Source organism: Sprattus sprattus, assembly GCF_963457725.1.
Source record: "Sprattus sprattus genome assembly, chromosome: 15".
Classification (NCBI taxonomy): Eukaryota; Metazoa; Chordata; class Actinopteri; order Clupeiformes; family Clupeidae; genus Sprattus; species Sprattus sprattus.
The window spans coordinates 16,269,793-16,341,881 of NC_137913.1; the positions used below are offsets into that span (position 1 = coordinate 16,269,793).

At 41.3% G+C, this 72,089-nt stretch overlaps 4 protein-coding genes across 4 annotated transcripts in view; 2 read left to right on the forward strand and 2 right to left on the reverse strand.

Annotated features, from left to right (window-relative positions):
* Positions 1 to 803: 803 nt before the first annotated feature.
* On the forward strand, positions 804 to 6,292 carry LOC308376310 (LIM domain transcription factor LMO4.1-like; the record flags this gene model as incomplete). The annotated part of the gene is made up of 4 exons (XM_080852605.1): positions 804 to 1,018; positions 2,174 to 2,270; positions 2,443 to 2,601; positions 6,188 to 6,292. The coding sequence occupies 4 exons, from the start codon at positions 804 to 806 to the stop codon at positions 6,290 to 6,292; spliced, it is 576 nt and encodes a 191-aa protein (XP_080708731.1).
* Positions 6,293 to 27,567: 21,275 nt separating this feature from the next.
* On the reverse strand, positions 27,568 to 33,274 carry LOC308376311 (solute carrier family 2, facilitated glucose transporter member 11-like; the record flags this gene model as incomplete). The annotated part of the gene is made up of 12 exons (XM_080852606.1): positions 27,568 to 27,762; positions 28,105 to 28,232; positions 28,404 to 28,479; positions 28,763 to 28,864; positions 29,013 to 29,123; positions 29,571 to 29,758; positions 30,260 to 30,408; positions 31,069 to 31,198; positions 31,350 to 31,474; positions 31,964 to 32,124; positions 32,639 to 32,737; positions 33,191 to 33,274. 12 exons carry the CDS (start codon positions 33,272 to 33,274, stop codon positions 27,568 to 27,570), a joined length of 1,548 nt encoding a protein of 515 aa, XP_080708732.1.
* Positions 33,275 to 42,239: 8,965 nt separating this feature from the next.
* On the reverse strand, positions 42,240 to 43,991 carry LOC308376312 (serine protease inhibitor Kazal-type 1-like; the record flags this gene model as incomplete). Its single annotated transcript, XM_080852607.1, has 4 exons — positions 43,921 to 43,991; positions 43,556 to 43,590; positions 43,007 to 43,146; positions 42,240 to 42,351 (listed from the first exon to the last, which is right to left on the reverse strand). The coding sequence occupies exons 1-4, from the start codon at positions 43,967 to 43,969 to the stop codon at positions 42,240 to 42,242; spliced, it is 336 nt and encodes a 111-aa protein (XP_080708733.1). The 5' UTR covers positions 43,970 to 43,991.
* Positions 43,992 to 69,616: 25,625 nt separating this feature from the next.
* The window catches only part of LOC308375800 (solute carrier family 2, facilitated glucose transporter member 11-like), a gene marked incomplete at both ends in the record, with an annotated part of 6,614 nt that continues 4,141 nt past the window's right edge, over positions 69,617 to 72,089 (forward strand). The window contains 3 exons of the mRNA XM_080851984.1: positions 69,617 to 69,685; positions 69,891 to 69,989; positions 70,372 to 70,532. Of these exons, the coding sequence (XP_080708110.1) occupies positions 69,617 to 69,685; positions 69,891 to 69,989; positions 70,372 to 70,532 (329 nt within the window). The remainder of the gene's footprint in view (positions 69,686 to 69,890; positions 69,990 to 70,371; positions 70,533 to 72,089) is intronic.

Here is a 72,089-nt window from a genome sequence, read left to right on the forward strand (position 1 = left end):
TCCAAAATTATGTTAAGTGTATGGGTATTTTGCATACATTGAGCGGGCAACGCGCCGTATATTAAGTGGGCCGCTCTGACAGACAACTCCCGGGCCACTTTTTCCCCCCAGTCCGCCCCTGCTTTGAGGTGGCCCTTTTTTTTTTGCATTAAAAGGACGGATGAAGAGGGCCCCTGGCTATGTTTTCGCCTTAGGCCCCCAAATGACTAGGTCCGCCACTGCATCTACCCACTCCCTTCTCAAAAGCTTTTTGTTTTCTACCTCCATTGTCAAGTTAGTAGACTGCAATTTTGGAGAACATTCCTGATGATTTCCATTACAGAAATGATTCATTTAATGCCAGATCTGTGGCTTTCAAGGGCGAAAGGTAAAATGGCAAAGGGCAAGGCTGAGTAACCTCTGGTGGTTCTTGTTTCTTCGTCGTTTGTTGGTTATGAACAAGGTGGTAATATGGGAATGTTCCTGCACACCATTGTGATGCCCTCGGCACTGTGAACAGTTATGATGGACGAATCAGTATCTTGTCTATATTGACCAAACACATTTGCCTCTTTGGATATGTTACGCTGTCATTTGCCACGGCATCTTTTCTGTATTTGCTACATGTTTTTTTTTTTTCAGCCAAAATGTGCTTGTGTGCTCTCTTCCTTAACAAGCAGTGCCTATGCAAAAACGCAAACTAGCTGGGAGCTATATTGTGAGACCTGCTGTGATGCTACCTGGAGGTTATAAATAGAAAAGCGACGTGAGTTGGAGCGCAGTGGACGCTGTAATAGCTCTGTGATCGATTCCACAGCTCTGCCATGGTGAACAGCCAGGTGCCTGGCGGAGGGGCTCCCCCCAGGTCGTGCTCGGGATGCGGGGGCCGGATAGCCGACCGCTTCCTGCTCTTCTCCATGGAGAGGTACTGGCACACACGCTGCCTGAAGTGCTCCTGCTGCCAGGCCCAGCTGGGAGAGATTGGGAGCACCTGCTACAGCAAGGGTGGCATGATCCTCTGCAGAAGCGACTACATCAGGTGAGGCCTGGGTCTACAGTGGTTATGGGTGATGATGATGTTGTGGAACTTTATGTGCGCTCCGAATAATAGATGTACATGAACCCTTCTCCTTACTTGGAGGAACATACTAAGAAGTAAAAGTCCTGCTAATCTGTCAGGTTTAGTTGAAGCTAACATCTGATAGACTCTTATCGAAAAGGTTCCAAGAGATCCTGCAGTCATTGAAACTGTTTCCTGCACCATGTACTTCAAAGGACCATAACCGTAATGAGATGAATCAGTTGTAGTCTACTGAGACCCCAGTACCGAGTTCCTTTATGCAGATTAAATAAAGGGGTATTGTGCCAAATTGAATATTTATAACAAGTGGTCATTACATAAAGCAGGAAGGGGAATACAGCTGAAGAGATGCACTGGCCATAACTAGATGAAGTGAAAGGGACACAAGTTATTTTCCATTGCAAATAAGATTGCAAATCTATCTCCCTTGTATTAGAATGCAATTCACCTTTTGAATAAGCAATAGCTAGAATAGGTATACTTTTGAATGTGTTATTCAGAGTGCATTAGTTAGAGAAGGGTGTCCATGTTGCTGTTGCCTTTGCAGACAATAACACAGGCAATTGTATCAGAATTGTATTGTCAATGGCATTGGAATATACAGTAGTCCATGTTTAGCATGGGAAAAGTCAATTACCAGTCTCTGACTGAACAGCAGTTTTAAATGAAAAAGATAAATGTTATGCCGGTGGTCAAAAGTATCTGCAAAGCATTTCTGTCTGAATTGTATAACACTGTATAGTAACTCTAGCTGTATGTGTTATCACTGGCCTATATGTCAGTTCCACTGAAATGTCCTTCTCACTGAGTTGTTTTCTGTCAGTTTTTTTTCTGCTCAATCTGACTGTGACCATTCAAAGTCAATGTGTTATATCTATAAACGTTCCTTTACTAAATGCTGGGATATCTGGACTTGTTCTTCCATTTTGGATTTTGCAAGTTCCTAAAAAATAAAAGGAAGGTACAGTTAAACTCATAGGTGATGAACCTGTATCTCTGTTCATATCAACTGGTCATTCACAACCCTTTGCCTTGTAGCACAAAAAATGGAACCCTTTGCTCAACATTAATCTATGTGTGCATGTGTGTGTGCATTTGGTATTTCCCTTACAGGCTTTTTGGTAATACAGGAGCATGCAGTGCTTGTGGACAATCCATTCCTCCCAGTGAGATGGTGATGAGGGCACAGGGCAATGTCTACCATCTCAAGGTAAGCCTCAAAATATGTTTCTCAGAAGCAACATGAACATTATTAACTTTGCCATCACCATAAATCATAGTAAAATTACTAGATTAGACCAGTCTAGACTAGATATGTGCTCTGTAAAGTTCAAATGACTTTGCATGGGGTGTCACTCACTGGCTGTGTTTGTTTGTTGCAGTGCTTCTCCTGTGCCACGTGCCGAAATCGGCTGATGCCTGGTGATCGCTTCCACTACGTGAACGGTGCCATCTTTTGTGAGCATGACCGTCCCGGAGGGCCCATGCTGAGCAGTCACCTGCAGCCCCTTCAGAGCAACCCTGTGCTACCTGATCAAAAGGTGAAAACACCCACCGCTCACTCAAAACTAAACAGCCTCCAGGGCTGGATCCAAATCCTCTTAAATGTACGGTGTCCCTGATGCCAATCCAGCTGTCGCTGACTGAAGAACAAAAAGCTATCGGGGTGTAGCCCCGAATCAAGTGACTCTACCACATGGGTCTGTGCTGAGGCCGAGCTTTGCCAGCTTGGCTAATTCCAGCGAGTGTCAGGGAGTTGTAGGGCACCTTTACTTGAGGATTATGGGTTATTTCCAGTGAGTGTTGGGGAGTTGTAGGGCACCTTTACTTGAGGATTATGGGTTATTTCCAGTGAGTGTTGGGGAGTTGTAGGGCACCTTTACTTGAGGATTATGGGTTATTTCCAGTGAGTGTTGGGGAGTTGTAGGGCACCTTTACTTGAGGAATATGGGTTATTTCCAGTGAGTGTTGGGGAGTTGTAGGGCACCTTTACTTGAGGATTATGGGTTATTTCCAGTGAGTGTTGGAGAGTTGTAGGGAACTTTACTTGAGGATTATGGGTTATTTCCAGTGAGTGTTGGGGAGTTGTAGGGCACCTTTACTTGAGGATTATGGGTTATTTCCAGTGAGTGTTGGGGAGTTGTAGGGCACCTTAACTTGAGGATTATGGGTTATTTCCAGTGAGTGTTGGGGAGTTGTAGGGCACCTTTACTTTAGGATTATGGGTTATTTCCAGTGAGTGTTGGGGAGTTGTAGGGCACCTTTACTTGAGGATTATGGGTTATTTCCAGTGAGTGTTGGGGAGTTGTAGGGCACCTTTACTTGAGGAATATGGGTTATTTCCAGTGAGTGTTGGGGAGTTGTAGGGCACCTTTTTTTAATGTGTTAATTGGATTCCTGTTCCAACAGGGACAGTGCTTTGACCTGAAGTTAGAATTCATGAGGGAAAGTGTCAGGCCCAAGTGTTTTTAACATGCTCATCACTCCATTCTTCAATCCGACTTCCACACACAATTGGTTCATCCTTACCGGTTCCTTTCCTATGGAAGCAGCCCACCTGGGGCACACATTGTAGGCCGCTCTCCACCCTGACTGGGTTCAGAAATGTGCTCGGTTATTTGACTGTAACGTTTGAAAGCAATGAGATATTGATCTCAAGCAGACATGTAAGCTGAATGTCACTCTGTTCTCTGATCAACTGTCCTGTGCAGAGATATGGCCTTTGCAAATGATTCACGTAACGTTTTCCCTTATCTTCCCAGGTCTGCTGAAAGGGCAGAAGTAATTGACCGGTCAACATGTTCCTCCCCATCATGCACTTCTTTTCTAGAGAAACCCTCAGTATCGACTACTGATGTTCTTGACATTTATGGTCCATGGATTCTCCCTGTGTCTATGGATCCCTTTATTTTTTAAAGGTACAACACATGATATGTGCAGCTCAGCAAAATACAGACTTCAACTAACCACAAGTGCATCAAGTATATCGGATGCTTTTTATTCAGCATTGCCTCTCTGGAGCTATGTATATTGACTAAATATGATAATCACTGAAAATACACATTGTCAGGTCTGCAGATGTGACAAATTCTGCATTTTCTGTCTGTCATAAGCCAGCCCATTTGTCCATCCCTTTGTGTGATGCAGAACTGTCAGTTTCATGTATACAGTACAGACTTTGGAAGATCTAAACAAAAAGCCATTCATTAATTTTTTTTCTTCCTTTTTCTTGAGTTTGTTTTCAGGGTATTTTTTTTAATATATATATCGAGTCTGTTGACTTAATGCATCTTCAGAGTTCTGAGGTGGAATGACCTGTAAATATTTTTTTATAATGGTATTGTGTGCTACATTGGAAATATATTGTCTCAAATGTAACATCCTCTTTTTTTAAATGGATGTCTATTTATGATGTGAAATTATGAAATGGTAAATAAATACTTGAAATCATAGTCCATCTGCTTTGTATTAATTTCCATCACACACTAGGGGAAAAAGTTTTTTTTTTTTTTTTCAAAGACAGAAAAACAGAGGGAGGGGGGTGATCTAGCTTCTTCGTTTTGGTTCCTTAGTTTAGCTCTCAGTGGTGAAAGACTGATTACCCCTAGGAATAGAATTAAAGGGCTCGAGGTCTGACCATTACTGAAGCAATTAATTGTGAGCACGGTATCTCTGCTGCATTTGCACATGGGATGCTGAACTTTGGTCTGATCCCATGTCTGAATTTAATAAGGCCTAATCTGGAGCCCGGCTAATTAAGGGGGAGCAGCACTTTTTTCCATTCAGTGCTTCAAAACAATCAGTTGCATTAACTGTTTACCATGTTGCAATTAAAAAATGCCACACAGCTCTACCCCCCCTTTCTCTTTACACAAACACCAACCGCCCACCCCTCCCCCCCACACACACACACACACACATTTAGTGACCTTGAATTTGTTGGCATGTCTCAAGTTTGATGCTTCAGCTTTGTCACTTTGTTACTTGGATTCTTCAGCTTTGTTACACCTCTGAATTGTTAAGGGTCTTCAAATTCAGATTTTCAGTCACACACAGTTGACAGAAGAATGTTTGGGTCTTTGGGTCTCTCCGTGGTGTAACTTGGATGTGTTCTTAACCCCATAACTCCATAGTCATGAATAGATATTTTTGAGTAAAACATTGGAATATTATGTGATTGACATTTTTTTTTGTATGCATCAAAAAAAGCCAAAGTGTCTTAAATGTTTCCCTGGCTCAGTCTCAGATCAAGTGAGGAGCAACTTGACGTGCTTTTTCTTAGCGTTGCAGCTATCAAACTGGCACTGGCATAATGTGCTTAGCTATTAAAAGAGTCCCATGCGCCAGTCTAGGTGCTGATACGGCATCAATTATTTATTCCACGTTTGATTGAAAAGCATCAGGCAAATTCATTAACGTATGCAAATGATCACAATTACAATTATCTTCATATCTTGATAAGTAAGGAAATAAAAACCTCGGCACAATTTGAATCCCACTGTGCCACAAGTTACTCTTTGCATTCAAACCAATCAAGCCTCATCTGCATATTACTAATTAGCTGAGCATATTCAAATGCCAATTAGCAGGCCTCAGAGAGAAAGCCTCTTTGCCAGGAGGCTTTATCTTTTATCGCAGAAGTTTCCAGGTGTATGGATTGCTATGCGATGTCTGTCATGGAAAAGTGTTTATATTCTCTAATTAATCATATTAACACATGCAAATGTGTCTAATTAGTTCAGCTTTCACGCCTCATGCTGGGTGGGAAGGAAGAGAAATCCTGAAAAAGATCTTTTCACTTGTAAAGGAGAAATGATAAAGTTGAAATGTTTTTTTCTTTTCTTTTTTCTTTCCTGTACTCGTGATCTGTATCCAAAAGAGCTAGCAATCAGGACACTGTGCGGAGATGTGGATTGGGAAGGTCAGGGAGTAGTGAGAAGAAGGTCATGCTAGAGACACTGACTGAGGGTCTCTTGTTATGTGAGCATAAACACTATATGTGCATATAGAGTATATATACAGTATATATATATACTGTGTGTATATATATTATAACATGCAATGCGTTTCCTGGTCTATCGTGGGTCTGGGTAACTTGAACACGCCTTGCTTATGTGTTCTGAAAAGGTTCAAATTATGGTCATACGCTGTGAGCAGAAGAAAGACTTGCTGGAGACCTTCAACAAGGGCCCCTTGTTGTGTAGGGTAATGGGCAGGACCTCTCTGGAGTAATGCATTATATGTAACATATCTGATCTTCTGTCATGGATCTCCATCACTTGTGATATTTGAAAGTTGGAAAGATGCTGCATCCCTGCCTTCTGAATGACATTGAAAGTGACTTTCAGGTTCATAGTCCTTCTCAGTACATTTAAGCCATTTGGCCAGTTTAGCCATCTTTGTCCACATCTGTATCACCAACAAACAACATCAACAATAACAACAACAGCTGTAATAGATTGAAATGGCCTGAGTTAGCAACGCACATTCTCACTGTAGCTGCACAGGGAGTAAGATGCCAACTGTGAGCAAATGAGCAAGAGCAAATGAGTTTATGCTACCAGCGCACCGAAATGTTTCAGAATGAGTCAGAAGAATGTTAATAAGGACCCTGAACCTGTCGTCCTTTCGGCGTGCTTGAAGTTCAGCCATGCCACTGGAGTGGACTGCATTGCAATTCCATCCTGAGCATTGTCTATCTCACGCCCCCCTGCTATTTACGCCTCTTCACTGAAACTCAAATAAATGTCTCATCCCTTTAGGTATGCATTAAAAGGAATTTCTCCTGCACAAAAGATTTTTGCCCAAGTTAAATGAAACACAATTGTACTTCTTCTTTCAACAATGAAGCACTGCTTTGGAGACGAGGCTTGAAGCTCCATGACAAAGAGACAGAACGTGACAACTGCGAACTTAACAGGGAGGAATGAAGGAGACAGAGACAAGAAAAGGGAGCGAGAAATAAGTTCCCTGCCCAATCAGAATTCTTTGAATAATTAAACTGATCGGCTTAATTAGCTCAATTACGTTAATTTGACCACGGAACATGGCCATATGGTGAAAGGAAACAAAAGAGGGGGGATCTAATTAAAAGTAAAATAATGAGCATTTTAATTAACTGGTTCCCCAGACGTCAGTGAGCAGGGATGTGGAGCTGGGAAGCGTAATTAAAGTACTGTAACGCTGGCAACATTTCTCCTCTCTTTCTTAGAACTGTGAGGGCCCTATCCATCTAATTAAATCTGTAAATAAATTAGCTACATGGAGGGCTCCTTCTTGACTTAACACCCCCCACCCCCCTACCCCCTCCAACAGAGACAATCACCTCTTCAGCACGCTTTCCCTCTACAAACTGTGCTTGTTACACACAATGGTCACACACACACAAGTTTTGCGGTCTATCGCTTATGCTCCATCTTGCCGCTCTGTACCTCTCATTTGCGGAAGGTAATGTAGCTGTTTTGTTGTGACACGCTTGTTTTCTTGCTTCAAACCAGTGTTTGTGTTTGTTTCTCCTTGTCCATGTACAAATGGCTTTGGCCTTGAACAGTGGTCCGTCAGTCACTCTTTGGTTTGTGACCATAACCAGTAGATTACAATCAAGGGGAATCTCAGTGACGGCGCTCTCTGGAAAGAGCCCCATGATAAGTACTTCTGCCACTGATATTTATCCTCCCAGTGTGTATATCACAATGTCTCACTGGACTCTAATGAGCATTTATACGGGCAACCTTTCACTTTCACCTTTCCTTGATTTTGTGCCCTGACATAATGCTGCCGCCCACCTCCAACCTCATAATACATCCTTCCTCCCCCAGTGGACCCTTGTCTCGCTCTCTCTCTCTTTCTCTCTCTCTCTCTCTCTCTCTCTCTGTCCCCCTTCTCACTCTCTTTGCTAGCGTGGTTTTAATTAAAAAATGCATTCAGACTGACAATTGAGTCATTTGCATATTAAATTAACAAGCACTTAAGTTGGTGAGCGGAGCGTGCTGCGGCAGGGGTGGCTCAGTGTAGCGCACACGTAGAGATCAGCCCAAGTGTCATCACAGGCCAGAGTCGGGCAGCTGCGCTGGACAAGTTGGACAGATCATTGAGATGGCATTCACTTCCACCATAGATGGAAAGCATGCTCAAGTGTTCTTGGTGCTCAGTGATTCTCGATGAGCTATAGTATGGACCGTCATTTTTCTGCTGGCTACAGACATTTGACTTTGACTTTGTATTGTAGCCAGTAGGGCTGTCGTGTCACAGCAGCTGTAACGCATGTTGAGGTGTGTCTGTGACGACCGTGTATCACCACAAAACAAGAGTGAGCTGAGGCCTCCGAGGAGCCCCAGAGGGATGCCAGATGCTCCTCTGTTTCACTGCCGGGGGACCTGAGCGCTAGTCAGACTCCACAGATGCCCCCCCCCCCACTCTTCACCGGGGAGGGAGGTAGGGAGAGAAGAAGAGATGCCCCCAATCTGTACCGGGGAGGGAGGTAGGGAGAGAAGAAGAGATGCCCCAATCTGCACTGGGGAGAGAAGGAGGGAGAGAAGGAGAGATCCCCCCCCCCCCACACCCTGTACAGGGGAGGGAGGGAGAGAAGTAGAGATGCCCCCATGACATCATACAGGTACACCCCGGGGCACAATACATTTAAATCCACCCAGCATCAGCACGGATGGGAAAGGAGGGGGGGGGGGGCTACCTTTTATCTAAGGGACCAAGTTAAAAATTTCAAGTTGGTCCAGCTTGACTTTACATACTCTCAGCATGATGATGACTATGCTGTAAATATACTATACTTAATAAAATGGCTGTCAGATTTTGTCTGTATACATTAATATAGAGATATTTAAATCTATGAAAATCTAGATTCAGCACAACTGTCTTAAGAGAATATTTTAGGGCTTTGAGGAACAAAAACATGGAGCAAATGGTTAAAATATAAATCGTTCACATAAAATTATGCACAGAAGGGTGTTACAGCCTATTACAGAGGACACAACCCCGTTGTATGATATGGCAATCAAGAAGGCCATATGGCATTGCATATAATCAGTAAAACAGAATTGTGTGTGTCTATATAAATGATGTATACTTTCACTCTTTTGTATTTAAAGTACAGATCCATCTGTTTACCGGATTTGAGCCATCTTTAGTTTCCCCTCCACCCCATCCCCCTCTCTCTCTGTGCTTCACATGAGCATGTCCTGCATTTTCTTAAAAACCCATTCAGTAAATTGCTCCACTACTTTGGTGGTAGGGACCAGCTTTCCTGTCTGAGCTGCTGCAAGCCAGTTAGTCTGCCCTCTCTCTCTTTCTCTTTCTCTCCCTCTCTCTCTCTCTCTCTCTCTCTCTCTCTCTCTCTCTCTCTCTCTCTCTCTTTCATACGTGGTCCAGGTGGACCTGGTGCATTCATTAGCACCCTTTAGTGAGGAACAGATGCAGAAAAAACACCCTTTACACCCAACTACTGACTGCCTCACATTTATAATACTCATAGGCTCACACACACACACACACACACACACACACACACACACACACACACACACACACACACACACACACACACACACACACACACACACATGTTTTCATTCTTCAGTTCTTCATACCGTTTCTAAATCGTAATTTCAAATCCTATTTATATCATATTTTGTTACAGTGCCAAAGGCCTGCACTCACATCAAGCCTTTTACGGAACAAATACATTAAATAAAAGAAGAAAAACAAACACTCAAAGTCTATGCATGAAGTGTTTAGGAATGAAAACAAGAGCGAAACGATTCTATGTTTAATGCAAACTGTCTGGGAGGGAAATGTGCGCCCTTAAGGCTGAGCTGTTTCTAATTTTACCTCACCGAGGCTACTTTATCACAACAACACAGACTTGCACTCGTGCTCAGCCACGCGTGGATGGTTACCTTAAAAACACAGGGTTGTTGCGAGGCTCCACACAACACATGGCTTTATCTGAGTAACACATTTCTGCCAGAGAAGTCAGACAACTAAATCGAGCTGTGTTTTTTTTGTGTGTTTCTTTCCCGCTCTCGTTTCCGCTCAAATTGGTGGCTTGGTTTAGATGGCTGATGGAATCTGTGTGCCGACTGCAGAAATGTCAGTTTGTGGTGTGGCATTTTAGAGGCAGATATCACTTCAAAGGGAGAGGGCGAGGAAGCAAAGGAGGGCGAGGAGTGCTCAAACCCTAGCTCTGCCCAAAGCCAGAGGTTGAACTGGGTTCACTGGAAGAGTCAGAGCAAAGCGGAGCGCAGACCGGATCTCTCCCAGACAGATGCCACTGCCACCTCCCCCCCTCACCCTCACTGAAGGGGCTGTCTGTGGGTGAGCCTCAGCTCTGTGCTCGGGCTGGATGATAAAGAGTGGAGGTGCTGCCCTCGGCTGGGAGTGCCAGCCAGCTCAGTAAATGCCAGGGCAGAGCACTCTCTCTCTCCTCCTCTCTCCCTGTATCACTCCCTCCCTCTATCACGCTCTCTTTTCTCTCTCTATCTCTCTCAGGGCTCCACCTTAGTGAACCACAGAGGCCCTCTCTCTGTTATCATCCCCCACACACCTGTACGCTCACACAATGAAGGGGCTAAAAGGCATTGAATGTGTGTATCTATATTTGTGTGCCTGTGTGAGAGTGTGTTTGTGTGTGTGTTTGTGTGTGTGTGTGTGTGTGTGTGTGTGTGTGTGTGTGTGTGTGTGTGTGTGGGTGTGTGGGTGTGTGTTTGTGTGTGTGTGTGTGTGTGTGTGTGTGTGTGTGTGTGTGTGTGTGTGTGTGTGTGTGTGTGTGTGTGTGTGTGTGTTGTGTGACTGTGTGTGAGTGTGTGTGAGTGTGTGTGTGTGTGTGTGTGTGTGTGTGTGTGTGTGTGTGTGTTTGTGTGTGTATGTTGTGTTTGTGTGTGTGTGTGTGTGAGAAAGTGTGTGTGAATGTGTGTGAGAGAGTGTGTGTTTGTGTAAGTGTGTTATGGTCATGGCAGCTACAGGGAGAATGAGACAAAGGAAAAAATGATGAAACGAAGAGAGAGAAAACAGATTGAAAGAGAGAATCAAAGACGGACGGGGAGCACAGGGACCTCATGTGTATAGCATATATGCAAGCTGCGCTGATGGACAAAAGGATCCTACCTGCTTTTTTAAAACATCAGCCTCCGGTTTGTGGTTTCGGTGTGCACTCTCTCCAGATCTCTCAGAATCCCTCTCTGTCTGTTGGGCAGAAAACAGAGTAAAACTATTTTGCAACACAGCTGTCGGCAAGCAGGATTGACCACGGGCAAATAAACAAAGCTCACAAGCAGATGGAAAATGACCACATTACAGTCGCATTTCTCAGATTTTCAGAACCTACTACAAAACAGGAGCTAAATTCACCAATTCCTTTTGGCATTTGTTAACTTACTATATTTTTACCTCTCAACTTGATCTGCACAGGGAAACATGACCTCACGTTAGAGACGAGGGAGAAAACAGGGATGGTGATGTATTAAATGCATTGGACATGCACTGTTTTGTGTTTTTAAGAGCATTATTCATATGGGTAATTAAATATATAATTTGCATGCATGCATAATCTATAATACCCAATAATTAAACATTTGTGTGTATGAGTGTGTGAGAGAATGGATCATTGGAGATGTGTGTATTTGTGTGTGTGTGTGTGTGTCTGAGAGAGAGAGAGATAGAATGCATAAGTGTATGTGTGTATATTCATGTGAATTAGATGTGTATTTATACGTGCATGTGGGGGGAAAAAAACACACAACAGCATATAATGCCCCGTTTGGCAAAACAATTCAGTTAGACTCAATTAAGCCCAAATTATGGAAATGCAATTCAATTTCTGTAAATCATTTTTGCAACAGTGTCTTTGTCTTGAAGCAATTAACCAAATTCCCATGTTCAATCAGATCACTGACTTTAATAAGAAAATGACAACACTTTTGTTTACACAACAGCGTCTCCATTTATGCAATTCAATCTATTGTTATTCCTAATGAAAAGCTGCTTTTAAAACTATGCAACAGCCAGTTTTGTTCTAATAACAAGGACATTGAGCATTATGAAATGAGTACATTACGAAATCTCTCTACACTGTCTTTCTCTGTCTCTGTGGGTGCTTGCCTTCACATCTGTTAGTGTGTGATACTGATCTACAGGAACTAGTTCATAGTTTCAGAGCCTAAACAGGGAGCAGAAAACACACTTCAGAGAAGCTCCTAGAAGAGCAAAAGGAGAGGTGAAAGTTCACAGAGAACTATTAATGAAAAAAACATGTGGCCTTGTATACCAAATCCTTCCATTCAGTGTTATGACATTGGTTGTTTGAAGGGGACAAGCATTCTCTAAAGATCGCAGAACATACTCAAGACAAACATTGGGTGCTAAAAAACATTTTTCACCATGACCGAATGCTGTTTTCCACTAGAAAGTATGTAGTAACTCTCACTTTATGTGTTCTTCTCTCAGATGTTTATGTCTGTGTTTTCCCTCTTAGAATTAATGGCTCTGTTTGTTTGTTAGTTTGCGTATGCATGAGTGTGTGTGTGTGAGTGCTTGCTCATAACTGCTTAAGTCATTGAGGAACACTGATAAGCCTTGTGGAGCCAGACGGCAGACTCCATGCAGTACGATTACAGATGACTGCACTGATAGCCAAAGAGACAGTGTGTGTGTGTGTGAGTGTGTGAGTGTGTGTGTGTGTGTGTGTGTGTGTGTGTGTGTGTGTGTGTGTGTGTGAGTGTGAGTGTGTGTGTGTGTGTGTGTGTGTGTGTGTTTATGTGTGTGTTTATGTGTGCGTGCATGCATGTTGGGGATATGGGGGCAGGGGGGTTTCCTGTTCTCATAACCATTGATTCATTTCTATTTTGTAAAATCTACTCAAGACTGATGCTGTGGTGTTCATGTTGTAGCACTAAGTACAAATAGGTATACTTAAGAACTGAAGGGGAAAGGAGATCTTACATTCCTTGATATGATGATAGGCGATGGCTTTGCATTTCTTGAAGTCTGTTGTTTGAAGATGAAGCCTTCTGACAATGGCACAGTAAATGATCATACAATCAAGACATCGCTACAGGATGTGTGGACATAAAAGCCCCTTACATAAACAATGATTTGCCACTGATGAGTTGAAATGGCAATTGGATAAATCATAGTCCTGAAAACCTAACAAATGAAAACAGTGAGGGTGGATGTCTATTGTAAATACACCTCCCTCTCTTTTCCTCTGTCCCACTCTTTCCTTTTTCTGTATCATCATCATCATCATCATCATCATCATCATTTTCTGTATTTCTGTTTTCCTATATAATCATGAGTTGAATGGACAGTAGCAGCAGAATGCATACATACTTCATATGAATAACTAAATGTATGCAAGAGGAAAGGTGCACTATCAGTCTTTTAGTGTGTGCAAGTCCATGTGTGTCGTTTCCTGTGTGCATGCACCCCACCCCCCCTCTCTGTTCGTTTTTTTTTTCTTTTTGTGAGCTCAGAGATGAAGCCATCTGCAGTTGTCTCGGGAGAGCTCAGATCTGTGCTCCCCTTTGACTCCCTCTCTATTTCTGCCGCTGTTCTAATGTGAAAATTGCCCCGTCTTTCCGCTCCGCTTCAGACCGGCTGAGCTGATTAGCTTTGCAGGGACAATTAGCGGTAGTTTCGCTAAGAACTCACAGCGCTCACAGCTCAACTTAGCCATTCAGCATGGGCCTTCTGTGTCTCAGGCGAGCATCATAACCTTAAAACTTCTTGACTCACAAACATCATTTGTTCTCTTTCACCGTTGTCAATCACTCTTTTTTTTCTGCTGTGACGGGTGTACTCTATGCGTCACATTAAAATCAAGTGAACACACTTTTAAGTATTTCATACAATCTTTTACACATGTAACATTAAAGAATAATCATAGTATCAAACTAAAATAGTTCAAACATGTGTCTTTTATTCTTACTGGACCAAAAAATGAACGAGACATTGGTTTTATGATAAATAGGAGTACATGTGGTGCATATTTGTTGCTGCTGAGATGGAGCAGCCCAAGATGGACCCAGAGACTATAAAGTGAAAGAGAACAAGAGAGGAGGCGCAGAGGACGTGCAGAGGTGTGCAGAGGAGAACTGAGGAGAGCTGAGGGGGCATTGTTTACGACAAAGGTGAAGTGGACCATCACAAAAGGAGTCAAGGTACTCAGAGGAGAGCTGAGGAGCGATGGCGAGAGTGATTAGAAGAAAGAGAGGGGGCACGGAGGAGGCGGCGCCATGTCTGCATTCCTCTACACGGCCCAAAGCTTCTCCTTTCATAACCCGCTTGCACTCAGCGATTTACAGTAACTTGAGTTCACCTTCAAGACCCTCAGAGCTGAGGGAAGATGTAAAAGGCAAAACAGGATAGAATGTACCAATCATTTATGAAAAATGAATAGAATTTGAATTTTTTTCACCGTTGTTATGTTAAATTTGCAATGGCAGCAATATCTGTATGTGAGAATGTGCAGGGAGGGTGTCTATGAGACCATATCCCTAATAACTATTCCTTAATGGTGCCTTGACACAGAGAGAAAGCCTTTCTGACAGTCAATCAAAACTTAACAGTCTGGTGTCAAACCATGTGCCACTGAAAGCAGGTTCTCATGTCAGCCAAACACCAGCTGGTTTTGCTAATTAGCTTCACCTCCCTGGTTGACGACGGGCCTAGCAGAATGAGCTGGTGTGGTACAGGGGTTATTCTTAGCTCCTTCTGAACTGCGCAGACACTGATGGCAAGGATTAGGGGGCAAAAGCCGCTCTGATCCCGTTCTGGTGTGGCACAGCTGTATCCCAGATCCGGCCCAAAGTCGGCCGCTGTTCTCTTTGTTGTAGTTACAGTCTCACCTGTATCAGTGTAAAGAGGGGGGAGATATTACATTAAATAAATGAGTAAATCACAGGCTTGAAGACAAAAATAATTTTGATGTCTATTTCACACATTATCTCTTTGGTAATGAGACATTCACACCTTACATGCCACCAGTAGAGAAGTGTGGTGCTGAAACTTAGCCACATCATTAGCAGATGCATTTTTCACTTCAGAAAATGTCATTAGTCTTGGCAACATGCTGCTATATGTTCCATCCACCTCGTATTACAGGTACGTCTTTTGTACAAAACTCATATTTTAATAGTAAGAACTTAAAGAAACATGACATAACGTTAACTTCATAATAGGCTTTTATTGTCTATGGAATCAACAAGCATATCCTACTTCAGTTTCAGACCTCAAAGTACTACTAGGCCACTCAAACACACTGGGCTGCCCACCTCAATATTCACTTGACTCATAATCCCCTAATTTCCTGGAACATTCCTGGCTGAGGTTATCTATGTCCCAATTTCTACTCACTTGAGGTGAGATCTGGCCTTTATAACCCACTTTTCTCTCCCCTTTGACTTTCCACTCTCTGTGATTGAATTCATTATCTAAAATGAAGTGACCTGTTTCTTTTAGCTATTCCTCTGAAGTGTGCTTTTTTTTTTTTTTTTACCAGTGCTCAGCAAACACAATGTGTATCTAGGCCTGGACTTGAGTTCTTATCCAGCATCCCACATGAAGTGGCTGACTAGTAAGCACTCTTTCTTTCTGAGAACCAAGGTAACCGGTGGAGATTTCTTAAAAGCATGAACACAGAATTTGTGAAAGTATGAATAGTATGTTATTTTAAACCAGTACTAAACTTGTAGATCATAAAACTGATTTGGAAGGAGTAGTGTATATGACATCTAACAGCCTCAAACCACTACCTTAAAGACCAGGAATATATTAGATTCATATTTTACACTTTACATATGTCATGCAGGTGCAAGACAAGATGATGCCAAAAAGAAAAGGAAGTTGTATGCAGTTTTGGAGAAATGGGTAAAGTTAGCGACAAATGCAAGTTAGCATGAGAGTTATCTAGCAAACTGGTTTTGTATATGTGATAATGGCCGCATACCTACAGTATACCAAATAGGTAGTGATTGTTTAAGTCAAAAGATATGTTCTGTGGCGTTAGTATTTTCAACCAATTAAGTGTAAGCATCAGGGATTTCCAATCAAGAGTGTGCATGGCGCACAATCAAGTGTAGGGAGCAGGTGTGAAACACGCACTTGCTCTTAATGAGCTTTGCACACCTGTCAGTAGAAGGCCTTATGATAGTAAGGAGTGGCAGAAAGGATACACTGAAACATACATTTGTTAATCGATATCAATGCAAATAAATAAAAAATACAGAAAATATGGATGGTGGATCTTGAAACATGTTCTTTAATGTTAATTTAGGAAATCCTTCAGTTTCGGTGGTCACTAAGGAGTCTGGTCCACCAAAATCCTCCCAAAATAACAAAATAACCCTTGAGCACAATGGCAAGACATTGGCTTAGCACTACTTTGACTGCACGTCTGCACTACTGTGAATTCATGTCTGCACTACTCTTCTGTGACTGCACGTCTGCACTACTCTACTGTGACTGCCAGCTTCACTACTTAGAGTGCACGCTGCACTACTTTTACGGCACGTCTGCACTACTGTGACTGCACGTCTGCACTACTGTGACTGCACGTCTGCAGCACCAGGTGAGAAGGTTGACTTCTATTCCCCTCTGGTGGAACAAGATAACAATGATCAGTGACTGCTCTGGAAGCCCAGTGCCAGGGCGCCGTGTAGTCAAGGGATGCCCTGCGTTGACACTGTTGGACACAGGAACCTCTGCATCTTCATTCTTTTCATGGCAGGTCGGTATCTGTACTCCTTATTTTGGATGAGAATTAATTGAATTAATTTCAGTCAGAAAGGGCATGAGGCTACCTCTGATATCATCTGCACAAAGGCCCCTGGGGTTACACAGCGAGCACAAAGAAAGGGATTTAAAGAGGCTTGTGGTTTCACTGCAGAGGTTCCTCTCCATAGATATAAGGTTATGGATTCACGGTTGTTGCTCATTCGCATCATTAGAGGGAACTTGTGTTGTTAAGCATGCCCTGCATTCTTGTCATTGGGGTACCCCAACGACTCCTTTGCTTCAGTCCCATTTGGGGGCGAATGTGTGTGTGTGTGTGTGTGTGTGTGTGTGCGTGTGTGTGTGACTGGAGTGGGGGGAGCCAACCAAATCTAGGCAGCTGCTTCATCTCGCTCAGTTTTGAAGCTGCTGGGAGGTTTTTCATAAAAGCTTTAATTGCGTAGGTGAGACTGCACTTAAAGTGCCACGGCTAATTGGCTGTAAACGAGTCCATCTGGTTTCATTTGGAGCTAAGCAGGGGAAAGGGGAACAACAGCTCTGCCTTAACTGCTTCTCTGCCACGTTCCTCAGCCCACTGTGCGGGCCCCAGGGGATTGTAGGGGGCCTGCTCCATCACAACCGTGGCATAACATCTCCCCGGAACACTGCAAAAAGCACGACAGGCAAATTCATCTACATGCATCCACAGTTATTTTTTATTGTAATATCTGATCAGAGAATATCAAATGACCATATGACAATCAACTGTAAAAGGATGTGAAAACGATGACTCCATCCTGTAGTATCTGTCCCTGAAGATTGATTCAAAGGAATGACCTTCAAATAAAAACACAGCTGTGAATGAAATGACACTACCATCATTTTCTGGGATGAAACAATTCAGCAGAACATGTTCAGCTGTAGAATTATATAGGCTTTCCCTACTGGAATCATGGCCTGAATTCCACAGCAGAATTAGGAGGAATAAAGGAATTTTATATTCCCTTACATGTTTTTCCACATGACAGGATTTACTCTGATTTTGCTTGCCTTTTTGTCATTGTTGTTTAACCTTGCGTTAGCTGTATACTTTCCTCCTGTGGTTCTAAAATGGTACGCTATCAGGTTTGTTGTGTTTGAGCAGCTTGTTGTCAAAAGCACTGAGGTGGAGCCTCTGTAAGGACAGAGGGCAGGTCTGGTTGGCATCCTCTTGGCACACAGGACACAGTGTGGTCAGCAGTGCCAACTTCACGGGTAATATTGGTGACAGCATCATAGGTGCCGGTCACTTGACACCAGTGATGACTTTCATCTTCCATTCATCTACATCCAAACATCTAGATCGGTCTTGGATTAGCCTATGTCTCTGTTATTAACCTCAATGTTTTGCAGTGTGAACATGACAATCAAACACATTCAAGCCCTCCCTGTCAGTGCAGAGGTGCTATCATTGTCAACATTAACATTACTAATAAGGTTTATAAAAATGTTTAATTTGACATTTATCTGTATTTGTCTTTAAGGACACATATAACATCGTATGTATAGAGTATACCACAATATGAACTGGTTGGTAGATAAATATTTTTCAGGCCCTCTAAAAGAGATGTTTTTGTCCATGCAGCAGCATTTGCTCTCCCTGGACTTAAGTGAGTTCTAACTCTGCACATTACTTGCTCTTGGATTGAATGGGACTCCACAACAAAGCGCTGGGGATTGTGTCACTTGAGAGGCCGAGTTTTTAGTGCTTTCATCAAACGGCTAAAAAAGGAAACATCCCTCTGTAAAATATTTTGCATGCTCGTCCAGTACAGAAATACGTCAAAGAGTCGAGATTCTCAATTCTCTGAAGTTTTACGCAGTGTACATTTTATCAGTGAAAGAAGGGATGAAGGAGAAAACACATGTAACAGATATTGTAGATGTATAGATGCATTTTATAGCTGCATGAGTGGGTGGGGATGCTGTGCAATTGGATGAGGGGTGAGTGAGAAACTGGGGGGAAGCAACTGCACAGCAATTTTTCCATAGTAATTAATTTGTTAATTAGAGTGTTGCCTGCTTTCATTACAGATACAGCACTTCAGATCTCAGTGCTACACAATTCAATTTGTACCTCATGTTCCAAGGCTGTGTATTCTGAGATGTCAGATGCCCTTGGGTGTGTGGTGGCTGTGTGTGTGTGTGTGTGTGTGTGTGTGTGTGTGTGTGTGTTCGCATGTATGTGTGCGTGTGTGTGCATGGACACACACATTTACATGGGCTAATTGAGAGGAGGCTCTTGTTATATAAATAACTGCCACGTTTTCTATTGAAAATTAAATATTATGAAGGACAGCACACTCACTGCTGGAGTGTGTCAGAATGATGTGAGAGTGTGAGGGAGAGATTGGAACAGTCATAAATGCCAGTTCCATTACACAAGAGAATTAACCTTCCCCCTCCTTCACGGTAAACCATGGATGTTCACTGTATTATGCAGGTATGAGGAATTTTTTTTGCAGGCAGTCTGGGAGTGTTATTTAAGTTTGAAGAAAGACAAAAGGCTAAAACTGGTTATTGGTTGAATGAGTAAATAATGAAAAACACAATGATGTTTCAGTCTAATTAGCATTTTTATTTTATTTGTAACAACCCTTTGTTTCAAGTGGTGCTGGGCTGTTTAATCAAGTGAAACTTAAATAGCATATGAAGTCTGAGTATATGTTCAAAGCAAGAAAACATATTGTTACAAATATGTCATCAGCTTATCAAGGCTGTATAGTTCTCACTTACACCCACAGCTGAATCTGAACAGGAGAATGAAAAGGCTGCTTGTCAGTCTGGAGTGGTAATTAGTCAGTGAAATGATAAAACATACAGTATTTGAAACAGCTTTAGAATATTTTGGGATCTCTGAGGCTGGTTCTGTGGTTTAACATCACTCCAGATATAAAAGCAATAAAATAAACGATTGTAAAAGCATACTGTAACCTAATGCATCGGTGGAATTAAACCTCTTTCATTTTTAAACATAGTAGACTTGTAGCATTGTAATACAGCATTGTAATATCTGTCATACATTTTCCAAAAAGGCCCCCTTTGACTAGACCACCCCGTTGAAGTCAAGGGTCCGAAGTTACCCACCTGCTGATTTGGCACTCAGTGTTCGAAGAAAAGCCTCAATGTTGCTTTCCTATTCATGTATCTCCCATTCTCTGGGCCATCATTTGTGAGTTGGGGCTTTTCATAAGTGCAACCAGCCTGCGTGTGCAAGGACAGACAGATCTACTGCTGCTTCCAGGGTCTGGCAGGCATGCTGGCGTCACAAACCAGCAAAAAAGCTTAAATCGATAAGAGCGGTCATCTCCTGGGGCGTGCTTCTCTCTTTCCTCTTAAAGCACTGCGCCCGCGGTGCGCAGACACAATGGCCAGGCATCAATACCTGCAATCAGGGCTGCCAGGGGTGGGGTAAAGGAGAGCTTGGCCACCCCTGGCTAACGAGGTGCCGGCTCTTAGCTGTAATCGGGACGCCATTAGTTTGCATCAATTCACTCTGATGGGAGGGCAAGAACAGGGTACAAAAAAAGGGGGAACAAATGGGTACCATTAGGAGTATCATTGACTGAGTGCTTCCCTCTTTGTCTGAAAAGTTGATGCTTTCATGCTTTCATCATCTTTGTGTTGTGTAGAGTGTCAGTGTGAGTTTGAGTGTGCCCACTGTGGTTCATTGTGTATAGAAGATGTACAAGATACATCTATTATATATGTCCCAACGTGGTATGTAAGTCTCCATTATAAAACTACAATGTTTCCATTATATCTACCTCTGGAACTCCATGGATATATATATTGTGGCAAGCTTGCGTGGAACAAGGCGTCATGAGGCAGAGATCTCAATTCTTATAGTTCACTGTAAACCTGAACATGTTCAGAGTACTGAAAACTTTTGATGTAACCGATTACATAATAAAATTTGAGTAAATATATATATATTTTTTAGAAAACTTAACTTAAAAATTATACATCGGCTACACTAATATCATTACATTTTTAAGTTCTCTGAACTCATATTATTCCAAAATCGTTCAGGATTTTGCCTCGTCCGATATTTGTGTTTCTCTGGGTCTTTCACAAACTAGTTATTACACTTTTATTACAGTTTTTGAAAGGGTATCTCCCAACTGCTTGCGCAAGCTCTTACTGTAGAGAGAACTGTCATTGGTCGACAGCCTTCCCACACTGTAAACCCAAACAGTTCTACTAACTTATTAACATTATGTATTCAGTACTACATTTACATTTGTGATTTAGCAGACGCTTTTATCCAAAGCGATTTACAAGGAATTTTGCATTTATAGATCAGGAGCAGTTTAGGGGTTCACACTTATACACTCAGTAAGGAGGAGTGGGGAATCGAACTAGCAACCTTCCAACCTCTTGATTACTAAACGACTCCTCTACCTTAGGTCTGCTGTGTCCGGCTCTCATCACGAGATCTCTGCAATCGTGTACTCAACGATGTTGATGACGTCAGATACTTAACAAATATGAGTTATCAGGCAATGTTTACTCAAACAAATACATTCCAATACAATTAAAACATCTTCACTTGCTCAGAAAACGTATACATTTTAAGCTTTGTCAACTAAATACCAGTTTTAAGTACTAATACATAATGTTAATAAGTTAGTAGAACTGTTTGGGTTTACAGTGTAATTACTGTGCCCCATACACCGCACAGGCCAAGGAAATGCTGTTTTATTAGCAACAGAATGCACACTCAACGAGCATGAATACTGGCTGGAGGCCAGACAGGAGATTCGGCCATGATGTCCCATTGCTAGTTAGACACTATCTTGGTCACACAAACACTGGAAATCACAAAGCCACAACAATCAAGACATGAACACAACAAACAAATATTATAACAGCGATTCAACTTGAACATTGAATGGACAAGGACCAATATTAGAGAAATGTACTGTACTAAACCATAAAATGAATATAATATGTCATCAAAGATGAATTTAACATGCTAAACTGAAATACTCGCTTCTCCGACAACAATGCTACATCCAGTATATTCTCTTTTTTAAAATGCCCATGTCTGTTTGTGTGTTGGCCTGTGTGATTCTGCCCACTGCCCATTTCTGCAGGACAATTTGGACACCCATGGTTGCCAGATAAGAACGTGAACATAGCGTGCAGCTGCCGTGGAAGTAAAGCAAACAAATGGGACCCACAGTGAAATGTTTGATTCTATCCAACCAGAACAGCCTCGGTAGCTATCTTTCTAATAAACTGCAACACCAGAGATGTAATAAAATGCAAGGAAATATTGGAGATGCATTTGTTCAGTACCCATAACCTCTCAACCCACATGAGCTTCAAATCTAGGTAGGAAGGAAAGCAATGTTCTCCAGCATTTTGTATTTGGAATGCAGTACCGATTTTAAACTCTTGGTGTCCCGTTTATATATTCCTCCTACAACTCCATTTAAAAGCCCCATGAGCCCTATTGCCGTGGATGATCTGGAGAACCTGGGTTACCATAGCTGCTAAAGGTCCTTCCCTCATCCGGGAGCTCGCCACCTCTGGCACCTTTAGTCCACACAGGCCCCGTCTCCAGCCAGCCTCTCACCAGTGTTAGGGTCGCGTCTGCCTCCTGCTGTTGCCTCAGTGGCGGTGTGGTCAACGGGAGCCTCTCCTCTTCATTGCATTGTCTGAAAGGCTGCCACTTTCGCTGTTTTTTGGCACTGTTCCTCTTGTCGGCGGCAGTACCGGCACTCTGATGCCGCACAGGGACCCAGGGAGAGCGCGTCAGCGTTGTTAGGACGTCACCCTGCACAACGCTGAATTTCAAAGTCATAGCCTTGAAAGGCCTCCAGCCTTCATGCCACCTGGCCCTCAGGATGCTTAAAGTTCAGGAGCCAGGTGAGTGACGTGTGGTCAGTGCGGATGAGTAAGTGGCTGTTGTACAAATATGGATAGAAGTGCTGCGTTGCCAAAAAAAACAATTATTGAAACAACGATTCATCTTAAACCTTTGAAGTCCGATGAGCCCTTACGCTTACCAGTGCAGAACTGTCAATGACTAGAGCCTACGCCTCCCCCAGTTTCAGTCTGTCTTACTGTTCAGGTTAAAGTAAGTGTGTGTGTGTGAGAGTGAGTGAGTGAGTGAGTGAGAGTGAGAGTGTGTGTTTGTGTGTGTGTGTGTGGGTGTGTGTGTGTGTGTGTGTGTGTGTGTGTGTGTGTGTGTGTGTGTGTGTGTGTGTGGGTGTGTGTGTGTGTGTGTGTGTGTGTGTGTGTGTGTGTGTGTGTGTTGTGCGTGTGTGTGTGTGTGTGTGTGTGTGTGTGTGTGTGTGTGTGTGTGTGTGTGAGAGTATCATGCTGGGTGGAGACCTCACTGAAGGGTGGGATAGGTATTTTCATTACCGGCAAATTCTGAGCAATTTCATCGCAGAATTTGACACTGACCTGGCCCCACATTGTGAGAGTGATGGGAGCTTCAGAGAAAGAGCCGAGCCGACCAGCATCAATTGTCCAATTGTCTAAGGAGAAGGGGGTGAGGACGGGTGAGCTTCTTGGGGTGTTAGTAATATGTGTGTGTCTATGCCTAATGCCCGCAGTAAGCATCAACAACAAGAGTTTAAGTATCTGTACTTTAACCCAAGGTTTCTTGGTGTACTGTTCATACAGGCTTTTCAGTGATGCTAGACATATGCAAGGTATTTGTGTTCATGGTCAGATTCACATTGTGAATATCAGGTCTACACAAATTTGACAGTCAAGAAATTGCTCAGAAAGACCTTCACCTTGACATCCTGTTTGCAGTGTCAACTCCTCTCTTTCCTTAGATATGCTGTATCTTTATAACTTCTTCTGGAAAACTCTGTGGCCCTGTCCTCCTGCACCGTAAACACTCAACCTCGCCTCGCCTCATTCAGAGGCCAACCTTGCCTTAAAGAGACCTGGACATGCTCAACAAGCTGAAGCCATTAGATGAGCAGCACGTGGTCAGGCTGCCAAATTACAGTCCAGCAAGCCCTCCTACCCACCCCTTTTCTATAGACACCCCCCCTCAAGCAACATAACCACCCGCCCCCGTCCTCCTACCATCCCATTCTCATGGTAATAATACCACAGCAATTTTCCTCCCTTTACCCTGGCTCAATACCAGCACCAAGAGGAGGAATGGGGAGTGTTGGGAGAGGGACAAAAGGAGAGAGGAAATGTTGCCGTGGCACCAGGAGGCCGGGATAAGTGGCAGCTGGATAAGAGAAGGGGAAATTGAACGCTGCCCTCAGCAGAAATACAATAAAAACATCCTGTAATTTGCGCACACTCCCCCTGCCTCCCGTTATCAAATTGCTTGGCGCTCTTGGCGACGGTGTTTCACGAAAGCTGTGCTTTTATTTTTGTATTTCTCTTTATCTTTTCTCTCTTTTCTTTTGTCCTGCTCCTCTCTGTGGGGAGACCAGACAGCTGTCTGTTTTTTCCTTAAGTTATATGCGTGATCCCAGAAAGATGAAACAAATAAATATTCCGACTTTGACCCCACACATAGTCTCTGATTTCACAATCCTTGAGAGAAGGATACGCTGTGCTAATTCTTGCATTATTTAATGGACGGGCAACTGGATCTGTACTGGTGTTTGGTATTACCACACAACTTTTGGTTGCTCCCTCCCTCCCTCCCTCCCTCTCTCTCTCTGACCCCATCACACTCTCATAGGGAGATTAAAGCTTTCCCTTTATTTTTCCTGTTTTGAAACTGGGGGCTGTTGTGGCCGTAGGTGGGCGCAAGGCCACCTCAAAAACGTACCTCTGCCTTTTAATGTGAACCAGACTGGAGAAGGACCAGAGCAAATTTAATAAAGAGAGAGCAAGAGAGAGTGGGGGGGACAGACATGCCAACACAGTTAAATCACAAAGCCCTGAATAGAATTAGGAAGCGTGCAGAGCCCCGAAAGCGGATTGGAAAATTGATATGAAATGAGTGGGGTGATGGTGGGAGGCCCGCTGGCCCCAGTGTGGTTCTACACCTGGAGGAGTGAAGAGAGCGCGGGGAGGGCGCACACCGCCGGAGTGGCTTTGATCCCTATCTGTGTGCAGGCCCGGAAATGAGCTGCGTATTAAAATCCTACATGACACACGACCCCAAAAGCTGAGAACACTCTGCTGAAAAAACAAAAACACAAATCCCTCCTCTCCCTCTTGCTCTCACTCGCACACACAGACACACACAGCCACACACAGCCACACATCCATACATAGACATGAACACACACAGACGCATGCACATTCACGGCATCTGAAGAGTTTCTGCTTTGGACAGGAAATTAAAAACCCCTTTAAAATTATCCATAAACCACAGGGGCTTCAAAATGAGAAAATAATCAGTGATTATTCACAGGGTTTAAAGGGGGCCATGGAAGAATTTAGCTCATGCTCCTTCTTGGCCTCCTCCTCCTCCTCACACTCTCCTACTCTCCTGAAAACACTTTGTGTGTAATCTTTGTTTTGTTAAATATCGCCCGTCTCAAGAGAATCTCTGCTAAATTGGCAAAAATTGACTCAAGCGGCCAGTCATCATCCCTGCTGATTTTTGGCTGCATTAGTTTTGTCTGGGCCTCCTCAGGGTGGACCATGTATCATGATACTGAGTAAACGCTTCAAGTCATAACACAAGTGGGAAAGATGTTAATTATACCTAGTCTTCGGTGGCCCACAAAAAAATTGAATAACATGTTAAACACAGGTTCCCGTTTGTGGGTCAGGGTATGGATTTCAAACAGATTAAAAAGCCGATAAGAGAGAAAATTAAAATCATCCCTAAATCAGTTTAAGCAGACACATGCCTCGTGGTGTTTTCAGTTACCGTTGAAAAAATGCTCCCTTTGTTGCAAGTTCTCATTTCTTTCATGAAGTCAATCATTTATCAACTCTGATTACACTACCGTGGAGAGACCTAATAAATATAGCATTTGATTAACTAATTCAGAATATTAAAGATGGATTCATTGCCATCAATAATGTTGCAGACATCAGAAATATGATATTCTTCATTTCCTTCCTCAGTTTATATTACAATTGCTTTGACAATTTGCTAAATTACATTTTAATGCCTTCAAATATCTGTGCCATATCTGAGTGTATGTTTACATGTGCTGGTGAATGGCTTTGTTCCTCTTCCAAAGCATGTGGCTGCCATCTTGTGGTGTGAAAATATTACTGTCGTAGCACACGATTTATACATACTGTATGTTGTGTAGGAAAATACAAGAACCTGTGAATGCGGCTTGAAGTTGTCAGTATGACTAGACAATATATGGTTCTATTTTCTTATCTCCTAACTCCACTCCATGATTGGTCATATTCAAATCCCAGAACATGAGAACATGACATAGCATCTTTACAAAACTACAATAAAAGCTTTAACATAACTCACACCGTTTTGTTTATTTGTATATGATGTTGCCAGTGTGTGAGCAGTTATAGTGTGCTCTTCAATTAATTACTGTTGTTATTAATTTGTTTAAATGTTATGAAGAGGTAAATGTATGTATTTAACATAGATAGAATATTATATTAAACAGAATTTACACACACCAATGTTTTAGATATTCCTTAATAATTCCTTTTTAATAATAATGATAATACTAATTGTTGTTTTGTGGTAGTCAGAAACCCATAGGACAAATACGATAGGGTCACAAAAGCTGTATTGGGGAAAAATACACTTACAATCTGAAACACTTCAGACAACACAGCTCACATTTCAGGAAAGCCGCAGGGTTCTGTTAGAAAAAAGAAAACCTTAACTAAAGACACATAACACATAATTAACTTAAGCAATAAGGAGTTCTGTTCCAAAACTAGCACAACCTAAAAGGCATGCAAAAACCTTGCAAACATCACCAACAGCCTATTTGACACTGATAGAAGCTTGCCAAACTGGTGTTCCAGCCAGGAAACTCAGAACTACATAGTGCATATCCTGGATGGCTAGTGGGAAAGACACAGGTGTTTATCTGTCCTTCATATGACCATATGCTATCAAAATTAATTTGAGGATGATAGCAAAACTAATTGCCTATAAAACTATACCTCGAAAAGTTTAAAATTGTTGTATAGTGTCACTTTAATGAATTCCTCTGTGGGAAAGCAAAATATATACGCAAAATCTAAATAATAGAGGGCCTGCCTAATCAACTCTGCTTAATACTCCCTCTGATATAATGTAAAACGTGAAGTTTCTTCTCAATATTTGTTTTATCTTTACATGTGTGAATGGAGAAAATGAGCATGAAGAACGTGAACCTTAAGAGAGTAGTATAATAATAATAATAATAATACAGTACTTTATTTTTTTTATAGTTCTTTTCTAGATACTCATAGACACTTGTATACCAATTGTTTCACTGAAGTTTATTTAAAGTTCAAGTTATGTAAAACTTAGTGTAAATTGTAAATAGCTCTTTTACTCCTGTGTTCAAACACCTTGATCTGAAGCTGTCAGTTCAAGTTTCAAGTTGAAACTTAGTGTAACATGTAAATAGGTATTTTTCTCTTGTGATGTGTGAACTTCCACACTTATTCATCCCTAGTTTTTAAACCTTTCAGATTAATTTCAAGAATAGGACATCGTCAGTGTTCATGTCTTTATTTTTTGGTCACAAGGAGGATTGTAGCTCGTCTCATTTATTTATTTTTTTGTTCGTGATCGGCAACAAAACAAGTATTTACACAAATGAACACATTGATTATATAGGCTGTAATAAGTACTGAAATTCCCATGTTTACAAATCGGTTGACCATGGTGATGCTGCGAACCCGTCTGCACCATTAATCCTCTTCCTATCCTTGTGCTGGAATGCAGCATGGATCTCCAGGAAAGTTTTGTTCTTGGTTTCCGGAACTACAAGGAATATGTAGATAGCCACCATAACACAGATGACCAAGAACACCAGGAAGCAGTATTGCTTGAGCCCATTCTGAAAAGAAAGGCATAGAAGCATATTTGCTATTTGGTGGACGAATAGAAAGAGGAAAGAAGACCCTTATAATGTAATGTAAATCCTTATATCAATTTAACACAAACTATTAATGATTAGCCAAGAATTCACACGCTGTTTTCTCAACAGAATTTTTAGAAATATATGTTTGGGGTCCTTTATACTAGTGTATGAATGCTGGATCACATGTGAGGTGGTGACTGATCATACTGACAATAACTGTAACAGAACTCTCTCTCAGTTTAGGCCAAATACAGACACCATGAAGGCCAAATACAGAGACCACAGTATGAAATGAAACACGCTACTGCTTGAACCTACCACAATAAATGGGAAAGCCATTCCAATGATAAAGAAGCTAAGCCAGTTGACCGACAGTCCGATCATATATGCGGCAGGACGTGCGGTTTGGGTAAACAGTTCAGTGGTTAAAATGTTGGTGACGCCACCTAAAACAGAGACAAGGCAGCATTTACATTTGGGTCATTGCATGACATGCACCACATAAAAAATGTGCTCTTGACTTTAGACTGGGCGTTGACACTTCACATTCTGTATATTGAACTAACTGAAAAATGGGCACAAAGAATGTTTTGCTGTATTTTAGCGCATGACTACACCTGGTCCCAAGCCAAAGCTGAGGATGAAAGCGAAGACACAGATCACACTGAGATACGGCACCCATGGGCTGGCCTCCTGAGGAGAGAAAGGAATTATCCAGTATTTAAGATCCCATTACTCAAGGTTTGCCAGGCACACACGCACGCACGCACGTACACACACACACACACACACACACACACACACACACACACACACACAAACACACACACACACACACAGCACTGGATGACTGCAAAATAGTGCATCATCACTAATAACAAGGATGCAGTGTACTGTAGGTCTCACCAATCCAGCTAATGTAGTTAGGCTATCCATACATTCACCATAGTCAGGCGAGATGCTTTAAATCATTCACCTGGAAGGTAAGTGCCACAGTGAGACAGAAGCACCAGAAGGCCATCAGCGAGTATCCCCCAATGATGAGTGCTCTCCTCCCCAGAGATTCGATCAGCAGGCCCTGGAAGACACACAACTCGCATGACATTCCTGCTGACGGACCTTGCTCATGCCTGTCTCCCTCCTTTGCACTACCTCGGAGAAATCTCTTTTCCTCTCTTCACAGCATAATAGTGAACCAGGTAAAATGTGTAATCAAGTGGACTCACACAGGAAAGAGCCGTAATAAGTTCACATATTCCGGCGCCAAGTGTCACATAAGGGATCTTGTTTTCTGGAATTCCTGATTGGGAGAACACATAATCTGCATAGAAATAGATCTGGAACATGAAATGACAATGAGTTAATTTCCTGAAAGAAGAGGCTGCATCCCAAACTTCTTAAATAGTGGTGAGACATTATCATTCATCATTTACACCAGTGGTTTCCAACTTTGTGATTAAGACACATTTTGAATATTAACAGTTTTCAATCTATCAAAATCAACACATTTTCTTGAAGTCAATGTCATTTAACATCTTGTCTTGACAGAAGCCATATACCATCACAAGATTGTTAATGTCCAATAGTATATCACATGTAAAGAACGTGTCACCGGTGGGCATGGCAAGACAAGTATGGATTATTAGTGTGACATTTTTTTGAATCATTACTATCATAATTCTTATTATACTGTGTGAATACACAGTGATGTTAATGATGTCACACCACCATGTTTATCTTGAACTTTTGGTTATATAATTAAGTATGATTGCTGTGAGCCATACCGCATTGATGCCATTGAGCTGTTGGAAAGCGTTGAGGACAATGATTGTGTAAAGCTGCCAGCGGAGACTCTGATCCGAGAACAGTTCCCATGGTTTCTTAGGTTTGACTCCAAGAGCATCAAGTCTCTCCTTCTCTATGTCTGCCTTCTCCCCGTGGTATTTATCTGCACCATGAAGCTGTTTCAGTGCTGTTAAGAAACACAAGACATTGCAGACATTCCTCAGCTCAAAGGTTTTTTTTGTATTATTATTTTTCCATAGATATGGGCATAATTTCAGGATTTGAGGAAATTTGAGGTTTAATAATCATGTTCAACCTAAATGAGTCAATTATGGCTTTTTACAGTTCAGAATTGATTGTGTCTTCAGGATGTGAAATGGTTTGTATTAAAATGCAGCATTTTCTTTTCTTCATTCTCTAGGGAATGAAATATCAGACCTGTTAACCTTGGGGTGGCCCATTCAAATCAACAGAACTTTTAACCTTGGGGTGGCCCATTCAAATCAACGAAACTTTTAACCTTGGGGTGGCCCATTCAAATCAACAGAACTTTTAACCTTGGGATGGCCCATTCAAATCAACTGAACTTTTTGGAACATTCTGAAGAGCTGTATAATAAAAGTGTTCTTAAATACATAGGAATCATTATAGGCCCTGCATATATATTTTTTATTTAGCCATCACTTACCCTCGTCACATGCAGTCTCGTCCCCTTTGTCAATCAGTAGGTAGCGGGGGCTTTCTGGAAACCAGGGCAGAACGAGGAGCTGCACTACCGCTGGGATGCAAGTGGTGGATAACAAGATGGCCCAGTATCCCTCTCCACCCAACAACTCACTGCAAAAGAGTCAGCTGATGTTAGTGGGATAGATTAAGAACAGATAGAAACAGTTGCCTGGTCATGCACGCGTAAGGTATTTCTCATGGGGGAATGGACAAAGGCAGGGGCGTAAATGTAGACATTGCAGGCGGTGCGGCTGGGATGGAGGGGTTCGTAGGGAAAGCTGGCCCTCCATCAATGCGTTCAACAGAAGTGACTGTGTCAAATTGTGGCTTAAAAACGTATGTGTTCAAAGATTAACTTGCATTCCATTAAGTGGAGTACCTTATGATATTTTGTTTTGTCAGAGTGCTATCCATGTTTGTGATAGCTTTCTCTTTGACCTGTGTACTTTTCCCAAGACAATAACCGAAGTCACTAATTCGACCATAAAATCCAACACATAAAATATATACAGTATATGCCTAATGGTGTAGGCCTATGTGTGTGCCTCATAACTAGCGTGCATTGCATCCCATTCTACCTTACGCCACTGGACAAAGGACAGCATGTGTTTGTGGTCTGCTGTTATCAGTCAAGTGTCTGTGAAATCTTTCTTAGGCATTATTATTATTTGAACAAAAAAAAATCAAACTGAATTAACAGAATTATTCAATTGAATGTGACCGCTTCTGCACTACCAAATTCAAGTAGTGAACTCCTTGGTCCTTACTTACTGCAGTCCAACCACCTGTCCAGTGAAAATGCCCCCTGTGATGAATATGGATGTGCCCATAGCCATAGCTCCACGCAGTGCCCGAGGGGCAATCTCACCAAGGTAGAGGGACTGCACACATGAACCTATGCCTGGGCATCAGAGGAAAAGAAGAAATAAACTTCTTCACGAGAATAGCAAATCCCATTACTGGCAGTATTAACAAAACTCTTCCTTTAGAGTTTTTGAACAGTTTCTAGACAAGTGTTTAAAAACATTTTTGGAATTTGTCAGAATATGTACCTGCATTTATGCCAGTTAGAAAACGTCCAATGATAAGCAATTCATACAACCCTGTGGGATGGCTTATTCCCATGAAAAAAGCTGCAAGCAAAGCAAAGATGTTGTTCATCATCAGTGTCCCTTTCCTATTACAAAACAATAACAGAAAAGAAGAGATGATCAGAATCAGTATAAACACAAGCACTAGTTAGCTAATTTACCACGGATTATTAGAGTACATTTCAAATTCATTCACCAGCTAATGTGTCTTCTGTTGACAGGTTTATTTTGAATGCAATAGAACAATAGACACACTTGTGTACACTTTTTTTTTGCTATACCTGATGTCAGAGTGCTAGTTATTCATTCATTTACAACTACCAAATGGATTGAATGAAAATGAAGCATGTTAGCTAGCTGGCTACACGTCTAGGAATCTACAGCCTGTTGTAGGTAATGAGAACTCGGAATGATGTGCCACATCCCCAGAACTCTATGTGCCCCTATAATTTAAACTTAAAATTCATTGGATTACAGCACCTACGTATGTCCTTTAATTGCTCCCCATTTGTACTTCAGACTGTATGGTCTCGTCAAGGTGATTATAAAAAGTGACGTTACTGTGCAATACCAACCTTCCATACTTGATCGCCAGTGTTCCACCGACAGATGAACCCACAAGTCCACCGATAGTGAAAATAGACACTATGATGGACCAGAGGAAGGTGAGCAGCTGTTCTGATATCTCAGTGTTGTATCTTTCCGTCCAGGTTTGGTTAATGAATGTCATCACATGCTGAGATCCCAGGAAGAGACAGAAAGTTTAGTGTGGACAAGAGAAGACCATACATCAGACAATTCATTGCTCTGTAGTCTTTGCACAGTTGTGGGTCACACACCACTTTGCTGTGACTAAGCAAAGCCTGACCTCAAACAGGCCGACTTCATGTGACAGTTTCTGATAGAGGCCATTACGGTGGTTAAAGATGTGCTCTGTCTGCATAGCTATTGGTCAGGTTCACGGCTGAGTGGGATAATGCAATGCACTGTGGCCGTTAAGATTGTATGAATGACCCAAAGGAATGTTGGCCCTCCTGATTGGATGCGCATCAGTGAAGGTATAGGGTGCCTGAACTTCCCAAAGATGGGGAATTGAAACAGTGGCTATACAGTGGAATATGTTCAGAGTTTAGACTTCGGTGGATTCAAAACTTTCTCATATCTGTAATCAATTTTCAATAAAAAAATATTTGATCAGGAACGACAATGGGGGGAGAAATATTGTCAAGTGGTCTCAGTGAAATCATTACCTTAGTGGGTGCATTTACAATGGATATGTTATAGCCATACTGAAATGTCCCTCCAATGCAAGAAGCGCAGACAGCCAAAATCAGTGTTGTGCTAGGAACCTAAAGCCAATAGAATGAATGAAACTCAATACAAAGTTCATGCAAGTCCACACTGACAGCAGTTTATATTCAATACAATTGTTTATTAAGTAACATGGAAATACGTCTCACTAGAGGCTATATAACAGTAAAAGTAAATGTTTGACATTTAACAAGAGGCCTAAATAACGTGCACTCAGACAGAATCATGCTTATGATTGCAGCATAGAGCTTTATTCTTCCCAACAGGCTGAACATGCATGATGTAAATTACAGTTGCAATGTCACAAAATACATGCAATGTAACAAAATATCAGTTGACTATTACATGAAAATAATAACAATAGCCAGTACACAGGCCTTTGTATAACTACTAATAGAAATCACCAAACCTTTGTTGGAATGGTTAATGATATCTCATTAAACTATAATATAGGAAACATGTTATGGCAAATATGCTTAAACTCGGCTTACCTTAATTTGCTCATGCTTTTCTGTGATGTCTTTGAGCAAAGGCTCAGACTCCATCATATCTCCTTTTTCTTTGGACTTTTTCATTTTTCTTATTTTTTCTTTTTGTACTAATCTTTGGTGGCAGTGCTACTCATTCTCTGAGCATTGTGGGAAAAAGGTTAGTTGTGCTACTTTTATGTACAGGACAACACAAGTGATCTTTTGTTTTCAGTCTGAAACAAACTTAAACAGCATGAAAATTGCACATGATATGGAGAGAACCTTTTCCTTCAAGGTAGTCTACAATTGTAAAAGACATGTGATGGAACTATGACTACCCTGGCTATGTACTGTCTTCGTCTCCGTAAGAGCAAATAGCTGAGACCTGACTCATTTGATAGAGTGAAACTATTATTTCTGTGCTAGACCCCTGATGTAAAGGCTTAGAGGCTTTAGTCAGTAATGACTTACCTATCGGTGACCGCTTCCTTTTACTGTCTGTTCTTCTGACTGGGAGCTCAGGATCAACGTCAAAGTGTTTATTGTCACATGCACCAAATAACTTAGCATCATCAGAGCAGTGAAATTCTTATGATCAGCTTCTGGGATCCCAATACAGAGACACTCATTTACCCAGTATCTGAAGACCAGACTCACACACTTTTTTTCACATACTGACTAAGCCCATTTAGTTTCTATACTTCATCTTCGGATGTTTTGGGTTTTCTGTTCACGCTGATGTGTTTAATGTTTCAACCCAAACTGAGATCAAATTTCAAATGCAGTTTAAACATATCGGGTAAATGTAAATACAGACACATGAAGTGGAAAAAAACAAACATTTCATCAGATGGCTTCAATAAAGTAGGAACCAGAGGGCTACAATACTGATCAGTGTAACAACTAATGATAACAGTTGGTTCATATACAAATTCCTTGTCCTGATTAGTAACATGAACATATCAGGACTATAGGGACTCCCCTTAGGCAGACATATGTGACTTACATGGCCTAAACAGTAGCAGGAAAGGCTACTGACATAAATGAGACACACTTATGTTCCCATACAAACTTGTGCGCACTCACAAACACAACTTAATACACTTGTACACATGCAAATGTACCGGCAGAGTTACTGCCCTATCCCCCAGCAGCCACCATAGTTCCCTTTGTGTGAGGACGTGTGAGTGGACACCAGAGTCAAGGGCACGGGTGGTCTGTCTGTCTCACTCTTCTTCCAGGACAGGTAACCCCCCTTAACCCCCCTTAACAGTTCCTCCATGTAACCCCCTTCAGTGCCCTCTACCCTTCTGGTGGCAGCCATTACCCTTCCCTCTTGCCATATAGCTGCTTATGTTGTTGTTGTTGTGGCCTGATGCGGGTTCAGCCCCGCTGCGAGAAGAATTCAATCTGTAGTTTATCATCATTGCACCATGTATTAATAAATATTGTTTATTTTTTCTATTGTAATAACACGTCTGTCATCACTTGAGTGTGTCTGTGTGTGAGAGACTGCTCGTCACTGTAAGACGTCTAATAGGACATCCTGTATATCTTGGTCCGAAGGGCCCCAAATACCTCGTTTCCACCAAGGCCATGCCGGTGCCGGAGCTGGTGCTGGAGCCTTACAGCTGGTGCTGGAGCCTTACAGCACCGGCCTGCGTTTCCACTGGTTCCAGTACCAAAACTGAACGTAATGGAAAGTTGTGACATGCTACTATGGTTACAGTTGTCAGTTATTCACGAGCAACATTATCCCGGGATAAAACATGGCGAACAGAAAAGTTCTCATTTCTATGATTGTGAACATCTTGTGAAGTTGTTACAAATTAAATTTGAAAGCTGGCAACATGTCCTCAACATGGACAGCGTTCACCCCAGCTGTGAAGCATTGGCGGAGATTGGCCTTCAGGCGAAGTGTGCGTAAACTACGTAACACACTGTTCACATGTACGCGTTAGAATGCGTTGATGCGTCAGGGTTAACGGATCCCCATTCCCTTTGAATGGGGTGACGTCATCCTTTGCCGAATTGAACAGAGCCAAAATTCAGTTCGGCAAAGGATGACGACACCCCATTCAAAGTGAATGGGGATCCGTTGCCCTTAACGTCTCAACAAATTCCAACGCGTACGTGTGAATCCAGCGTAATTGTTCAGCAGACGTTACAACGTAGCGTCCGGCTGTTTGTAGATGTAAGCCTACTTGCATATAGCAGACACCAGTTAATGATCAGATAAATCTATATGAATTTAACATTAATAAGAGGCAATTGATTTAGTTTAAAAGCCTTGCCTAACCTCGGTATTAATGTGGGCCTCACGTTTCAATAGTAGGCTAAAAGAAACAATGTCACAAATATAAAAATGTTATGCTTCATCCTTTGTTGTTTTAGATGTTATGGCACCTCAGAAGAAGATATCCAGTAGTTTGGAGACACCCACGAACGAGTCATTGGTGGGATTCCATTGTGCCAACATTTAGTCGTGCTCAATTTATTCAGAAGTTCAGAGTTTCTCCTGAAGCCTTTCAATATGAACATCGCTGCCTTAAAAACAGCCTGGAAAGACTGGATACTAAGCATGTGTATACCGGTGAGGAAGAGAGTTGCCATCGCGCTTTGGAGGCTGACTCCCAACAGCGAGTACAGGACCGTCACCTTTTCGACGTAGGAATTAGCACAGTCCTGCAATTAGTGAAGGAATTCTGTGACGCTGCCATTGCCGTGCTTCTTCCGCAGCACATACCAGTCCCGGATGGCAGAATGCTTGAGGAAAAGAACAACTTTTTTAGAGACAGATGGGGTGTCCCGCAATGTGTGGGGGCCATTGATGGTAGCCACATTTCTGATATTGCACCAGAGAAGTACCCAGGTGACTATTTCAGTAGAAAAGGATGGCACTCAATTATTCTACAAGGAGTTGTGGATGGTAAAGGTCACTTTTGGGATGTGTGTGTAGGGTATGTGGGAAGTGTTCATGACTAGTACTAAAACAATCTGAGTTGTGGGAGAGATCGGGTAATGGACAGATCAAGCACAAACAAGGCTACCATCTCAGAGCTTGACGTTGGACACTTTTTAATTGGAGATCCTGCGTATCCATGGCAAAGATGGCTTATGAAACCATTTGCAGACACTGGAAGACTAACGCCAAACTAAGCAGCACAAATTTAATTAGAGTGTAAGTAGGGCACCATGTCGGTGGTAAAAGTGGCGTAGACGAGCACTTCAGAGCTAAGACCTTAACGCCAGTGGGTGTAGTGATGTGTCGTTCGTGAACGATTCGTTCATTTTGAACGAATCCTTACAACGACTCGAGAGTAACGAGTCCTCTCAAAAAAAGATTCGTTCTTTTTCTCATTCATGACCGCGCATCGGGACTGTTGCATTGGTTAAGCCAAGGAAACAGAAATGATTCGTTGAATGCAGGTCACGTGAAAAATTATCCAAAGACTCGTATTCGAAGATCCAGTCGGAAAAAGAACGAATCATTTCTGTTTCCTCTAGCTGACTGTAGGCTACTGAGCCTATGCAGGTCACGTGGAAAATGATCCAAATACCCATATCCGGCAGATGAACGAATCATAGATCCAAAGACACGGTTGTCAAAAGAACGAATCATTGAACGAAAGACCCGTATCCGGCAAAAGAACGAATCGTTGAACGAATGACCCATATCCGGCAGATGAACGAATCATAGATCCAAAGACACGGTTGGCGAAAGAACGAATCATTGACCCAAAGACACGTTTGGCAAAAGAACGAAACATTTCACATAACCTGCATATGCTCAGAAGAGGAAACAGAAAGGACTTATTAACCTCGTTCACTTTCGAGTGTCTATGTTCAGTAAGACGTGAATGATGTTCGTTCACAAGAAATAATTACAGGTTTAGTTATTTTAACTTTTTTAAACTTTACTTACAGTTCAGTGCAGCGTAATTGTTTACCGTGATAATTAAATGCTTATGTGATAATAAATGACCATTTCATCCAAACTTTCATAATACATTATTTGAATGCAGGAATTTCTTTTAAATTAGTAGGCTATCTGCTGGTTTACATGCAGTAACCTCCATGTGATACGTGTTTGTAGTGGACGTATTTACGGCAGGGAATTGGCTATAAAATTAAAAAATGTTGAGCAGCAACCCCCCCCCCGTTGAAATGAACAATGACTCGAAAAAAGATTTGTTCATTTTAATGAACGAGATTCAAAGATTCGAGTCGGTAAAATGATCCGAACTTCCCATCACTAAGTGGATGACCCAACCATTAAGGGTAGTGTAGTAATTCAGAGAAAGAGGTGAAATGCATTTGTGGAGGGCGCCGCATGACGCAATGAGAGAGGTTTTCCGTATTAGTGTCCCGATGTATCTGTTGTAATTCGTGTGTACTTTGTTTTCTCATTATCTTAATATTATAAACCTCAGTCTGCATTTACCCTGGCTGGGAGAGGCTGTCATTCCGAAGATACTGCGTTCGGTTCATGCATCTACTGACGCAATGAGAGAGGTTTTCCAGTGTAGCCTATCTGTTGTAATTTGTGTGTACTTTGTTTTCTCATTATTGCAATATTATAAACCTCAGTCTGCATTTACCCTGCTGGGAGAGGCTGCCATTCCGAAGATACTGTGTGTGATCGCATTTGCTCTGTGTTCATTAAACCTGTCAGAGGGTAGGCTACTACACCGCTACAAATGGTAGCTTATATTGATAAGCCTCGGAGGCTTTCAGATTGTCCATTGCTTTCCCATCTGTTGCTATGGAGTCCACGAAATACGCGCAAATCTCGCTGTAAGTTATGTTAGGCCACGTCGTCATGTTATCCTCCCAGTCCTGCACTGAATTCGGGTGGGGGATAGTAACGTCATCTCCAGTCAGAGTATTTAAACTGTGTTCCCATTGTAAGGACATAATTAGATTACGATCTGTCTGAGAGTGGGCTGTCGAAGCTAGCATCATCGAAGTCATACAGTACAGTACAGTACAGTACAGTACATACATTCAATAAAATGAACCTACATTTGAGTCCAACTGCATGACCATTCTTACCCTACACTTACCCTTACAATAAAGAAGTGATCCTATTTCAACCATAACTTCATTTTAAATAATTTCTTTCTTTATGACATTTAGTTTATAGTTTAGACAGCAACTTTGACATCTATAATCAACTGCATCCACTACATAATCTCAAACTTTATTTGTTGGTATATATCCAAAAAGGCTAAACAACATTAAAACATTTCTTAATGAAAAGGAAACATGCATCACAATAATACTTCAGTGTAACCTGTACCTATGTGGAGTGCAAATATGTCTTGCTATTACACTACCCAACAGCTACACCTACGTCTGCTAACACTACAGAATGCATAATTCCCAAGGGCACTCCCTGACGGTAGTTACGTTAGTTATGAGATTTTGCATGTAGCTTGCGCATGTCATGAACCTGTGCATCCTTGATTTTGAAGATTTTTGAAATCATAGTTTGCGAGATATTTGTATTTTACCGTTTGCCGTGCATTGAAATGCATTGGGTTTAGCGACGTGATTTCTAAACCCAATGCATTTCAACGGGAGCCAATCCATTGTGACGTAGACCAGCGATTTGGGCGTAAAGCATTCTATAGTGTAGGCTATTCATGAGGAACACACACTTCGATGAACACACACTTCGACGTCTGGAGTAGGCCTGCTCATCTGTAAGTAAATTTAACCTGTTTACGTTAATTGCTGTGAAATTAGCTAGCCTATTGACGTGCATCGAACTGATTAATTTTGAAAGTTGCATAGGGATGTATTCTTTGAAAGTTAGGGACCTATGTTTTATGGAATGGAATGACCCCCATTCACCCCTCCCCCCTAAAACCTGAAGGTCACTAATAGCCTACCTACTTACAAAAATGTCTCTTACCTGTTTTCGTCGTTTATGGGTACTGTAGTAATTCAGAGAAAGAGGGGCGGACCAGCGCGACGTGAATGATGTTATAGTCATAGAACAGTCGTGTGGTTAGCCTAGAGCCTAGACCACTGACCATGCGTTCATTCATCTACTGACGCAATGAGAGAGGTTTTCCGATGTATTAGTGTCCGATGTATATGTTGTAATTCGTGTGTATTTTGTTTTCTCATTATTGCAATATTATAAACCTCAGTCTGCATTTACCCTGGCTGGGAGAGGCTGTCCGAAGATACTGTGTGTGATCGCCTTTGCTCTGTGTTCATTAAATCTGTCAGAGTGTATGAATAAACGGCTGGGTGCCAATCAAATCACAACGCAAGAGTGGAGTACTACACCGCTACAAATGGTAGCTTGTATTGATAAGCCTCGGAGGCTTTCAGATTGTCCATTGCTTTCCCATCTGTTGCTATGGAGTCCACGAAATATGCGCAAATCTCGCTGTAAGTTATGTTGGGCCACGTCGTCATGTTATCCTCCCAGTCCTGCACTGAATTCGGGTGGGGGATAGTAACGCCATCTCCAGTCAGAGTATTTAAACTGTGTTCCCATTGTAAGGACATAATTAGATTACGATCTGTCTGATAGTGGGCTGTCAAAGCTAGCATCATCGAAGTCACACACAGTACAGTACAGTACATTCAATAAAATGAACCTACATTTGAGTCCAACTGCATGTCCATTTATGGTCTCTGTATACCTTTGAATCACACACAATGTCAACTATATTTGTATTTCGGACCGTGTGTAAAAGCATTTCTTTGTGGATATGAGACGTGGATCATACATACAGTACAGTACATACATTCATTAAAATGAACCTACATTTGAGTCCAACTGCATGACCATTCTTACCATACACTTACCCTTACAATAAAGAAGTGATCCTATTTCAACCATAACTTCATTTAAAATTATTTCTTTCTTTATGACATTTAGTTTATAGTTTAGACAGCAACTTTGACATCTATATTCAACTGCATCCATACATAATCTCAAACTTTATTTGTTGGTGTACCTCCAAAAAGGCTATACAACATTAAAACATTTCTTAATGAAAAGGAAACATATCACAATAATACTTTAGTGTAACCCGTACCTATGTGGAGTGCAAATATGTCTTGCTATTACACTACCCAACAGCTACACCGACGTCTGCTAACACTACAGAATGCATAATTCCTACGGGCACTGCACTAGTAATTATAAGCAACAACATTTGTTAATTGGAAAGGTTGGTGTACTTATTGGGCCTACTGTCTGTAATACTGTTCACACTCTATTTTACAATTCTGCGGACTACAATTTATCTACCAGGGATTATTTGCAAAGTTAATACCATTAAGCTAAATCAATTAAGACACAATCTTATATCTTTTAATATTTTATTTAATTGTAAACGTGTACCAAATGTAAATATGTGAAACATGAAAAACAAATGGAGTTGTTAAACTGGTCAATACAGAGTTTTATGCTCTATTGATTGCAGAAAAGGAAAAAGACATATTGAGTAACCCAAGTCTAGGCCTTAAATTTGCATGCCAGGCAATAACCAGTCAATAAAAAAGGCAAATCTTCACGTTAGCTTGACATTGCTAAACTACCAGCTTTATCTTACCACTACGTTAAATAAATAATCAAGGTACAATCGTGTTATTTTGATGCTATTGCTGTATGTCAACATGTATTTTGCTAGATAACAGTATAAAATCATGTCACTAACCGCATACGATATGCAAAAGTCATAGACATTAACTTAGCATAACAAGAAGTCCGCATAACTCGACCTGTTTCTCCAAATTTGAAGGCGATTTTTTTTTGGAGGCTAGCAACTCCTTTTTTGAGGTAGACAGGAAACGCACTGAAACCTCCACGAGTTTTTCTTGAGGCCTCTGAACTTGAATATGTCTCTTAAATAAGGCCAAGGGTGGCTCATATCACTCGTGCTGCTGTCAGACGCGTACTCTGCTATCATTGGAGCTGATAGAAACACCTGATTGGTTTAAACTTCCAACAGCAACGCTTCCATGTTTTTGTGTAGGCAACATTTTGGCGAAACTGTGTTCATAAAATGTAATGAGTAACAACATATATTGTAGAAATGTAGCGGAGTAAAAGTAAAAGTGTAGATAATAGCTCCAAAATGTAACGGAGTAAAAGTAAAAAGTATGCACTATTATTTTTACTTAAGTAAAGTACAGATACGTAGTACAAATATACTTAAGTACAGTAACGAAGTAGAAACACTTCGTTACATTCCACCACTGTCTCTCAATATGTATGACTACTATCTGTTGGTGAATACAAAAACATGGGAGAGATTGGTAAGTGCAGAACACTGAACTGCTTCTATCTCTCAGGATTAATAAAGTATCCATCTATATATCTATCTACGTAGTGCAAAGGGTTACATTTTACTAATATTTGCAAACCCTGTGGTAACCTTCAGAAGTTAGCCATGCAGTCATAGCTTTGGGTAGAAACATTTCAAACTTTATTGCTGTTTTTTTTGCACTAAACCAATATCTGGCGCCGGCCTCCCTTTCTCTTTAATATTTAGCTGTTGCCCAAATGACAACCTAACGTAGTTGTTTTGTAACGACAATGGTCACTGACTCATTTCTCACTCTCTGGTTAAAATTCAGTACATTAGCTGTTCATGTTAGACAGCCACTATTTTTGATTCTGATTGGTGAGAAAACTACGGCAGGTTGAAGTACTTTGCCCGCTATCTGACAATGTCTTATTCTCTTTCCAGGCAGCACAGTATAACACTCAATGGTGATTGGCTAATTAAAAAAAACAAAAAACATTGTGAGATGCCAAGTGGGCCTGAACCAAGTCTATTAAGCGAGAAACTTACAAGAATATGACACAGTGTGTCCTGACTGTGTGTGTGTGTGTGTGTGTGTGTGTGTGTGTGTGTGTGTGTGGGTGTGTGTGGGTGTGTTTTTGTGTGTGTCAACACAGGACACAGGAGACTTGAGTTATGCTATAATGATGCTTTACTGACATTTCCCTCTGATCTCAGGTCAGGGTCAGGGTCAGGGTTCAGCTCCGTGAGGACGAGTGGAGGAGTGGCTCCCAGTGGAACTATTCAATACATTATACACACTCCATCTCACACTTCTGCACCCACACACAGGGCTTCTGAATCACCTGCTGCTGCGGCTTTTGACATTTCCCTTGATAAGCCGCGAAAAGTCCTTTTTTCTCTCTGTGGAAGAAAATAAGCAGGGAAATATGTCAGGGTGTGTGACCAACCTAGGGTGTGTGTCCAACATAGGGTGTGTGTCCAACGGTGTGTGTCAAACAGTGTGTGTCCAACATAGGGTGTGTGTCCAACATAGTGTAAAGGGAAAATTCACTCTAGTAACCTCAGGACTCTGGAGCTGCATATAAGTATATTAGACAAACAACCATTGCAATCGGGCTCACTCACAGCACAAGGCTGAAAGCGAAGCCCTGATAAACACATCGCACAAGGTTTATATAGAAATAAGTTTAGCGTTCAGCAGGGATAATCACGTGGTGGATGTCTGACGTCCGACGCTCCCTATATTGCAAGGATGGCAGTTTTGCACAAGGTCGGAAGAGGCTTATCACCTATGGTCTAAACATGCTCTTGTACATATGCAGACTAAGTGGCACCTGATAATCTAATTTACACACATGCAGAAACACAGAAAAGCCATGTTCCTGCTTACATTAGTAGATGATTTATATAAGGTAATTATCAATACAAGGCACTTGATTATTATATTCTTAAGTCATTAACAGTGTTTGGAAATTATCTCCATCACATAGTGTCTGTGTCCAACATAGGGTGACTGCTTTGCATTGCACTGCACAGCACTTTGGGGTTGACTTACGGGTTGGCAGTGCAGAACATGCAGTGATTCTGATAGGTGACGCCGTCAAACCCGCAAAGGGGGTTGTTCCCCAGAGGGCAGGGGTCAACAACATCCCCCTGAGTCTTCTGAGCTTTCTCTTGCAGGGCACCACAATCAACCTGAAAAAGAAAGAAGTGCCTTAACAATCACACACATATCCACACACACACACACGCATACATCATACAAATGGTCACACATATATCCACACACACACACACACAGGCATCATGCAAAAGGTCACACACACACGCGCGTCATACAAATGGTAACACACACACTCACGCATCATACAAACAGTCACACACACGGGCACACACACATACACATGCGCACAAAACATGACACAAACAAACAAAAACAAAGTGTCACAAACACATATGCATGCACAGACACACACGCACAATCACATATACACATTGACATCAAAATGCAGGACACTGCAGAAGAGCACAGGGGACAATGTGTGATAATAGAAACACTGTTTAAGTAGAAAAACTGATAAAATTGTAAGATAGTGGACATTACCCATCTCCTCGGGTCTGACCTGGCCAAAGTGTGACCTGATTCATGATAAGAAAGAAAAGAGAGAGGAGAGGGCGTGTGAAAGAGGGAGAGGAGTGGGCGTGTGTGAGAGGAAGAAAGGGAGAGGAGAGGAGAGGAAGAGAGAGGGAAAGAGGGTGAGTGAGGGAGAGAGGCTCAGCACCTAAAACAATAGCCACCCAGAGCATCAGCCTCAGAGATGTTTGTCTCAAATGTTAAAATAGAGTTTCTTCGTCCAGCTTTAGTCACAGACTGGTGTTCTGTGTCTATAGTTTGTGTGTGTGTGTGTGTGTGTGTGTGTGTGTGTGTGTGTGTGTGTGTGTGTGTGTGTTTGAGAGAGAGAAACGTACCAGAGAGGTAAAGTAGAGCGCAGAGGGAGATCACAATGTTCAGCTTCATGGTGGCTTCAAAAGGAACACCAGCGACGTCGCAACAGCATGGAAACTGTCTCTTCAGATGCCCTTAAATACCCTTTACACCTCTTATTTTCAGCTACCGCCCCTCCCACACTGACCCTCGTGGTGTGTGTGTGTGTGTGTGTGTGTGTGTGTGTGTGTGTGTGTGTGTGAGAGTGAGAGTGTGTGTGTGTGTGTGTGTGTGTGTGTGTGTGTGTGTTTATCTTCTGCCATTGGAGTCTATGGCAGCCCCTATAACAAAGAGGAAGTGAGGTCATATCTCAACAGCTCATTGTTGCATTGCCACCAAACATGGTAAAAGGACTCAGGACCCCTTACTGAAGTGATGTAACAATCATTGCATTATTTGAATAATAATAATAATAATGATACCTTATATATGTTGTACATATACAGTACTTTGCAAAAGTTTTAGGCAGGTGTGAAAAAATGCTATGAACTAAGAATGCTTTGAAAAATGTAAACAATAAATGTTTATTTTGTATCCATTTACATGGTAAGACTGAGCAAAGCAACAAGACACAACGTAGTTATACTGCATCAGCAGGGTCTCTCCCAGACAAAGATTTCAAAGCAGACAGGGGTTTCAAAATGTGCAGTTCAAGCTCTTTTGAAGAAGACGTTGAGGATCGTAGATGCAGTGGTCAGCCAAGGAAACTTAATGCAGCTGATGAAAAACACATCAAGCTTATTTACCTTCGAAATCGGAAGATTTCAAGCAGTGGCATCAGCTCAGAACTGGCAGAAACCAGTGGTACCCAGGTACAGACATTTACTGTCCGGGGAAGTCTGGCCAGAAGTGGTCTTCATGGAAGAGTTGCAGCCAAAAAGCTCTACCCCGACAAGGAAACAAGGCCAAGTGACTGAACTAAGCACGAAAACATAGAAACTGGGGTGCAGAAACATGGCAGAAGGTGCTCTGTACTGATGAGTCAAAATTAGAAATATTTGGCTGTAGAAGAAGGCAGTTTGTTCGCCGAAGGGCTGGAGAGAGGTACAATAATGAGAGTCTGCAGGCAACAGTGAAGCATGGTAGAGGTTCCTTTCCAGTTTGGGGCTGCATTTCTGCATGTGGAGTTGGAGATTTGGTCAGGATGAATGGTGTCCTCAATGCTGAGAAATACAGGCAGATACTAATCCATCATGCAATACCATCAGGGAGGCGTATGATTGGCACCAAATGTATTCTGCAGCAGGAACATAACCCCAAACATACAGCCAATGTCATTAACAACTATCTTCAGCTTAAAGAAGAACAGAAAGTCCTGCAAGTGATGGTATGACCCCCACAGAGCCCTGATCTCTACATCATCGAGTCTGTCTGGGTTTACATGAAGAGACAGAGGAATTTTAGGAAGCCTACATCCACAGAAGATCTGTGGTTAGTTCTCCAAGATGTTTGGAACAATTTACCAGACAAGTTCCTTCAAAAACTGTGCGCAAGTGTATCTGGAAGAATTTATGCTATTTTGAAGGCAAAGGGTGGTCACACCAAATATTGATTTAATTTAGAATTTTCTTCTGTTACTTCACTGCATTTTGTTAATTTATGAAGAATTGATGAAAATAAACTGTTAACACTTCCATTTTTGAAAGAATTCTTAGTTTACAGCATTTTTTCACACCTGCCTAAAACTTTTGCACAGTACTGTATATATAGAGAGAGAGACAGAGAGAGAGCAATACATACACACACACACGTCTATGACTGGACTGGTAGGTCATTCTACCCACAAAAAGTGTCTTTGCTGAAGCTTTCATACAAAACCAAATATTCAACTCCAGCTGAGAATAATAAAGGTCTTGTAGCCAAAGCAGCCAAACATATGCCTTATAACTTATCTGACACTCACACAGATGCACACACACACACACAGACACATGAACACACAGACACTCACACAGACTCACAAACACATAATTGTCTATGGCTGGGCTGACACACACACATACAGTAACTGTCTATGAGTGGGCTGACACACACATTATGACTGGACTAACTCTCTCTCACACACACACACACACACACACACACACACACACACACACACACACACACACATATATAACTGTCTATGGCTGGAATAACACACACACACACACACACACACACACACACACACATAACTGTATATGACTGGGCTTAGGTCTGACGTTTTCGACAACTTCAGTTTGTTCATAATAAGCCATCCAATAACTCCAGTCGTGGTGAGGCAGCATCCACCTGTTATACTGCCAGAAAAGGTGAGATGTGCCCCAAACTCACACTCACACACACACACACACACACACACACACACACACACACACACAAAGGTTAGATGTGCCCCAAATGGATCAATTTTAAATATAGGTTAAAAACGTGTATCTCTTCATGTGCCTATGATTGAGCTCTAAAAATGCCAAACCATGACTTTATATGACTTATTTTAGCATTTTACCGTTTATTGTTTTTCACTCTTAAGCAGTTGGTCTGCATTTCTCCGTTTCTTTTGCTTTTATAAATTTGAAGCACACTGAATGTCCTCTGTATAAGAAATTAATAGTGCAACATTAACTTGCGTCTGTGTATGAAATGTGCGGTAAAACTTGCCAAACTCCATATTTTGTAACATCTCAAAGAGCAAGTCATGTCTCGCAGCAATACCTTGGGTTATCAGGTTTTGCACAACCAAAGATATTTGGAAATGTTTGGACATTGCTCAATGGTTCAACTTTTCAATAATTTATAATTAAAGAAATAGGTTTACATTTGAAAAACTCACATTCACATTTACATTCAGCATTTTTACACACATGCACACACACACACACACACACACACACACACACACACACAGATTCACACACACACACACACACACACACACACACACACACACACACACACACACACACAACCTCTCTGCTACACACGCATACATAACTTCTTTGCTACACACATAAGCATGCACACACACGACCTCTCTGCTACAAACATATGCACACACACACACACAACCTATTTGTTACAAACATAAGCACACACACACACACAAACACACACATACCACCTCTCTGCTACACACACGCACACAACCTCTCTGTTACAAACATAAGCACACACACACACACACACATACACAACCTCTCTGTTACAAACATAAGCGCACACACACACACACACACACACACACACACACACACACAACCTCTCTGTTACAAACATAAGCGCACACACACAACCTCTTTGCTACACACACACACACACACACACACACAGACACAAACACAAACAAACTCTGCTACACACAAACACACACACACACACACACACACACACAACCTCTCTGTTACAAACATAAGCGCACACACACAACCTCTTTGCTACACACACACACACACACAAACACAAACAAACTCTCTGCTACACACACACACACACACACACACACACACACACACACACAAACAACCTCTCTGCTACACACACACACACAAACACACTGACACACAAGAATGAGATACCCCTTACTGGGCAAACTGAAGTGAGTGGGCTATAACTGGGGCAAATTGAGGCGAGATACCCCTGACTGTGGCAAACTGAGGCGAAATACCCCTGACTTGGGTAAACTGTGACCGGCAGGGATGAGGGTAGAATGACTTGAAGAGAAACAAGGGGTCCAAGCGGAAAAGGCAGGTAGCAAGCACTAGCTTTATTAAATGAGACACTACTTACAGTAATGAACAAATCATTCATTTCAGGATGAGTTCTACAATCATTTAAATTAGCAGTCCATCTCTAAAAAACCTCATCCTGACCCTTATCATCTAGCTAACTATAGGTCCATACCCAACCTCCCTTTCTTGTCAAAAACACTTGGAAAAGTAATAGCAAGGCCAGCTTCTTCCTGTCGACATAAAAACAATATCAAAGAAGACCTCCAAGCTGGCTTTAGAGCCCATCACAGCACAAAGTACTGAATGACCTACTAATCGCATCTGATTATGGGTGCATTTCAGTATTGGCTATTCTATACCTTAGTGCTGCATTTCAAAACCAAAGATCATCCTATTTGAGACCTGGTTACACTTGATCATCATGTTGGTATCAAAGGCTGTGGCCTATCCTGGTTTAGGTCTAACCTTTAGGTCTTACCTTTACCTTCAGTTTGTTCATAATAAGCCATCCAATCACTCCAGTCATGGTGAGGCAGCATCCAGCTGTTCTTCTGCCAGAAAAGGTTAGATGTGCCCTAAATTGATGGTAATTAATTTATACCATATATTGGAAGACTCAGTCATGGGTTTGTCAGTCATTTCCAGGTTTAATCTTGAAACAATGGCGGCCACACATTGTTGAGACACAGGCTGAACATCCACACTGCTTGTCAGCGTTTCACCTCAGCATAATCCGCCTATTCCTTGTGAGATAGTGAGCTATATGCACTAATATTAAGGGGTGTTACCATCTATTCAAATAGGCCATTGGGACAAGGCCCTTTTGTCTCAACCTGGAGGGGGAGGGTGAGAGCAATCTCACACTTTCCCACCATGTCAAACCAGAGAGTCCTCACTCAGGAATGCTTACATGCTAATGAAAGTAACATTTATACTAGGTATAAATAAGATGGAATAATTGACTATGGCATATCATTATTACCTATGAATATCAAATAACCAGTCCCTTCAAAATGTAGCAATTTTCGATATAGGTTGAACACATTTCACTTTTCATGTGCCTATTATTGAGCTCTAAAAATGGCACTCTATTCTTAAAGCACTTATGACTTATTTTAACATTTTTACCATTTATTGTTTTTCACTCAAGCAGTTTGTCTGGATTTTTCCTGTGGACGTTTCTTTTGCTTTTATTAATGTGAAGCACACTGGATGTCCTCTGTGTACGAAATGTGCAACATTTACTTGCCAAACTGTAACATCTCAAAGAGCAAGTCATGTCATGCAGCAATACCTTGGGTTATCAGGTTTTGCACAAACAAAAGACATTTGGAAATTCATGGACATTGCTCAATGGTTCAACTTTTCAATCACGCTGCAAGCTATTATAATCATTTATAATGAAAGAAATAGTTTTACATTTGAACAGAAACATTTTCACCAGTGTCCTTTGACCCAGTGGTCTCAGACCTAAGTCCCCACTGTAGAGAAGGAACTCATCACCAACATTAAATATGTATAAATATATGAAATATGAGCAAAATGGAACTCATTACGAACATTAAATATATTAAATATGAGCAAAATGACAACAGGCTACATTTCTAATTGATAACTTCAATTAGAGCCAGTATTATTTCTGATGTAAATGCAGATGGCCTCAGAAAACAATGTAAAAAAGATGCAACCATGGGAAATTTTTACCTGCATCACATTGGTGGATCTTTGTAAGACTGTCACTGAGTGCAACTCCTCCACCTCATGTTTTGACCCTGTACCTACAGCATTTTTTAAGCGGGTCTTCGACAGTGTTTCAAGTCATGTCCTGAAGATTATAAATACATCTCTTCAAACAGGCATCTTCCCAGATGCCTTCAAAACAGCTGTTGTAAAACTAAAAAAAATACCAATACTAAAAAAAAAAAACCTAGATGGTAATGCACTGATCAACTATAGGCCGATTTCCAATCTTCCATTCATTAGTTAAATACTTGAAAAGATAGTCTCAGTGCAAATAAACTCCTTTCTCAAAGAAAACAATATCCTGGATAAATTTCAATCAGGCTTTAGAACATGCCACAGCACTAAAACTGCTCTAACTAAAGTAGTCAGCGACCTCAGACTAAATTTGGATGCAAATAAGGTCTCAATCCTTGTCCTCTTAGACCTAAGTGCAGCATTTGATTCTATTGATCATGACATCCAAATTAATCGTCTTGAAAAGTTAGTTGGGCTTTGTGAGTCTGTATTAAACTGGTTCAGAACATACATCAAAGGGAGAAAGTTTTACTTGGAGACAATGTATCTAAGAAACATGACATCTGCTTTGGGGTTGCACAAGGGAGCTGCCTTGGTGTTTGGAGGTAACAATTCATTTGAGTGGAAATGAGGGCCAGTGAACATTGCCCAATCTGTTCTAGCTTCAATTTTCACTTAAATCTTATATTGCCACCTAGTGGTTGGGATAGAACAATTCACATGCTACAGTGTATATTAAGATAATTGCTCAGGCAAATGATGGAGGAGGAGACTACACTGTGTCGATAGCTATCTCACACAACCTCTATGAGTCTTTCCACACGGTCTCAAGCATCATTGTTACAATATCCTAACATTATGGGAGGAAAGTAGCGTGACATTGATAAAGCTTAATAGTTAGAGAAGGAAAAGCAAGAGATAAAACAGAATAGATGTTATTTTATCTTACTTACCACCAACCACACATCACTCTTTTTTGAATATTACCTAATTACTATAAAAATTACTTTTCAAAAGTTGTGTATAATCTCTGCACTGACAAAAGGGAGTAAAATAGTCCACCATCAACTCAAAGCCAGCAGTAAATCATCAGACATCACATGGCACGGCAGACACACACACACACACACACACACACACACACACACACACACACACACACACACACACACACACACACACACACGCACACACACACACACACACACACACACACACACACACAAACACACATCCCATGTCACACCAGGAAGAATCCAGTACGTAGTTGTGTTCTCTGGTGTTTTAATGAAGAGACAATGAAATGAATGAAGACAAAACGTATAGAATTGCAGTAAAAAGGAATGACACAGAAACAACAAGCACAGATGCTTCAGAATACTGAAGTCAACGAAAGCTTGATTGCCTTAAGTAGGTTTTCAGTAATAATATGGTCAACAGCATGGTGTATTGTTAGCAGCACAAGAACCACATTAGACATATTCAAAATGTAACATATCCCTTTTGAAGGGTTAAATATAATTGCATTCAGTTTTATTTCACAACTGAATGACACCTCCAATACCTGCTCACCAAAAAGCAGGATTATGTCTATTCAAACAAAAAGCAGACTTAATATATTGACACGTTTCAAAATGCATCCGAATATTTCTATTTATAATAATTGTAAGTAAGCATTGTTGTAAAATGTTAGTATGCCTGAATAGGAAATGTTGTATGGTATATTCTAAATGTTATAATGAACAATGATGGTCATGTTCTATATTGCCGTTGGTGCTTGCTGAGATATTAACTGTTCAACGCAGAACCAAGCAAGGGCCTTAAGGCAGGCACATTGAATGTGCAATGCTTACCACAAGGATCCAGCAATGAGAAGTAACCTCTGAATTGTTGTGTAATCCTTTTAAAGAAATAATAAAAGAAAATGTATCAGTCACTCTCACTCTCAATATGTATGACTACTATCTGTTGGTGAATACAAAAACATGGAAGAGATTGGTAAGTGCAGAACACTGCTTCTATCCCTCAGGATTAATAAAGTATCCATCTATTTATCTATCTATCTATCTATCTATCTATCTATCTATCTATCTATCTATCTATCTATCTATCTATCTATTTATCTATCTATCTATTTATCTATCTATCTATCTATCTATCTACGTAGTGCAAAGGGTTACATTTTACTAATATTTGCAAACCCTGTGGTAACCTACAGATTGCTAACAGCAGTGAGCCATGCAGTCAAAGATTTGGGTAGAAACATTTCAGACTTTATTGCCTTTCCTAACCTCGGTATTATTGTGGGCCTCACGTTTCAATAGTAGGCTAAAAGAAACAATGACACAAATATAAAAAATGTTGTGCTTCATCCTTTGTTGTTTTAGATGTTATGGCACCTCAGAAGAAGATCTCCAGTAGTTTAGAGACACCCACGAAGGAGCCATTGGTGGGATAACATTGTGCCAACATTAAGTCGTGCTCAATTCATTCAGAAGTTCAGAGTTTCTCCTGAAGCCTTTCAATATGAACGTCGCCGCCTTAAAAACAGACTGGAAAGAATGGATACTAACTATCGCAACCTAACGTAGTTGTAATGTAACGACAATGGTCACTGACTAAATTGAGTGAGTGTGTGTGTGTGTGTGTGTGTGAGTGTGAACACAGGACACAGGACACAGGAGACTTGAGTGATGCTTTAATGATGCTTTACTGACATTTCCCTCTGATCTCAGGTCAGGGTCAGGGTCAGGGTTCAGCTCCGTCAGGACGAGTGGAGGAGTGGCTCCCAGTGGAACTACTCAATACATTATACACACTCCATCTCACACTTCTGCACCCACACACACTTCTGTTGAGGCTTGGGCTTCTGCTTCCTCTGCTGTTGACATTTCCCTTGATAACGGGCGAAAAGTCCTTTTTTCTCTCTGTGGGAGAAAATAAGCAGAGAAATATGTCAGGGTGTGTGTCCAACATAGGGTGTGTGTCCAACAGTGTGTGTCCAACATAGGGTGTGTGTCCAACATAGTGTTAAAAGCGAAGCCCTGATAAACACATCGCACAAGGTTTATATAGAAAGATGTTAAGCGGGGTGGGTGGGTGGTGGGGGGGCATCCTAAGGATGGGACATGACAACCTATCATGTCAACCAAATTTATGTGGCCGCCATATCGGTTAAATCACAAACTTTTAAAAATGTCATCAGCCACAAACTTTCTTCTATATCCAACAGATTTGGCACAAACATATGCCTTATACCTTATCTGCCACTCACACAGATGCACACACACACACACACACATCTCTGCGTTGAAGTGGACACCGATCAAGACCATCACCAAGAAGCACCAGATGAAGAATAAATCAGGTAAAAGTCAACCCACACATCACCTCTCAAGATTTTCGGACCTCTCTGGCATGTACATGGGTCTACAATCAGACTATTAAAGTAAATCTGGCGCAGGGAAAAGTGCCCTGGAAAACATCCTCCTCAAAAAGATGTTCTTAAAGTAAAGTGGAGTCCACCTCTGCTTCTGTGACTTAGACCAGATGGAACAGTTGGAGTAAGGCATGTCTCTGTGATAGACTGTCCTGGAGTCTTTAACACAATCCTGACAGAGAAGGAAGATGAAGAAGAGATGAAGAAGTTGGTCCGTCTCTCCTCACCTGGACCTCACGTGTTCCTGCTGGTGACCAGGTGAGAGCAAGGGCATTGATGTTGTACCGGGGGTGACTTTACGAACTTTCCCATTGCTCTGGGTGAATTGAGAAGTCTCTTCAGCACTCAGAGCACGGACAGCGGCCTTTTATTCTGGTTACCCAAGTGAATACAATAAAGCCCATTTTGAACTCAGGGAATCCATTCAAAATGCAATAAAACAGTACGTGGAGAAAGTGGAGTCATACTACAGTGACTCTAACACTAGAATATGTTGAGTGGACTAAGAACAATTACAGACTACAAAGAAAAGTGCACCAGAACAGAGGAGGTGTCTGTTTCTCTGGCTGAGGAGCTGAGCTCCTTCTATAGACGTGTTGAAACTCCCACCAAAGTGAGAGGTACTGTTAGAGCAAGATTCCTTTTCAAGTATGTGTGACTGATGTTCGCAAATCCTTAAGAGAGTAAATGCACATAAAGCTCCAGGACCGGACAACATCCCAGGTCGTGCTCTCAAGGCTTGTGCATCTGAACTGGCAGAGGTATTTGCCAACATCTTTAACCTCTCCCTGCTCTTGTCTGTCGTCCCCACATGTTTCAAGAGGGCCACCATCACTCCAGTCCCCAAGATATCATCAGTGAGCTGTCTCAATGATTACCGCCCAGTTGCTCTTACATCGGTTGTGATAAGTGCCTTGAGCGGTTAATCAAAGACCACAATACATCCTCCATGTCTTCTGAATTAAAGCCACTCCAGTTTGCCTGTAGGCCAAACAGGTCCACAGATGATGCCATAGCTTTGGCTTTGAACACTGCTCTCTCCAATCTGGACCAGAAAAACACCTATCTAAAACATCTATCTCGTCTGCAACACCATAGTACCATCCAGGCTCATCATAAAATTGCTAGACCTGAACATCAAAACCTCCCTGTGCAACTGGTCTTAAACTTCCTCAATGAGAGGCCACTGGCGCCGCGGTACGGCTAGGTAACATAATCTCCTCCAGCTTAATACTCAACACCTGCGCCACAGGGATGTATGCTAAGCCCCCTTCTGTACTCATTGTACACACATTACTGTGTAACCACTGGCATATGTAACACCATCATCAAGTTTGCTGATGACGTCGCCATAATCGGCTGAATCAAGAATGGTGATGAGGCTGTGTACAGAGCAGAGGTGGCAACCTTTACAACAAGGTGCCAGCCTGCTGCTCAATGTCAGCAAAACAAAGGAAGTAATAGTGGACTACAGGAGGCTGCAGGGAGAGAGGCACACACCCATATACATCGGGTGCACTGCAGTGCAGAGAGTCAGCTGCTTCAGATTCCTTGGCATTATCATCAGTAAGGATCTGAGCTGGTCACACCAAATAGGTGTGGCCACAAAGACAGCTAGACAGCAGATCTTCTTCCTGCGTCGATGAAGGCTAAGTCACTGAGGCAGGCTGCCAAGTGTCTGGAGAAGTAGAACCAGAGGGTAAACATGAGGTGCTGGGTGCAGTCGAGCAGCTGAGAGGCAGCATCTGTCACTCCCAGCAGCGGTGTCTCTGCTATCTGCACCCAACAGACGAACACATGAGCCTGTAGGTAGTCACGGCGACTGCAGAGACAACTATAAAACAGGTGAGCACTTAAGAGATTGATCAAACAATGGCCTAATTAACAAATGGTCAATGAAAACACAATTTCTCTTCACCTAGTGCTCTTCTGTGGTACTACGAAATTCAGAAAGCCCAAATTTTGTATTTATTTGTTTGGCTTTCATATTCCATTGTTTTTAACGCATTCCTTTTTTTAGATTCAGAGGAGATGGATACCACTGATTACACTCAAATCATGCTTGATTGTGTTATTATACAAGTTATTAAAATTAAAAAATTTAAAAAATATTTTTGTGTATGCAACGAGACTTTTGTCCAAACCCAATCTGACCTGTCTGTCCTTATTACATGATAAAACTCAATTAATGATACACAACTTTATGTTGGTATAATAAGCATAATCTAAAGGCCTTCGCCTTTCATAGAAGCCATTTCTGATTCCAATTGATCAACTACAAGTCAAGTTATCATCTGTTGTGCCTACAACTTGGATAGGTGACAAGACTTTTGTCAGGCACTGTACGTCAATGTGGCATTAGTACTTTGAACAGTTAAGAAATTGATTCTGTCGGGCTCGGTTCGGATTCGAAAAAATATATATATTTTAATGGCTGTCGGACTCGGTCCGGGCTCGGATACTATTATGTCGGGCCGGGCTCAGACAGAAAAATTCGTCCTGATCCATGCTCTAATGCTCATGTATTTGTATTTTTGTACAATCCTGGACAGAATTTTAAGTTTAATAAGGCCATAAGAAATGCTGTTGATGTGCAATAATTCTCATGGATGCATGGAGCACTTTATTACAAGAGTTCAATATTTATGCATTGCAGTTCAATTAAGTTATTTTATTTTAAAGACAATAAAGAAGTGTTTTCCTTAAACATTGTGCCCATTATTGCAATCTCCAAGAAGGTATAACTCTGAGAAATTCCAATCGCATTTTTTTTAAATATCGTCTAATTATCGTTATTGTCAAAATGAAAAAAAATATTGAGATATTCTTTTTTGCCCATATCGCCCACCCCTACTCTCTACCCTGGGTTTTGGGTTAGACATTAGACCACCAGTGAAGCTGTTGTGACTCTGGGGTGGAGCGCTTGAGTGACCCCACGTGTTGGCAAGTGTACCGCACTGGTGTGGTGGTAGTCTGGGATGAAAACAATGCTTTGGAGAGTGGCCGGATTAACCATATGGGCAGCTGGGCAACTGCCCAGGGGCACCAAGACTCCAGGGGCACCAAGCAACTGATGATATATACTGTATATATATTTTTATGTATAATAAAATGCACAAACTCATCGAAAGAGCACCTAAGTTTGTCCTGTCTTCTCCTCCATCAGACTCATGCCACTTCACAGTGGATCCAAACACAGCAAACAGGCAATAGGCTTAACTCAATTCAGCATGAAAAATTAGCATGTTTTTGCAGTATTAAAGGTGTGACCAGATGACCAATACACATGACACACAAACACGAGAGCAAGCTTACAATGCAATAGTATAAGTATACAAATTAATAGTAATATCAATTTTTATCATTTAACGTTTGATTCCTAATTTACCATTGACCTCCGTGGGTCGGTCAGGGACAGCCAAAGGGCCGCAAATGGCCCTGGGGCCGCACTTTGCCCAGGTCTGCTCTTGAGTCTAGACAACGCATCTTAACTGCCAAGACTGTTATTCGTTATCCAATCATTTGGGAGTCACATCCAGATTCTGCACACACACATCATAGAACGATATCCAGGTTAGGCTTAGGCTGCACCTATATACTCATAATATTACATTTAGTTCACATCTCAATCTCAGAAATAAGAGGATAATATTTAACTTAAGAGACTTGTGTGCACTGTAATGGCTGAAGCTTTTAGTTACAGTTAACAAAAAAGTTTCCAGATCAACTGTATTAACTCAATTTAAACATACAACTTACTTATACATGGATACTTTATTTTGAGAATGTAGCTATCCTCTCTCTCTCTCTATCTTTCTCTGTCATCTCTTCCTCCTCTCTGTCATTCTCTTTAGTTCTGTGTTTCTTTATTTAGACTTTCCAGTCAGTCAGTGAGACACCTGAGTCTAAAGACTTATCCTGCATCTCTGTGAACCAAGGCCTCTCTTTTGAGGCTGTGAAGAAATCTGTCTCCTCACTAAAGGGGCAGCTGGAGAATTTCTGCAAGGAGGAAGTCATGAAGATATCTGCATCAGGTGAATCACATTACTTACATATGTTTACATGTAATGACTTACTATACGATTCCTCTGGATTGTACTAACAAGTTAAATGTGATGGTGAACTTCAGGAACCTGTATTTTTCAATGTCACATACTGTATTTGTAACATATCCTTTGTATGTTGGTGAAGCTGGGATACTCTACAGGTGTCTCCATGTTAACTTGTCTTTAAGAGGGTCTTTAAGGGAGAAGCTGGATACTCACAAGAGAACACAAATTTATAGCCATCATATTTCAGAAGGTTGATGCAATGTTGACATTTACACCAGTCAGTGTTGTTTCTTATTAGCCTGACAATGTCATACTCATAATTCTAGTCAGAATATGAGTCTGATACTGCTCCATTGAGCTGTGATTATGGGGCGTGTTTCAATGAACCAGGAAAAAAATTGCCTCTTCGCTCAATTGGATACCTACGTAGAACCAATCAGAGCAACGTAGTATGACCATCTGATACATTAAACTATTACCGGATCCCTTAGGAAGGACGGCAAAGACATCTTTTCGATCGACAAATGCCTTGATCGCGTTTCTCTGTTCCTCTTTCAAAATGAATGCGCTGTCAATATCTGTGATATAGCCTATGCATGCTCACGTTATACTTATTAGCAGCGAGGCTAGCTAGCTACTATGTGCTTCAATGGATTTTTGGTCTAAGCGTTAGCAATAACCTAACAATAATGGTCTACAGCTTCAGTTAAGACCTACAATACTATGCAACATTCGTGTTGCACATACACAACTAACTGAGTCAATGTAGACATAGAAAAGTCGTGTAGATAGCTTAATTCACATAAAATATTTCCCACCAACAGGCTAATTCAACTCAAGCGTTGGTTGATCATTTGTCCATCATCGTATAAAGCCCGCCCTTACAATTTGATTGGTTAGATAATTTTTCTGAAAACGTATCATTTCTCCCCAACAGAGCAGTATGTGGTGGGCGGGGCTAAGCAGTATGTGGTGGGCGGTATCCAGGCTAGTTTCTTATATGATTCTCTCTCTTAATAGTGACTAAAGTCCAGTCTATTTTTCCTCTCGAACCTACAACCAGAGATGATTTCCTACAATGTGAGTTTGACACAAACACATTTCATACAGTCTACTGTATTCCAAATTACATGTCAAGTTTCAGTAGCAATCACATTTTCAGAATGGCTCAAATGTTTAAGCGGTTCAACATTTCATTATGGTTACGGTTCATGGGAGAGGAAACAGTGTCTTTTCCAGACCATCTGGCTTCCTTTATCCGCTGATAAGGAGCTGTTCCACGTGTTTGGCCTTTGTTTTGTGTGGCCCACCAATGCAAAGTCTATGTGCCAATAAACTGGCATTAATATCCAGCTGATATAAAATATGTACTTGTCCTATGTATGTGGGATCTGTAAAGTGATCAGATCAAAGAGTGACACACACACACTCTCTAACACACACACACACACACACACACACACACACACACACACACACACACACACACACACACACACACACACACACACACACACTGGATCCAAACACAGCAAACAGACGTCTCCATCTGTCTGAGGGGAACAGGAGGGTGGAATGTAAAGCTGAGCCCCACTCATATCCTGATCATCCAGAGAGATTTGATAGGTGGTTTCAGGTGCTGTGTAGAGAGGGTGTGTCTGGACGCTGCTACTGGGAGGTTGAGTTGAGTGGGAAATGACAGGTTGAAATAGCAATCTCATATAAAAGCATCAACAGGAGTGTTTGTTTGGATTGAATGAGTGTATGTGGATCACAGGGTAGGAGCTTTGGCCTTTTACAGCATTTCTGACACAATGACCCTTGTGCACAGAGTCCATACCATATTCACTTGCACACTCTACCCTGGGTTTAGGCTTTGGGGTTATAGACTATCGGCAAAGCTGTTGTGACTGACATACAGATGCTGAATCCAGATTACGTTTACCCAGCCCTTTATCTCCTGTGTTTTGGGTAAGACATTATATCACCAGTGAATCTGTTGTGACTTTGGGCTGGAGCGCTAGGGTGACCCCACATATTGGTGTAGTGGTGATCTGGGAAGAAAACCATGCCCTGCAGATGACATCTAAGGCCAAACTTGGAATTGATTTACAACCCGAAGTTTGAATGATGCATTAATTTGTTACAGTAATAGTTGGCTTGCAAAAATGCAGAGTTAACGTTGCTGTCCTTTCAGACGTGTATGTTTTACTCTTGTCAAATAAACACAGTTGGGATGAAACCCAATATGAAACGGGCTCCCAGGCTATATTATTAAATGTGCAGAAGCTCCCTCTCCTGGGGCTGACCTCCTTCACACACACACACACACACACACACCCAAACACAATACAATAATTTGCTTCTTTAAAAAAAAGTACTCCAGTACTTTTTACACAAGAAAAACTTTGACTAAACATCTTTCACTATTGGGGGACTTTTTGATCAGGAGTACTTCTACTTTGTGAATTTTGTCCACCTCTGATCTTAAAAGTACCAAAACAATGCAGTATGGCTCAGAAAGCAATGAATGTCAATCATGTGTCATGACAATTTGACTAAAAATATACTGGAGAGAATCAGTATACTATTATATATACATATACATATAGTCATTCATTGATACACAGAACTATCAACCTGTTATTAAAATATATACCCATTTGGCTACAGTGATAATCAAAATGGTGGTCAGATGCTAAATACAATTGTATGCAGTGTGTGGAAGACTGTATGTCTCTGCTTTAATCTCATCCCTCCTCTTTATTGTGATTCTATTTCTCAGATCTACTTCTACACAGATAATGTGTTTGCCAAATCCAGAATTTGTATAACATATTTTATCTGGTTTCTGTTTATTTGGTGCTTTGGATGAAGGAGGGTCACCCTACGAAGAGTACCTGTTAACATGCCTGTCCTTAAATTTAACAAAATGAACAAATCAGTCAAATCATGATTATGCATAAAACTTGCATGTATCAATCAGCTCACTAAAAGGCATGAGGTTTCTCTCCTGGGTTCTCTGAATGGGGCAGGAACCTGTCAGAGGTCTTGATGTGAACAGGAAGGAGCTGGCAGCAGGCAGGAGGCATGTTATTTCTTCACGGTTTGTCAGCAGGAATGTCATGTGAGTTGTTGTGCCTTCCAGGACCTGCTGATCAAATCTCTGGGAAGGATAGCACTCATCATTGGGGGATATTCACTGATGGATAATCACACATTCCTTAGTAACTTAGAATAATTAATAAACCTTCAATCAATTCGTTTTGTTAATCTTTGTAATACCTATCATTTGTCAGGATCACAGATGATAAATGCCTCATATTCTGGCAGTGTAGTGCTGCACTTAACTACAGCAATTCTTTTTTTCAAAGTTGAAAATGTTCATGGCTTCAGCCCATCCATAAGCCATATTGTTCTTGTAAGGTGCATGTCATTCATTAAAAAGTGTGAAAGCTGTAGTGTCCCGGTTTCATAAGTGGTGTCACCGGTACTTAACCCTTTGAACTGTTCACCCAACCCGTATGATTGGACTGCCTGTCAGCTGGCTCAGTTTCTTTATAATTGCCACAACTTTCCCATTCCCGGTGCGAGCAGGATGATGCTTCGTCATTCATGGTCACGGTAAACTTGTGAAGCAAAACGATATGTGTTGTCACAGTGACTGTTTACATGAACATGGGTGTCCCGGTTATGATATCTGAAGTATCCCATTATGTGTGTTTGCTCCTGTTAAGATAATATCACGATTACAGAAACCTGGATAAGCCCTAATTCTGGTTTTGAGAAGCACAAAAATTCTCCCTGGAGTAAACTTTTACATGTATACACATCACACAGGTTTCTGAATGCTGACAACCAATGACTGAATATGACCAGTGACCTTTCCATACCGTCAAGGCTAATGGCATGCAGTTTTCATGTAAATCAAAGGATTATACATCTGTTATAAGTAAAATGATGTCATATTTCACTATTTTTATTTGTCCTATCCATATTTGCCTATTGTGTGTGTCCTTAGAGTGGGCTAAAGCACAACAGCTTTCTTATGCTCTTGGCCATCTGTACAATGGTGGTTATCTACATTTTCTTCATAGTTCCAGAACAACACCTTTTCTGGAGATTCCTGCAGAGCTGCAGTCCCAGGGCTAAGAAGAGGATGCATGGCACAGATTGCTTAGCAGAGACTGCTGTCAGCCTCCCTGTGAAAGCTGCCATATGTGCCCATCGCCTTGACTTCATGAAAACAGTGCAGTTGTACACGGGGATCACCATACTTCAACCTTTCTGGTAGCTTTGGTTTTGGAGCCAAAGTTGCACTTACAAAAGTAAACTGTTTTAATTTTACTTTTTTAATTTTTAGAATTCTACTTTTCAGCCTATTTACCATGTGTACAAATACAGATTTTGTTATTGAGCACATTTTTAATTAGACAGCAGTTGAGATCCTGCATCTGACGTAAATTTTTTGGTGTGGTACATTGTCAGTTACGTAAAAAAAACTCCCTGTTGTGATTGTGAGTACTAGGATTGATGGAGAACAGTCGTGTGATTTGTGTAGCAGATTGGTATGAGAGCCAAATCCATTGTTATTCAGTCAACATCCTTACACAGAATGTGACACTATGTGTGTGATCAAAAATGTTTTAGACCAGTTGCATGTGTTGAATTGTAACATGTAACAGGTGAGAAGAAGCTAGGTGAAAATTACATCTGAGGAAAGTGGTCTTTAACACTTAAAACCCAGCACATCATACAGACTTAATTTTGTTGTTCAGATTGTCAAATATCAAGCACACACCTCACACACGACTCAACAATTCCATTAAGCCCTCATCCCAGGTCATGAGACTAACATATGATCATGTGTTACAAGAGTAAACATGGCAAGGTCATCCATGCAGTAAATGTAATTTGGGATTCTTTCAAGCAACAGGGTATTTAAGTGAGAGGAGAGGTCTCCTGACATCTCTGTAGTGGTAACAGAAAGACAACAACTCTCAATACATAATTCAATCTGTTAAAGAGTTAAGCCAAGGACGTTTTGTATGAAAGACTGGACTTCAATCCAATAGAAATATAGTGGTGAAACCTGAAGAAAGGGGAATCATGCAAGAATGCCCTCGAACATCACCTAGACTTGTTAAAATACTCCTGTATGGAGCCATGGGCCAAACATAACCACAACTTTCTAACACCACTGTAGGTCAGGATCACTAAAACACCTTCCCTTTCATCCAACGTACAGCAAACACATCTTTACTATTGAGCCCACAGTGCCCCAAAGTGGTAGAAATCAGACAACACTTTTAGCAGTTTCATTAATAACAACAATACTGACATGCCAGATGCGAATTATGTCCGTTGAAAGGTCGTTTTGTGGGGTTGGTAAGCCCTTGATGAACATGTGGGCCTTGGGTGGGACCTCCTCATAATGGAATGAGTGCATACATTACATCCGATTCTACTCTGGTTGTTGTAACAGTGTGTCTCCCCAAGGACAACATTGTGATAGGCTTAGCAGGTAGGCTGCTGGTCAAAGGGTCATATTGATTATGCATGGCAAAGGCATATTTCCAATGGAGCTCCATTGAGAACAACGCAAAAGTACATGAGTCTTTTATACTACATATGATTTATTTTTTGTATTTTTTTTGTATTCATGCAATAAGAAACTTCGTGGAGATGTATTTCATATTTTATATAAGACATTCTTAACTTTAGAACACAGAAACTAATTCCACAGATTTAGCCAGTGGTAACCAAAGACTCCAGCCCCTATCACACATGGCATCTTTTTTTAGAGGCAGTTTGCCCCACGCATGTTTTCCTCACAACATGTGTTCCTTTAACGTTTTTTATGCTCTTTACCGTTTTTAATTTATCTTTATCTTTATCTGATTTGTAAAGAACTGTGAAATACCAATGTGCAAACATATTGCTCAATAGAAATGAATGTATTGTATGACCTGGCCTGGGCCTCGTTTCCCGATAACGACGTATCTTAACGGCCTACGTGGATTTTCGCGACATCGTAGACTAAGTAACACTTTCTATTTACGTGCGTTTCCCAACCATCAACTTAAAGTCAGGTGCACGAGCGCAACGTGCACGAGTTCTTAAGTATCTCTTAGGAGCTGTTTACGTCACGTTAACCTGTTTACGTTAATTGCTGTGAAATTAGCCTATGCGTGCATCGAAAGTGCACTGTGCACTGAATTCGGGGCGGGGATAGTAACGCCATCTCCAGCAGAGTATTTAAACTGTGTTCCCATTCTAAGGACATTTATTACGATCTGTCTGAGAGTGGGCTGTCAAAGCGAGCATCATCGAAGTCATACAGTACAGTAGGCTACATACATTCAATAAAATGAACCTACATTTGAGTCCAACTGCATGACCATTCTTACCCTACACTTACCCTTACAATAAAGAAGTGATCCTATTTCAACCATAACTTCATTTTAAATAATTTCTTTCTTTATGACATTTAGTTTATAGTTTCGACAGCAACGTTGACATCTATATTCAACTGCATCCACTACATAATCTCAAACTTTATTTGTTGGTAACTCTCCAAAAAGGCTACCATTAACACATTTCTTAATGAAAAGGAAACATGCATCACAATAATACTTCAGTGTAACCTGTACCTATGTGGAGTGCAAATATGTCTTGCCATTACACTACCCAACAGCTCTACATCTGCTAACACTACAGAATGCATAATTCCTACGGGCACTGCACTAATTTTGTATAGCCTAATCTTTATTTTCAAATACTCAATATTCTTTATTTCTATTTTGATGGGAATAGGCAGGTGAAACAATGACATTCTCATGATGTGCTATACACAGAAACATCCTTTGGATTTCTTCTATAATAGGGCGAACGACGCCCCTGGTGGATTGCATCGCTAAGTGTGAAGTTACTACTGGTCCTGACCACACGTAGAATTCTTCTCAACGAAGATACACTTAAGCTAAGTGCCGTGTCGGGAAACCCGTCTGCAACGTAGGATTCCTCTTACGAACGATTTCAAGTGCTTTTTAGGCTAAGTGCGCGTTCGGGAAACGAGGCCTTGGTCTTGCCTATCTAAATCGGAATTACTTCATTGTTTTTTTGTTGGCGACTTTTTAAAATAATTTGGCTTTGCGAGCTAATGCTGGAAATATGTTTTCTATGTCGATAAGGGCTTATTCTGTACAAGAACAGGCTTAGGGGCTCTGCAGGTCACTTGACTTGAGAAACAATGGGACCTTTGTGATAAAGGCAAGCTAATAGTGAACAATACAGGATCAATGGGATAGGATGTGTGATTCATAGTCTTGCAAACACCCTCTCCTATAAACGTGATATTTTAATTTCAGGATCCAGGTGGACTAATATGATTATGAGAGAGACATGAGAGAGAGGGTGTCTCTCTGTGTGTGTGTGTTTGTGTGAGAGAGATACCAAATCGGTTGGTTAAGATTCATTAGCCAGGCTGTAATGACTACACGCCTACACCACTCCCGTAATTCCATTCAAGTTCAGCAGCTCTACACTTGCTGACAGGTGGTAGTCAAATAAGGTTTGATTTCACGCAACAGGCCTTTGATCCAAATGCCCAGTGGCATCGTAGGGGGGGGATAAAGGGGACTGAGTTACCAGGGCCCTCTTTGGGGGAGGGTCCTTGAGGAGTGTGGAATTTTATTTTTCCTTTAAATATTAATATAATTTGAAGGGCCAAATTCTTGCTAACTAATATAATTTTAATGTTTTGGGTAAATAAATTGGTTGAATGATGGATTGAATTGTGTGTCCTAGTCTACATATAATGTCTGGAGACCCTCACCCCCCCCGGCTCACGCACAAAATGGTTTAGTCCGCCTTCAGTGTGCTTTAACTATAGGCGCATTTGACGAATGTTAACGTTCATTCGACTGAGGCAACGGTGCGCATTGAAGATATCCAAGAACGTTAAATCCGGGTTTCAGAAAAGAAAAGAAAGGCAGGCAAGAGAGAGAAAAAGAGACGAGGGAAAGCAACTACTAACAGACTTCTTTCCTAAGAAAGGTGAGCCCGAATGTGAAAGCAAACACCCTGCATTAAATGAACTCATGATGTGGTAATAAAACTAATCAATACCACCGCGATTGTCATTGCTAAAAACGGCATAACACAAAATTAGAAATAACATGCCCTATCTGTAATCTGAGGTAAACTCTAAATACATGTTTGTTTGCATAGCCTTCCACAGTTGCAGAGTGTGTTGCACGCACATCCAATCCAGGTGCAGGGTAAAAAGAGATCCGTAAAAATGAAAGAATACCCACACTGTTGCTGCTGACACCTGACGAACACCTGACGAAGACCAACAATGGTCGAAACGTTGTGCCAATAAAATACACGGGAGCTGCAGCAACAGTGTGCGGGTATTCTTTCATTTTTATGCATAGCCTACCACACCATTGCAATAGTAGGTCTATACTAATTAGAACATTTGGCTAAATTAATATTTGTTAGGCCATAACATAATTAGGCTAATAGCCTTATTAAGTAGGGCTAGTCTAGGCTCAATAAGTTCATAAGGTTAGGCTGTCAAATTAGTTGGCTAGCAAAGTTAACTTGTGAAACATGACACTCAGTTTCAGAAGCAGCTAGTGATGCAGACCCCTCATCCTCTGACACTGTGGTCTTGAGGCAAGGTGAGCAGTTTAAAATGAAAGTACATCATTTTAGCTATTTATACTGTAGGCTTAATGTGTTTAGCAAATAGCAACACAGGCTGTTCCATCCAAAGGTGACTTTTTTTGTTGCAATCAGGGTGTGAAGGGGATTTTAAGCAATATAGTAAAAAGTGTTCCAGGAAAACATCCCATACTCTACCTTTAAAGATGTTTAGTCTTTAAAGGTAGACAAATTAGGCTACATTGGAATTGCCTGTTACAGTAATATCTATCAGATGCTTCATGCTTGTAGAGGGTTCTGTCCAGGAAGATGGAGAAAATGTGGTAGAGGATGACACAAGTGAAGGAAGTGATAGCAGAGAAGATTCTGAGAAAAGTGAAAGGGATGAAGAGAGGTCAGAAAGTAGTCAGAGCAGCGCCAGGGAGTGTATGCCAGAAGATCCAGCACTATGGACAGAGAAATGAACTAATGAAGAGAGAGACACAATTGTTCACAGACTGGCAAGCAACATAAAAACAAATAAAATTACAGCAAAAGACAAGGAAGGGAAGCCATTTCCTAACTACCTTCAATTTGCAAAGTTTCACCGTCAGGGGGGAGGGGGCGTGGCACTCTTTTTTTGGGGGGGGGGGGGGGGGGCCTATGAACCTACTGTGCATAGGGCCCAGAATCGAGCTAAGGTCTTGTCTGCGAATGGGTACATTTCGCATGTGCGAGAGTCGCCATTCGCTTGGCACAATTCGCTTCACGCGAGAGTCGCCACTTTGTGAATGAAGCGCGCTTCACTTCACAAAGATAACAATAACAAAACAGAGACAAATAGCCACACGGTCAAGCAATGTAATTTATTACGTTCTACGAATCCAACTGATACAAACATGTAGTCTACTGTTCGGGTAGTAATCTACAGCAACTCTTGACTTCTATTGAAAGAGATTTTGAAATCCTCAAAACCTGGTTTGATGTTAATAGATTGTCACTCAATAGAAAAATAAAAAACTAATTCATGGTCTTTGGAAATCGAAAAAGGAAATAGGTAAGGACATTCAATTAAAAATAAGTGATGCTGAACGAGTGACCGAGATAACATTTCTAGGAGTGGTCATTGACCATAAATTAACATGGAAACCACATGTTTATTATATCAAAGGAAAGATCTCTAAGATGATAGCAATTTTGTACAAATCAAGAAGCATGTTAAACTATAAGGCCTTACATATTATTTAATGTTCACTTATACTTCCCTACATATCATATTGTGTGGAAGTCTGGGGATTGACATATAAAACAACTGTCAATGAAATCATTATTTTACAAAAACGAGCCATAAGGATAATACATAAGGTTGATTATTATGCACCCACTAACCCATTGTTTATGAAATCATTTGTTATGAAATTTAATGATCTGGTATATTATAAAATAATGCAAATAATGTATTGAGCTAAATCAAACCAACTCCCAGTCAGCATACAAAGGTTTTTCTCACTTCAAGAGACAAAATTTTTTGTTTTCAAAGGGATGGTAGCTAAAGCAATTTTTGAGGGCTACAAGTGTCCATAATGTATGCAGGATTTTGTGCTGTTTATTTGAGATCTTGCTTCATTGCTCTTCTTGTGACTAACTTTTTGGAGGCAATTCTTTTGTTTGTTTTTTTATTTCCGTTACATGTATTACTTGTAAAAAATTAAATAAAAATGCATATGTTGATGGGTAGCTTAAATTGGTCAAACAGGACAGGCTTAAATACAAGCATTATTCTTCAGCTTGTGCCTTTTCAGTCACTTTGAATGTATTATTATTTGTGTTGAACTTGTTTGTTGTTACTGTGTGTGACTGAATAAAAACATAATCAATATCAACTTACATTACCACTGCACACTCACAACCTTACAGATAATGTATTGTATAGCATTTGTATTCAGTATGATATGCAGCGCAAGATATATGGGGTATGAGTAGTTGTAACATTGGCAGCAATAGTTGGTCATTAGCGCAGATATGATACAGGTACAAGTCAAGTCAAGTCAAGTCAACTCTTTTATTGTCAGATACACAGAACAACAGAGTTGGACTGGGCACTGAAATGCTTAAGACAGGACACCATACCACACTACCATAGATACTAAACATAAATACACATATTAAACAGATACTAAACAGATAAACAACCTACATGAGCTAAACTGAACATGAGCTGGACTGAGAAAGTAGTGCAAACAGCAGTAAAAGTGAGCCAGTGAAGAGTAAAGTGGCAAGTGTAAAGTGAGGAGTGCATTATTCTTCATTTAGGAGTCTGATGGCCTTAGGGTAGAAACTGTTCTCCAGTCTGCGGGTGCGAGACCGGACACTTCGGAACCGCCTACCAGAAGGCAGCAGGGTGAACAGTCTGAAGGATGGGTGATGACAGTCTTTTAGGATCCTGCCAGCTCTTCGGAGGCATCTTCTAAGGTAGATGTCCTGAAGGGATGGGAGTTTCCTGCCGATGATGAACTCAACGGATCTGACCACACTGCGTAGGGCCTTACGGTCCATGGCTGTGCAGCTTCCAAACCACACTGAGATGCTAACAGTCAAGATGCTTTCTATAGTGCATCTATAGAAGTTGGTGAGGATGTCTGGATTCATGCCAAACTTCCTGAGTCTCCTCAGGAAGAAGAGGCGTTTTCGGGCAGCTTTGACCACCTTGTCAGTGTGGGCAGACCAGGTGAGATCATTGCTGATGTTGATATGATATAAGTACAATGCAACGGAATCTAACCAAAGGAACCATAGCAGAAGAGTGCAGAGTATTCTGCATAGTGGTAATATAAAAATAAATAGATGGGATGTATACAGTATGATATGACAGTACAAGATATATGGGGTATGAGCAGTAGTAACATTGGCAGCAATAGTTGGTCATTAGTGCAGATATGATACAGGTACAGGTGAAGGTAGCAATAGAGGTTATGAATGAGGTAAGACATGATAAGATATATAAGTACAATGAATATGAGGTAAGAGTCATGAGGCATGATATGACATAAATAGATATGAATACACTATAGAATGTTAAGTGGCTGAACAAAAAAAATACCAATTCAACACCCACAAGCTAGTTTACACAGCACCAGGTTACAACCAACCATCAAGGCGGCTCCTGGCCTATTGTTTAGGTTGATGGGCCATCAGACCTGGTTCCTGGCTTTTTTGTGTCTTGGAACCAGAGCTCTTACACTCTGATTGTTTGTTTTTGAAATAAATGACATGAAATGACATTGCTTGAACGTGTACCTATTTGTCTCTGTTTTGTTACCGACTTTCAACCACGAGAATGAGTAAAATCTTTAATAAGAGTCTCAACAACGTTTATAGGCTACGTGTAGCTATTTGTTTTGTCTTTGTGAGTCAACAACGTATATGTCTCATATGCGCCCGTCTCTGTGCAATTCTGTACCGACTTTCAACCACGAGAATGAGTAAAATCTTTAATAAGAGTCTCAACGTCTCATATGCGCCCAAAGTGTCGACTCTCGCCCACTCGAATTGTGCCTGATTCGCGTGAAGCGAATGGCGACTCTCGCACATGCGAATTGTACCAATTCTGAAGCGAATGGCGACTCTCGCACATGCGAATTGTACCAATTCCCAGCTTTGGCCTTACCTGCAGAATCTGGTGCTACGCCCCTGCAAATGCCTGTTACATTTTGTCCATAGTTCTTATGAAAGAATCTTGAAATGAGTACCAGTGAAGAGTCTTTGGGTGTGGCGAAGGTAATACTGTTTTTGTTTGTTTGCAACACAGGATTTTACAGTAGATTAGTTAGGCAGTAATATAGTTTCCTCGACCTATCGGTGGAGCAGTTTTCCACATTCTATGATTGCCGAAGATAAAAAGCAGAAGAGAGGCTACTTCATGCTATTTAAAAGTCGTTCCTTGAAGGAGTGGACTATTTTACTCTGCGTAAAACTTGAACATCTTAGCTTCGCGAAAAACTCTGAGGATGGGTCATGGATGGCACCAATAAAGCTTAGCGTAGCTAGAAAATAGCACACACTTAGTAAAATGACAAGGGAAAATGGAAATATCACGGAGTCGCTCCCTTTGCTCAAAGACAGACATGAGCAAATTAGGGGGTAAACAGACACGATATCGTAGTCATATCAAGCATTTAATGTAATCAAGTCGACATACATAAAGTTTTACTCAGAATGTATGGTCATAGCCTACAGTATTTATGGACATGCACGTTTGTAATCTATTCGCTATAGATTTCCTTAACTTTCTTTAAGGCACCACTTTGCTTTGTGCATTTCTTTCTTTTTTTTTTTGGTTTTAGATTCCTAGCAAATCACTGCTATTTGCTGTTTGGGCAGCTTGCATCGGAGGGACGTTTCAGTACGGATACAATATATCTGTTGTAAATGCTCCCACAAAGGTAATGTAGGGTTATTTATCCGCTTGTAGAATTCATTATGAGACACTATTGCACTCAACTCAATTATCTTAATATTTGTGCAGTCAGTATTATTTTAAAACTGGTTAAAATATGATCAGGGATTCGCAATTCCTGTTTTCTTATAATAGGATTACAAATTTCAGAGTGTTCTCAAAAAATGTCACATCATCTTGGAAAGCCAGCTGTGACACAGTCACATGAAATAGTTGAGGTCAGCCAGTGCTTAGTCACGGTACAGAGGTGAAACTCAAAACTGCAAACGCTTCTTTCCAAATTGCAACTTCATAATTTTCATCCTGTGACCCTCATTCGTACCCCCCACTTTCTTTTATGTCACTCCTTCTATACTCTTCATTATCAGGCTGTGCAGTCGTTCATAAATGAAACATGGATGGAGAGGTACAACGCTGGCATATCAGAGCAAATGCTCACTCTCTTGTGGTCCACCATTGTGTCTATTTTTACAATCGGAGGGTTTGTTGGTTCATCTGTTGGCGGAACATTGGCAATTAAGTGTGGGAGGTAAATACTGTAATATAATATTATTTTCTATCCAAACATATTATAACGTCACTTAATGCCAGGTAAACACTCATGGAGTACAATAGTGGATTGTGGATTAAATTCAATAGATCATTTTCCATGCAACAAATTACCCCTGTCCTTGGCTTACAAACTGTGACTATTTTTTAGGGGTCATAACACCTTCCTCCCTTAAAGAATGTTTGCACTAGGAAACCTGCAACAAAAACACAAGAAAAAGATTGCTGGTGGTCCTATAGCCAACCTAATCCTGGGCCCCAGAATGTAGGAAAAGAATGAGGTCAAGAAAACACACACACACACACACACACACACACACACACACACACACACACACACAGAGAGAGAGACTAAGAACGAATAAATAACAAATAGCTATGAATACCCCAAATAAAAACACCTTCCTTTATAGTGTACCAGTCATGGAATCAAGGCAACAATGTGCAGAAAGAAACAAATACATTTTCTCCAAGGTGAGCTGTCAGGGACTATTGTGGCAGTCTGCTCCTTAACTAAAGAATCATATCCACGCTCTCTAATCAAACTCAGCCAGATCAGATAGACAGAGCCACGGTCACCGTGACCAAGTGGGTACGGCATGATGGAACAATCAGGGTCTGCCATTGCCGACATATTGCCCACAGTCTGATTTGTTTGACAGCAAACAGGGAGTTACCCCCAGTGCAACCAGGCCCAACAAGATCATTGGCAATCAGTTCTGCACTTACCAGCCCCTTTTCTCTGGCAGAGACATGGCACAGGTGTTTAATGGGTGGAACCATCCCACTATCAACACCATCGGTCTGACCATCTGTAATAGACGTACAGGGATTGTACTTCCTTAATCACTGAAGGAGAGGTGTCAACCCAGTGGGGACACTTCTACTTCAGTGAGGAAGGGAGAGCAATATGTCTGAATACCATTCTCCTCGCAACCCTGGGAAGAAATACAAGAGAGCATGCAAGTCCCCTCACCTTGTCCAAGAGGAACATCAGTTTTACAAGATGCAACCAATAGAGCAGACTTGGTTGGTTTCTCCTTATTAATGCGAGTTGCACTTCGCCACTTTATGACCTGGTTTCTTGCGATAGTAGCAGGTGATCTCTTTCCTAGGGACTAAGGTTACCTGGAGGAGACACAGACAGGGACCTTGAGCCTTTAGACGACGCCTTTGTAGGTTCTCCTTGGTAGGTTGTTTCTTCGATACTGGTCGCTACCCCAACGCCAGTCACAGAGGTCACCTGCTTGTGAGTGAGTGTGTAGTCATCAGGAAAGACAGCAGCTTCTGCTCATTCAGTTAGAGGGAGCAGATTGCTACAGCCTGAGGGAGACGGTTCTTAAGTTCTACTATAAGAACTAGCTGCTTGAGGTCTTCCCTTGTTACGACCTTCTGAGAGACACACGACACACTTTCTCCCTAGTGAACTCTACATTGGTTTCCTGGTCTGAACTTTTTCAAAACGATATGCTTCAGGGACCAGTTCATATGCATGTAGGAATGTTCTGTTAGGGGGAGCTGTGGCGGAAGCTGTAGC